Here is a 71,356-nt window from a genome sequence, read left to right as displayed (position 1 = left end):
CCATTCTTCATATGTTTTTGTGTTGGTCTGGAGCGATGTTGCCTTACCTGCAGTTCCAAACGTTAAATATGCTAACATTTTGCTTATCACAGGGTCTCAAAAGGTGATCACATCACCCTGAGGCACTGCAACCGTCATAAATATGGGTCAGTTGCCAACTGTCTGAATTTTGGGATTCAAACTAAGGGACGCCGCAATGGCCATAAGGATGAAAAGGGGTCATATGTTGCTTTTTTTTCCCCCGTGCCATTGTAACTTTGAATGATCACTAAATGAGCTGTTGGTAGTCAAGGACTGCCTGTAGTTAGAAAGCGTAGCAGAAGTCTCAATCTCCTTCTTTTGCACAGTGTTTACATCCAGCATTCAGTCCCTGGCTGAAAAGGATTAAGGTTATAATTGCGACAGACGTTTAATAACAACTGTTACACTTCCAGAGTTCAGGCTTTACACGGTTTCAATATTGGCCAACACCGCTTTATTTGTTTATCCATTTATTTCAGGATTCATCATCTGCCTTTCAGTTCAGCCATTCCTCAAAGGAGAGGGGCAATATTTCCTAAAGCAGAAATACATTAAAGGAAAAGACAAAAGAACTCAGCGGTGTGCCCTCAAGGGCCAAGAAAATAATACAAACCTCCGTCACATTTGAAAGTCATGTTTTATATTATATTATATAGAGAGGTGGTATTCAGCAGGTTCTGAACGGTTCTGGAGAACCGGTAGTGGAAATTTTGATTAGTTCGGAGAACCGGCAAATCCCACCTCTGACTGGCTCTGCCTCCCTCTATTCTCTGCCTCCCATTGAGTCCCAGCTGATCGGCTGGGTCTTCTTTGGTTGCCCTGCACAGGAGAATGGAGCTGGAAAGCAGGTTAGTGGGGTGGGGAGGGAATGGGGATTTTGCAGTATCACCTACTGCCACACCTGCCAAGCCACGCCTACCAAGCCAAGCCACACACCACCAAGCCACACACACACACACACACACACACACACACACATTTTCTCTTGTCCAGAACATTAAACCAGATGCATTGGGGCTATTTTATTCTTCAGTTTATTTTTTGCTATAGGCTCTTCTAATCTCTCCTCAGAAGAACTACTTAAAGATCTGTCTCGCTGCAAAACTGGAGTATAACATTGTAAAAAACAACAACCAAGCAATCAAAAGAAACCAGTTTCAGGTTCAAATGTTGAATCATTAATCCTAAGAATGAATTAAAAATGAATTGGTGAAAGATGAGCTGCCCCAAACTGGGTTGGGATCACTGTGTGTGGAACATAGGAAAGCCTTTCCTGTCATTCTCAGGCTTCATTGTCAAGACAAGGATGCCCATTTTACAGGTTGTGTCATTTTAAACCCTACAATGGGCTAAGCTCCAGCCTTAAATCTTCCGGGACAAGGGATTGTAATCTATTTGTTTGAAACTCACAATTTGCTTTGTGATCAGCAGCGTGTTGTGAAATGGTGGACTGTTGCCCACCTGAGAAATGCAGAAGTTGGTCTCTTAAAAATTCTTCCTGCCGTAATATCAGGATCAAGTCAGATATTAATAATACATGTCACGTGATCCCCTTTTTCAGCCTTCTGACAAACACGGTCAACGGCGAAGCCGGATTCCCTTAAGGACTGTGTTACTAATTGAACAACTGCTGCGATTCACTTAACAGCTGTGGCAAGAAAGGTCATAAAATGGGGCAGAACTCATCTAACAACCATCTCACTTAGCAACAGAAATTGTAGTCATGCGTTGAGGACCACCTGTATATAGTAAACATACAAATAGAATATACAAACTGTAAAATTGCCATTTGACAAGATTCTGTCTATAGGTGTGGAAATAATAAACAGCTTGGAAGAATTGCCACATGTTTTTTTTTTCACTCTTGGGCAGAACACGAAAACATGTGAAAGTTTCTATGTTCGTCCATTTACTTCTCGCAAATGTACTGTATGTGGGCACATTAATGAGCCTTTGTGGCACAGGGGTTAGAATGCAGTATTGCAGGCTAACTCTGCCCACAGCCTGGCGTTTGATCCTGATGGGGCTCAAGGCTGACTCAGCCTTCCATCCTTCTGAGGTCTATAAAATGAGGACCCAGATAGTTGAGGGTTCTGTAAACCACTTAGACTAGAGGGGGCTGAAAAGCACCGTGAAGCGGTATATAAGGGCTATTGTTAAGTGGGAAGGAAGGGAGGGAGGGAGGGAGGGAGGGAGGGAGGGAGGGAGGAAGGAAGGAAGGAAGGAAGGAAGGAAGGAAGGAAGGAAGGAAGGAAAGGAAGGAAGGAAGGAAGGAAGGAAGGAAGGAAGGAAGGAAGGAAGGAAGGAAGGAAGGAAGGAAGGAGGAAGGAAGGGCCGTGTTGGTGCAGGGGTTGGAATGCAGTATTGCAGGTTAACTCTGCCCACAGCCTGGAGTTTGATCCTGACGTGGCTCAAGGTTGAGTCATCCTTCCATCCTTCTGAGGTCTATCAAATGAGGACCCAGATAGTTGGGGGCAAGATGCTAACTCTTAAACCAGTTAGAGAGGGCTATAAATTACTATGAAGCGGTATATAAGTCTATCGCTGTTGCTATAATGCCTCTGAACTGAGACCTTGATGATTGCTCCCTTGGCCAAAGGCGCTGAAGATACATTTAAGATTTCTTCCCTCTAAGAGAACATGGGGGTGCTGCAAAACTCGCCACTGTGTAATCTTGGCTTCATTGGGATGCTGGTTCCAGCACCGCAGAGCAAGCTGTCTGAATTTAGAATTAGTGTTTCAATTAAGAAGCCCTCTAAAGAGCCAACACATCTTACAGCACATGATAAAAATAGCACAGATCAAAGAGTTGGCACTGCAGAACTGACATGTACAGCCTGCGGCTGTGTCCTTTTGTTAAGCGCTGGGATTTTGCGATTTAATTCTTTATAAGTCAGTTTGGCTATGTGTCTGGATGTGCTAGCCCACTCTTTGCTGCCTTGGAGAATGAAATTTTACTACAGCCAGCCTAAATGCACTCCAGTATAATTTTCCCCACAATAAGAGTCTCATCTGCACCCAAACAGGAACACAAAGACTATTGCCAACTTTTTAGATCAAGCCCATGTTTTTTAAAAACAGTCTGATCTGCCTATTATTACCACAACACTTTTCTTTTCCCACTGAAACACCCATAAAGAAGATTTATTCCTGCTCACTTAGCAACCTGAAATGGAGAATACTGCATGTGCACATTATGCTAAGTATGGTTTAAATGTGGTTCATGAATTAAGCTACAATTGACTAGGCTTTTGCAACAAGCGATGCCATAAACCATGGGTTACAAACCACAACTAGTGTTCCTTTACTCAGAAGATAAAACCAGAATTTGATATTTAAAATTGAGAGTTGGTATATTGTAAATAATAAATTTTATGATGCTTTTAATGGTGTAAATGATGCTGGGGGAATGACTAAGCAAATCAAAAGGCTATAAGTTCTTGAAAAGGGAAAATCCACCATCTTTCATGCAAGCAATGTCCTTTAATACACAGACAGAAGACAATGATGGCTTGCAGTTTATCACATGGAAGGAAGTTGGCTCAGATCCTTATATAAGGCAATTTAAGCAGGGGTGGGATGCAAATATTTTTACTCCTGGTTCTGTGGGCATGGTTAAGTGGGAGTGGCTAGGTGGGCATAGCCATGTGACTGGGTGGGCATGGCTTCTTCTTCTTCTTCTTCTTCTTCTTCTTCTTCTTCTTCTTCTTCTTCTTCTTCTTCTTCTTCTTCTTCTTCTTCTTCTTCTTCTTCTTCTTCTTCTTCTTCTTCTTCTTCTTCTTCTTCTTCTTCTTCTTCTTCTTCTTCTTCTTGCAGCACTCCCCTGCGCTCCATTTTTGGCCTCCTGGGCCTCAGGAAAGCTTCCCCGGGAGGCTTCCTGAGGCCCAGGAAGGCAAAAAAATTGGAGTGGGGAGGGGCAGGCAGAGAGGGGAAGGGCCAGCCAGGGGCACGATTTGCCGGTTCTTTGAACTGGGCAGAATCGTAACAACCGGTTCTATAGAACCGGTCCGAACCGGTAGAATCCCACCCCCTGGATTTAAGCAACACCAGGGACAGGCTTTGCTAACACAAGTTCCACACGAACACAATTTGAACAGGATTCTGAATAAGCTAGACAATATTTCTTAAGCTTGGTGAGTCGAAGATGTGTGGATCTCCAACCCATCTGGAAGACCACGCAGCTTCCAGAAGGAGTAGTAGGGGATGGTATGAGAGCAGCCTTCCAATACTTGGGTCAATCTATACAGGGTCAATCTACTCTCCAAAGCACCAGAAAGGCGGGACAAGAAGTAACAGGTGGAAACATATCAAAAGAGAGACCCAGCCTAGAACTAAGAAGGAATGTTCTGACAGTGAGAAGGGCTTCCTTCCAGAAGTTGTGGGTGCTTCATCACTGGAAGTTCTCAAGAAGAGATTGGATAGACATTTAGGGTCTCCTCCTTGAGCAGGGAGGTGGACTAGAAGACCTCTAAGATCCCTTCCAACCTTATTATTGTATGTTCTACTTGAGGGGTCCTTGGTGATCTCTGAGCTTGGTTGTTTTCTCGCAGACATTTCATTCCCCAAACTAGGTAACGTCATCATCATCATATCAAGGGAGATACTAATACCCCTCTATAAAGCCTTAGTAAGGCCACACCTAGAGTACCGCATCCAGTTTTGGTCGCCACACTGTAAAAAAGATGTTGAGACTCTAGAAAGAATGCAGAGAAGAGCCACCAGGAGGATTAGGAGACTGGAGACTAAAAACATATGATGAATGCTTGTAGGAACTGGGTATGGCTAGTCTAGTGAAGAGAAGGACCAGGGAAGACAGGATAGCGTTTGAGGGGCTGCCACAGAGAGGAGGAAGGGGTCAAACTATTCTCTAAGACAGTGGTCCCCAACCTTTTTTGTACCAGGGACCAGTTTCACGATTATTCATTCTTTGCGGCCCGGTACAAAATGACGGCCAGCCAAAATGACGGCCAGCCAAAATGACGGCCAGTCAGCCGTCCCCCGCTTCTCCCCGCCACCTTCAACTCCTCCTTTGTACCTTCTCGCGGTCGATGGGCTTTTCGGGCTCTTTCTTAATCGCCTCCTGAGTAACGCGAGACTCCACCGCCATCGGGACGGCTCTTCGTTCGAAGCCGCTCCCCACCCCCTTCGACAAAAGTAAGGTTCCTTCAGCACCCAAACGCCGCTTTCCAACCGATGACCGACAAGCTCACCTGGAAGCACTTTCTCAAGCGCCGTCGAAACAAGATGGTGGCGCCCAAGCAAAGTAGGCTTTTTCTTTGCGGCCCGGTACAAAATGATCCACGGACCGGTACCGGTCCAGGGTCCAGTGGTTGGGGACCCCTGCTCTAAGACACCTAAAGGCCAGACAAGGAATAACGGAAACTCAACAGGGAGAGTTTCAATCTGTTCTGACAGTGAGAACAATCAATCAATGGAACAGAAGTTGTGGGAGCTTCATCACTGGAGGCTTTCAAGAAGAGATTGGACTGCCATTTGTCAGAAATGTAGGGTCTTCTGCTTGGGCAGGGGGGTTGGACTAGAATGACCTTCAAGGTCCAACTCTGATTATCTGTAAATCAGTGCAATTTAGTTTGGGTCTGCAAGAAAACCACCAAGCTCAGACAGCACCAAGGACCCCATAATTCAACCCCAAGCGACAAATCTCCTTTATTGGCCTGTTCTGTGTTCTCCCTGGCCTTCAGCAAGGCCACTCGGCTGTCCTCTTTGTCAGTGTGTTGCAACAGATGTTTGGAGGGAAAGGGCTGCTTTGGAGCTTCTGTGTCCCAGACTCATTCTTCCCGCAGGCACCTTGATCTCTGCTCTGCTCTGCTTTCAGAAAACAAGCGTGGCCTTTCAGTGGCCCCACCCTGCAGGCCTACAAGCAGCCCCCCTGCCTTGCCCTTGAGAATCTGGAAGGAGGGGATAAAGAGGCTAAGGAAAGGCCACCTGTCCCTGGATCAAACCCACACAGCAGGAAGCTTATGTTTCAAGGGCCCCTGCCTGATCTCTCTCCCCCATCCTTCATGGGAGCCTGAATTTGGAAGAGAACTTTTGCCCCCTGTTAGCAGCGCATGTAAGTGACTCTCTCTTGAAGAAGAAGAAGGGATTGTGGAAATCTTTCTCGGGCTGACTTCAACACATCTGTTGCTTTACAACCACAGCACAGTAGTGGTTGGCTATCGCTTCTGCTCCACCCCATCCCTGCAACTTAGGGTGGTCTTCCATACAAGTACTACTCATCCTGATTGACAATTATTCAATGTTATTTATTTGATTATATCAAGCCTTTATTATTATTATTTTTAATGAGCAACTCAAGGCAGTGAATATAGCTAGTATTCCTTTCTCCTCCTCTTTTCCCCACAAGCATAGCCCTGTGAGGTCAGTTGGGCTGAAGTCACCCAGTTGGCTTTCGTGGCTAGGGTGGCACTAGAATTCACTGTCTCCTGGTGATTGGCTCAGAGTCACCCACCTGGCTTTCGTGGCGACATCACTGTCTCTGGTGAGGCAGTCACCACCTGTGGCACTAGAATTCACTGTCTCCTCAGGTGATTGGCTCAGAGTCACCCATCTGGCTTTCGTGGTTAAGGCGGCACTAGAATTCACTGTCTCCTGGTGATTGGCTCAGAGTCACCCATCTGGCTTTCATGGTTAAGGCGGCACTAGAATTCACTGTCTCCTGGTGATTGGCTCAGAGTCACCCACCTGGCTTTCATGGTTAAGGTGGTACTAGAATTCACTGTTTCCTGGTGATTGGCTCAGAGTCACCCACCTGGCTTTCGTGGCTAGGGTGGCACTAGAACTCACAGTCTCCTGGTGATTGGCTCAAAGTCACCCAGTCAGCTTCCCTGCCTAAGGAAGTTACAAAGAAGATACTGATTCTTTAGAAAGTGCAAATAATGCAACAAAGATGATTAGACATCTGGAAGCTTATGAATAATATGAAAGAAAAGGACTAGATGGGATATGATAGCTGCCTTCCAATATTTGAGGGGCTGTCCTGTCACAATGAAGAAGGGGTCAAGTTATTCTCCAAAGTATGTGAGGACAGAACAAGAAGCAACAGAGGGAAACTTATCAACGAAAGATCCAATTTCCTGACAAGTGAGAACAATTTATCAGTGGAACGAATCAGAAGTTGTGGATGCTTCATTACTGGGGGTTTTTAAGAAGAGACTGGACAGCCATTTGTCTGGAGTAGCATAGGATCTCTTGCTCAAGTAGGGGGTAGACTACAAGACCTCCAACTCTTATTCTTTTACTCTAGCCTTTCAGTAGCCTTAGCTAGTGTGTTTTTGGTTTTCCAAGTTTCGTCTACCTTGGAAGGCTGATAGAAACTAACTAATCACATATTGATTTAGCCTCCCGAGTGAAGCCAGCAAAAGGTCCATTTGATTTGCATTCTCCCAATTCCACCAGTTCTACCTTGGCCGTTATTCTTTGACTCATAGATTTCTCCGACTGAGACACTGGAAGGCACCACAAAGATCATCTAGTCCAACATTTGCAATATGCAAAAAAAAAAAAAAAACACCACTTCATTTTGTTCTTAAAAATCTGTAGGGATGGAGAACTCACCACTCCCATGAGTAGATTGTTCCATTACCATCAGGAAATTTTTCTTCATATTTAAACAATATCTAGGAAGCTAGATTTTGGGCTTGGCCACCTTCCCTGTAGCTTAGTCCACAACCTATGTTTAAACAAACCATGGCTTAAAGCAAGAAGCACCCCCCCCCCCCCAAGAATGAGATGACCATCACATTCCAAATAAAGCAAAGCAGGAATTGCATGAACCATCTGCTCGTGTACAAATGCACCCTTTTACAGAAATCTTTACTTATAATCCCACTCAAGATTACTCCTGCCTTAATTAATTGAAAATTAGTCATTATGTGAGATAGAATTCCTCCTCTGCTTGTCATTCTTTGATGCCTGTTTTTAGGCACCTTGTTTAAATGTGTTCATTCCCTTGGGATTTATAAGAGTTGCCATAAGCCACACACTCATTCTGCCTGCAATTTCTTGCTGGTTTATTGTTTTGTGATCACTCTACTCCTGCTGCTTTTTTATGGAGACTGCTGTTTGCTGAAAATTTAAAGCCGTTATCCTAATTGCAGTTAGATTTCTACCTTTCCTGCACCACCTTTGATGCTTTAACTGGAGGGGTGGAGGGAAAGCCCCAAGAACATGGTTATGAATGTTTCAATTAATAAAGAAGCATTTCTCATCATTACAGACTGTAAATGAATATCAGATGGGTGGCTGCGAATATGAAAACGCAATCAGATTAGCAAAAAATTGTCACCCAGACTTTCTAAAATATTAGTTCCTTTTTGTGCCATCAGGCATCATTTCGACATGAAGATTATTCACATGCAACTTGCACCTGTAAATTTTGTGGCCAAGTTGAAGGAAACCCAGTCTCACAATCTGAATATTAATCGGAATAATTTAATTGTATCCTTCGGTGTGAAAAGTCATTACTTATTTGGAGCTGTTGTCTGATGAGAAAATAATCTTTTGAGGCAAATGTTTCATAACAGACCAGCAGCTTTACCTATAATAATCAGCTAATTAGCATGGAAAAGAAGAATGGAACTGACAGTATTTGTCAACCCTTTGAGGTAGGTCAGCTCAAGCAACAGGCCAGAAGAAGTAGTGCAACTAGATCTCATTGTTATAGGGCTTGGCAATGGAAATTTTTGTCCCAACTTTGGTGCTTATTCAAGGATCACCTGTTCTGTACCAAAAGCTGCGTTTTCAAGAGGCAACTGGACTTTCTGGTTTTTCTTTTGAAGAGGTTTTGCTTCTCATCCAAGAAGCTTCTTCAGCTCTGACTGGATGGTGGGGAATGGAAGGATTTATATTCCTTACAGACCGCTGGTTGCTTGCATTCTTTTTAGAGAGTTGTTGAGGTCCCTTTGAGGCTTATCTGTGTCCTTCCATTCCCCACCATCCAGTCAGAGCTGAAGAAGCTTCATGGATGAGAAGTGAAATGTCTTCAAAAGAAAAAAACCAGAAAGTCCAGTTGCCTCTTGAAAAAAGCATCTTTGGCACAACCATGACCTGGATGACTGAGAAGCTCCATAGACCAGTAGTGTGATGTTAATTATTTTTCTTAACTCACTTTTCCCTTTCAGCTGCTTCACTTTCCACAGAATTGTTTCATGACATCAATCCAGCAAGACCCTACTATACATCCATTCAACAGTTGCCCTCCAGATTACAGCCATCATATCTGCACACACAACAATATCATCCTCAGACCATGCATTCGGGGGTGGAGTATAAACTGCACAGGTAGTATTCAGCAGGTTCTGACCAGTTCCGGAGAACCAGTAGTGGAAATTCTGAGTAGTTCGGAAAACTGGCAAATCCCACCTCTGACTGACCCCGCCCCCATCTCTTCTCTGCCTCCTGAGTCCCAGCTGATTGGCTGGGTCTTCTTTGGTTGCCCTATACAGGAGAACGGAGCTGGAAAGCAGGTTAGTGGAGTGGGGAGGGAATGGAGATTTTGCAGTAACTTTCTCCCAGGAGTGGGGAGGGAATGGAGATTTTATAGTATCCTTCCCACCAAGCCACACCACGCCTACCAAGCCGTGCCCACAGAACCTGTAGTAAAAATTTTTGAATCCCACCATTGCCTCAGACCATGCATTTGGGGTGGAGTATAAACTGTGCAGGTGGTATTCAGCAGGTTCTGACCAGTTCTGGAGAACCGGTAGCAGACATTTTGAGTAGTTCGGAGACCCGGCAAATCCCACCTCTGACTGGCCCTGCCAACCCCATCTCTTCTCTGCTTCCAATTGAGTCCCAGCTGATCGGCTGGGTCTTCTTTGGTTGCCCTGCCCAGGAGAAGGGAGCTGGAAAGCAGGTTAGTGGGGTGGGGAGGGAAGGGGGATTTTATAGTATCCTTCCCCTGCCATGCCCACCAAGCCACGCCCACCAAGCCACGCCCACAGAACCGGTAGTAAAAAAAAATTGAATCTCATCACTGATAAAGGGTCCATCTCTTCAGGAGGACAGAAGTTCTGGGACTCTCTCAAAGCATCAGCACTCAACAGAGTAGGTCTACTTAAGAATACCAGCAGCAATAGCAGGTAGACTTATATACCCCTCCATAGTCCTTTACAGCCCACTCTGAGCCTTTACAGAGTCGGCCTCTTGCTCCCCAACAATCTGGCTCCTCGTTTTATCAACCTCAGAAGGAAGAAAGGTTGAGTCAACCTCGAGCTAAAAGGAACTGTTGCAAGTTGAGAACTACCTGTATGTTGTTTCTGGAAGATTTTGCCACTTCTTGTCTCTCCTAATCCAAATTAGAAAGATCCTTCTTTTCTCCCCCAAAAAAAAAATTGGGGTGGGGTGGGGAGAAAAGAGGGAGCGTTTCTAATTACCTTATTTCCATGGTCACATTTTCTGCCAAACGAGAGTACCAATCTGTTCGGAATAATTTGAGGTCCAACGGTGTACAGGTGTCTAATTGTGACACCTGTGTCTCCCAGGAGCAGCTTTCATGTCAAGGGCTTTGTGATCATCTCAGGCAGTCTAACTGGTCTTCAGTTTCTTGAACCGTTCAAAGTAACCCTTGCAGGAAAGCTGGAGGGCTGACTTTGATTATTTTCAATTTTAGATGTAAATTTAATCAACAAAGAGGCGCTCAAAACCTCAGGGAAGGAAGGAGGAAGCTAGATGTATCAAAAATGGCTGCTTTCTATCGTTTTCAAGACGGGATTGTAGCTGGAAAAACTAGCATTTCAATTCCAATCCAGTTGAATAGCACACCCTTTCGTATTATGCTTTCAAAGGTTCAGGAACATGAACTAGTAAATGATGGCTATAAAAGGAAAAGATGATTCGGGCTATTTCATAACATGTTAACTATTCTATAAATGATTAAATGACAGATGTTGAAGTTAGAGGGGTGGAATTAGGTGAAATATGATTTATAGGAGAAAGAAAACCCGATGAGTAAATATTTCTGACGGTTATATAATCAAAACTATAATGGAAGATGAAATATGTTATGATATGATTGATGTTATTTATATATTATTGCATATTTGTTTATATATATGTGTGTGATCATAATGATGATGATGATGTTTGTATGTTAACACCTTGGACACCTAGAGAGCACACTGCTCAACATAGAAAGGAAAAGTATGATATAAAACAATAAAAAAATATTTCAAAAAAAAAATATGCATTAAAAAGGACAAAAAGACAAAATCATATATATATATATTAGCTTTCTAAATAAAATATTTTTTGATCTTTAAAAAAAATCTGTTTTATTGTCCCCTCGCTGGAGATGAATACAGGTAGTCCTTGACTTTTGACCATAATCGCTCCCCAAAGTTCTGTCGTTAAGCAAGGTAGCCATTGAGTGAGTTCTGCCCCATGTTATGACCTCTTTGCCACAGCTGCTCAGCAAATCACTGTGGTCGTTAAGTGAACCATGTGTTTGTTAAGCAAATCTGACTGTTCTGACCAAAGCTTCCCGAGACTGTAATTAAGCACATGCTTAGTTAAAACAACTGTTGTTTTAGTTCAATGCTGGGAATTATGCTCATTTCCCAGCCGGTAATGAGTCCCAAACAATCCCTCAAGATAACACCCACCTTTATCTCCTTTGAATTGCTGCCAACAACTAGAGTGACAAATGAACTATAAAAAACCAATCAAAGTACAAAGTCCACACAGAGCTTCAAGGATTAATCTGAACCGAATGAGCGACTTTGCTTCCTGCAAAGGTTTCATCATCTTTGCCTGGCCTTTATACCTTATGGGAGGGGCAATCACCTTCCAGCCTTATTCCTGAGTCGCCCCTTTTGTTTCAGCTGCTCTCGGCTTCTAGCAGCTCTGCACACACGCACACTGGGAACAGGCTCCCCTTGTTCCTCGGCGTTGCTGCTGCCAGACTCCAGAGGCTCTGGAGGCAGCACCCCACTCCCGGATGATCCTGGCCCCATCTCTGCATCGGATGAAGGACCCTTGTCCGAGTCCTCTCCAGACTCCCTGACTGGTCCCCATCCTTCCCCACAGTCCGATTCCACTGCCATCTGCACAGGCTGCCAGCAACCCACAACACTGGCTTCCCCCTTTGACGTTGTTTGTCTGAGAAGGTCAGAAATGGAGATCATGTGACCAAAAGACAGGGTAACCATCATACATACCTGCCAGTTGCCAAACATCTGAATTCTGATCACATGACCATGGAGACGATGTAATAGACATTAAGTATGAAAACTGGTTGTAAGTCGCTATTTTCAGTGCCGTTGTAACTTGGTCACTTGGTCAATTTGGGCACTTGGCAACCAGTGTGTATCTATGCCAGGGGTCTTCAAACTTGACAGCTTTATGACTTGTGGACTTCAACTCCCAGAATTCCTCCTCCAGTCATGTTAGCTCAGGAATTCTGAGAGTTGAAGTCCACAAGTCTTAAACTTGCCAAGTTTGAAGACCCTTGATTTTATGTGATCATCATTTGTAACCTTCTTAGCTGGCTGCCACAAGGAAAATTAATGGGGAAAACCAGATTTGTTTAACAATTGCATGATTCAATTAACAACAGTGTGATAGGCCAGGAAGGGAATAATGGATGGAAACTGAACAAGGAGAGATTCAACCTGGAAATAAGGAGACATTTTCTGACACAGCAATCAACCAATGGAACAGAAGTTGCTTTCAGAAGTGGTGGGAGCTTCATCCCTGGAGGCTTTCAAGAAGAGACTGGACTGCCATCTGTCAGAAATGGTGTAGGGTCTCCTGCTTGGGTGGGTGGGTTGGTCTAGATGACCCACAAGGTCCCTTCTAACTGTTAATCTGAATCTAATCTAAGATTCCTTAATAACTGTGGCAAAAAGGTTGTAATCAAAGTGTTGGGCTCATTTGTGGTTGTAAATGGAGGGTTGCCTGTATCTCTGTGGTGTTAGCATTTCCTTTCCTTTAGAAAGCTTTGGGAGGGATGATAAATGTTTTTGTTATTTTAGGTCATTCATCTTACCGCTGTGATGAACTCCACCTAGCTTGTAGAACAAATTATCTGCAAGGGACAAGAATCAAAACAAGGAATGTATATATATTTTTCCACTGCACACAAGAAGCAAAATGTTTTATTCATAGAAAGACCAGTCATGTCTCCATGATGAAAAAAAATAATGCAGATTTGCATAACGCTGGCCTACAGTTCCCTCAAATGTGGGCATACATGTAAATAATACAAATAATGAGGAATTCAAACATTATCACATCTCGGTTCAAAGAAAATGATCATCTCTACCATCTGTACTCATTCTAATTTTCATAGTATTTCCTCAAACCCAATTTAGATTGAGTAACCCTTTAAATCGAGGAAGATTTATCAAGAGTCCTTGATAAACATAAATATTGAGCGATACCCTCAATGTTCATCCTCTAATATTTAGTGTGAATTTTAGAAAAAGGATGGCTGTTGTTGCTTTACTTGACCTAATTAGTTGCAAGAGATTTCTCTATCATCCTGCTGAGACATTTTGTTAACATACATATGAAGGATAAACTTGTTAGATAGGCTGAGTTGTAAATAAATTCCACTGAAATGGGTTGGATTTGCTTCCAAGTATCTAAGAAGCAGGGCTAATAAAATGAGACTACATTTAGAATGAGTGAACTGGAAGGGTTCTTGGAGGTCTTCTAGTCCAGCCCCCTGCTCAAGCAGGGAAACTTATACTATTTCAGATAAGTAACTGTCCAGTCTCTTCTTAAAAACCTCCAGTGATGAAGCACCCACAACTTCTGAAGGCAACTTCTGTTCCACTGGTTAATTGTCCTCACTGTGAGGAAGTTTCTTCCAAATTGCAGGATGCTTCTCTCTTGGATTAGTTTCCAACCATTATTTCTTGCCTTCTAGTGCTTTGGAGAATAATTTGGCCCCCTCTTCTTTGCAGCAGCCCTTCAAATACTGGAAAATCATGTCACCCTTAATTCTTCTTTTCTTTAAACTAGCAAACCCAAATCCTGCAGCCGTTCTTCGTATGTTTTAGTCTCCAGCTACAGGTAGTCCTCAACTTACAACCATTGGTTTAGTGATTCTTCCAAGTTGCAATGGCCCTGAACAAAGTGACATATGATCGTTTTTCACACTTAAGAACCACTGCGGCAACCCCAGGGCCCTATGTTCAAAATTTGGATGCTTGGCAACTGGCATGTACTTATGATGGTTGTAGTGTTCCGGGGGGTCATGCGATATCTCCTGATGAACAAAGTCAATGGGAAAGCTAAGACTCGCTTCAGAACAGTGTCACTAACTGAGCAACAGCAGTGATTCGCTTAACAAACATGGCAAGGACCCACTTAACAAGGGTCTTGCTTTGCAACGGAAATTTGGAGCTCCATTGTATATCATAACTCAAGGACTATTCATACTGTTCAATGGATAACAAGATGGCTTATGAAGCCAATCGCTGTCTCAGTTCCTATCTTTGCACTGTTGCACTATTTTACACTATTATCTCAAGCATGAACTGCTAGCCCACTGCCTGTTATTTGGGATTTGGGTTCCTCCTCTGTTAAAACCAATAAAAAAAACCCAGAGGGTTGCAAAATAATTGAATGTGACGTAACTTTTGCAGAATAATATTTTCAGGGTAATAACCGGGAGAGTGGAGTTGCAAGTATTATTACATTGCATATTGCTTTGTCTCCTCCAGGAATCATGATAGATTCATAGGTGAAAAGCTGGAGATTCGCCGATGCATACAACTGTCATATGTCCTCATTTATCTGAAGGAACATCTGGTCCAAATTTAATTTATTCCTCAGCCAATCGAGAGAGCACTTGGTTGAATCCTTCCCTACAGAGATGAGATGGTGCTTTATTTTACGGCTCATCCTTATTTCTGATTGTGCACACAATACATTAGTTCTGCATATGCAAAGCCATATATGCAGTCCTGGATATTGTGTTGCCTTCCAGGGTGATGCTAAAGTGGCTAATCTCGGACCCAGCTTGGCAGTTGTTGGCATAACAATTCCCATAGTACATGCTGAAAGCAGGCAGGCTCCAGACCTCAAAACAGCAGAGCTATTGCACCTGATAAATTCGGTCCTTGCTAGGAAAAGCTTTTGATGGGGGAAAAAATAATTAGTTTTTGAAGTGCTACTCTGCCCTGCAAGCCAATTAAGAACAAAATAGAGCAGCACAATCATTTCCCTTAAATGCCAGCTAATGTGGTCCATTTGCAAAAAAATCCCTATCGTTGTTTGCCCCTGAAAATAACTCGTTGCAGAGTAGGTTCTCTTCTGCTTGCATTTACACACTGAAGAACCTTATGCAGACACAACATGAGTCACTGTTTTCTCACAAGGTTGCCTGCTTGTCATTTGAACTACGCCTCTTAGGATCTTTGCTAAACTGGGGTGCCTGAATTTTATCAATGGATGGCAAGAAAAGATAAGAACCGTTGCTATGGTCTCGACGTTGCTTAGCATCCAGTTTTGCAGGTTAGAGCTCTTCATCTTTAGAATCCAAATTTGGAAGTAAACAAACACTGAACAATTTTTGTCTGGAATCATATAAGATACAGTCTTGTGAAGTCAGGCTTATAATGAGCAGTGTTCTTAATGATTAATATTGTGCTGGATTTACCGGCAGGTATTTGCAATCTAAATGCAGGAAAAATCCAAATAAGATGCCAAAGCCCTTGTGTATATGGGAATCTCAAATTATAATTATGGGCCCGCTTCAAATCAAAATCAAATTATCTTGAATTGGGTCTTGGACCAGCCTTTACGGTAAAAAAGACAACTTGTTTAATTTAATAATTAATTGTTGTGAAAGGGGAAAAAAACAATAGGTCAATCAAACCACGAATCTATTTGAAAGTTCTGTGCAATCACATATCTTGGTGAAAATATTTGGCCAGCTGGTTGGTGGACATAGAGTTAGCTTCCCTTAAAAAGTAATAAATATAAAATGTATGAGTTGAGTAGAGATAGTTCTTGATTTACGACCACAAGTGAGCCAAAAATTTCTGTTGCTAAGAGAGACGGTTAAGTAAATTTTGCTCCATTTTGCAACCTTTCTTGCCACAGTTGTTAAATGATTCACTAGAGCATACAAAACATTTGCTAGACCTATACTTGAATATAGCTCATCAGTCTGGAACCCATATCATGTATCTGATATTAACACAATTGAAAAAGTCCAGAAATATTTCACAAGAAGAGTTCTCCGCTTCTCTACTCATTGCAGAATACCTTATGCCACCAGACTTGAAACTCTAGACCTAGAAAATCTAGAACTATGCTGCATCCGGTCTGATCTAAATATAGTATATAAAATCATACATTGCAATGTCCTACCTGCAAATGAATACTTCAGCTTTAATCATAACAATACAAGAGCACACAATAGATACAAACTCAAGGTTAATGGCACTAAACTTGACTGCAGAAAATATGACTTCATATGGTCAATGTTTGGAATACTCTACCTGACTGTTGTTTCTTCCCCAAACCCAAAAACTTTAACCTTGTTTCTTTTTATTTTTCTTATAAGTATCTATCTCATGTATTCAAAACTATATTTATTCTTATACCTGTATCTTGTAAGCGATTGACAAATCAAATAAATGCTAAATACTAAAGTTGTTAAGTTAGGAACACGGTTGTTAAGTGATTCTGGCTTCCCCATTGATTTTGCTTGTCAGTCACTAAAGAGGATCACATGACCCTCCAGGATACTGCAAATGTCATATATATGAACCAGTTGCCAAGAGTCTGAATTTTGATCACGTGACCATGGAGATGTTGCAATGGCCATACGTTTCAAAAATTGTCATGTCACTTTTTTTCAGTGCCATGGTAACTCAGAACAATCACTAAATGAACTGTTGTAGGTGGAGGGCTATCTGTATTACTCTCAAATTTGGAGATGACTGGAGAGATCATACCACATATGGGGAACATTGTAGAAAGGTCATGGGCATGGGGTTAGACTAGAAGACCTCCAAGGTCCCTTCCAACTCTTGTCATTCTGTCCTACTACCTTGAATTTCATTTGGATGGGTTCAGAAGTGGTATTCAGCAGGTTCTGACTAGTTCTGGAGAACCAGTAGTGGAAATTTTGAGTAGTTCTGAGAACCGGCCAATGCGACCTCTGACTGGCCCCGCCCCCATCTATTCTCCGCCTCCTGATTCCCAGCTGATTGGCTGGGTCTTCTTTGGTTGTCCTGCACAGGAGAACAGAGCTGGAAAGTAGGTTAGTGGGGTGGGGAGGGAATGGGGATTTTGCAATAACCTTCCCTGGAGTGGGGAGGGAATGGGGATTTTACAGTATCTTTTCCCTACCATGACCCACCAAGCCACGCCCACCAAGCCAATAGAACCGGGAGTAAAAAAAATTGAATCCCACCGCTGGGTGGGTTGCTGAAAGACTGCAGAACACTTTGAAATATCTGTAATTAACACTGTATTTGAACATTCCTTATTTTGCCCCCAGTGGAAATCATTTTAACCAGGAACCAATTTAGGGAAGCTAATGAAATAAACGAATCTCTTAGAAAATGAAATTTTATAAGAGTTTAGTGTACGCTGTAACTGAAGCATTGATATTCAATGAGGATTCATAAACGGCATTATTACACAAGTTTTAATGCCAATTCCTAACCCCTGTTTAAATTATTTTTGAATTAAAGATAATATTGGTTAATTGTCACTAAAAGTAATTTTTGAAGAATTTAGGGATTGCTGCAGCAACCTCATTCAGTTTAATTGCTGTGCAGTGAGCTAATCTTATTAACTATGTGGTGTTTATCAAAGGATAGAAACTAATATGTGACTAGCAATTCTTGATAGGTCCAAACTGCTGCTTTTTAATAGAAAAGGATTTTTAACTTCCATAGTTCAGACTTCAGAACTACAAATAAAATAACTTTTTAAAATTAGATAAAATGTTCAAATCTTAAATCTCGCTTAGTGTCTAGCTGTGTTACCATAACTGGGTTATGGTTATAATATTTGAATAAAATGGAATTAAGTCACATACAAAGCCTATACAATTTGTGTCAATTGCTATGTGAGAATTTCCAGGCTACATGGCAAGCCTAGCAAATTAGTTTATTATTGGCAAAATAGTTAAAGGAAATAATAGCACATTTTTTGTTCCTCCAAATTTGGCTTCAAAAGATTTGGAAATAAGGAAAATTAACTTATGAATAAATTTTTTGGACATACGTACTCAACATATGAAATTTGCATGAAGGATTCTGGACTACCTCCTGTAAGCTATTATGGATTGAGACTTGTTCAGTTTGTTACTTACGATCCGGGTTATGAATAATATCCAAATGTATAAAATGCCAAAGCAGTTTTATTTTCCACAAACCTTGTCCTGAATTTAAATACTATTTAAATTTTAGAATGAAATTCAGCATCAGGATAAATTGTAGAAGTGCGCACCCTGCTGGGCAATTCCTATTTGTTTTCTCAATACAAGTAATCCTCAATTTATGACTACAATTGAGCCCAAATTTCTGTTGCTAAGCAAGGCATTTGTTAAGTGAGTTTTGCCCAGTTTTACAACCTTTCTTGCCACAGTTAAGAAAATTGCTGCAGCTGTTGAGTTAGTAACACAGCTGAAAAGTAAATCTGACTTCCACATTGACGTTGCTTGTCAAAAGATTAACAGAGTTGGAGGAGACCTTGTAGGTCATCTAGTCCAACCCCCTGCCCAAGCAGAAGACCGTATACCATTTCTGACAGATGGCAGTCCAGTCTCTTCTTGAAAGCTTCCAGTGATTAGAAAAGGTGGTTAGAAAAGGTGATCATATGACTCTGGAACACTGCAACTATCATAAATATGAGTCAGTTGCCCAGTGTCTGAATTTTGATCATATGACTATGCTATGATGCAATGGTTGTTAAGTGGATCCATTTAGTTTGAAACAAAGTCAGATCTGGTTAGTGCTTAAATTTTGATCATATGACTGCAGGAATGCTGTGACGGTTGTAAGCGCAAAGATGGGAGATGGGTTACTTTTTTCAGTGCCGTCATAACTTTGAACAACTTTGAATGAAACTAATGGTTTTAAGTCAAGGACTACCTAGAGTTAGTTCATGGGAAACAATTTATGTGACACTTTGAATCAGGAGAGAAGCAACCTATGATTAAGGAGAAAATTCCTAACGGAACAATCAACCAGTGGAATAAATTGCCTCTGGAAGTTGTGGGTGACCATCACTGGAGGCTTTGAAGGAGAGACTGGACAGCCATTTGTCAGAATTAATATAGGTTTCCTGCATGAGCAGGGGGTTGGACTAGATGACCTCCAAGATCCCTTCCAATTCTGTTATTGTTACTATACAGTTTTTGGCGACATATTTAAAGGAAATAATAGCACACTTTTTTCCCCTCCAGATTTGGCTTTGAAATATTTGGAAAGGAAGAAAACTTACTCATGAATAAACTTTTCAAATGCATCCAACATATGATGCATGTATGAAGGATTCCAAAGTATTTTTGCCTGGATTTACTCCAAATTTGGCTGAAGGCTGAGCTGAAGGTGCATCAAGATACCTTGTCCCACTTTCCTACAGACTTTCCTATTTCAGGAGCTTTCAAACATCTCCGATAACTTTCATTCTCCACTCCATCTGCAGCATTTCCATCTTGGGTCTCCTTTGAGATAAAATCCCTGGTAATTTTCTCAGGGTTTTGCAAACCCTTCAGTTTATTCCAATATATCCTATATGTAGTTATTCAAGGATGGCATCCAGATTCAGATTCACCTCTCCTGCTAGGTGGTGGGTTTGTTTTAGCCATAATTTGTGGGAGCAGATGAATTAACCTGGTTCACCTGTAATGGTGAATTACACTTTGTGATAGTGAAATGGGTGGCATATAAATTTATTAAATGAATAAATAAAATGGAATGCAAAGCTGGGCACTTGGGTTTAGGAGGCACGAAGACTGGCTGCTCACGCCTCACTGAGCCAAAACAAACAAACAAATATTATAATCAGATGTTTGACTGGAATAATAAAATGATTTGTTTTTGTTTTTTTTAAAATGAAAGGCCGCCTTTATGCATCAGACTTCAGCGTCTTCCGCATAGCAACCGTTGCTACGAGCAGACGTTCAGTTGCTAAGCGCCTTCCTGGCAGCTTACGAAACCCAACACCGAGACGTAAGTATTACAAAAAGAAAAAAAGGAATTGGGCCACCAAAACACCTCCAGAGATGGTTATCAATTATTGGAGAAATAAAACACGGGAAATATCCGGAGGCTATAACAACGCTCCTCCTAAGCGTGTCTAAATAATTCACCATATTCCTGACAGGACGTGAAAGCGCGGGCTGGAGCGAAACTTAAACCATAGAGATACAAAAGGGAAGACACGACTATTGGTTTTCATCGACCATCGTGCTATTTTACTATTTGTCCGGCAGAGCGCCACTGGGGCCTTTTTTAATCATTTAAATATTTTTGTATATTTAAAAAGGGTCAGTAACCCCAGAAATAAACCTCCTGAAGAAAAAGAGCGGCTAAAAAAATAAAGTCGGCCATGTCGTTTTTACTATCTCTAGGAGGCACGGAATGGGGAAGGGTCGCTCTAGGCTAGGGCGAGACACTCTATGGTTCTTTCTCCTTTGCAGGGGAAGCGAAGAGAGTTCGGCTTTCGGCGCTTTGCACGAAACGGGCGATTTGCGCGGTTCGCAATTGCTTCTTTGTAGTCTTTCCTCCGACTTCTCCATGCTGCCCGCTGACTGTGCCCAGAGGTGAGTGCTTATTATTTTTAAAATATGATGATGGTGATTGGTTGCCCAGGCAGCCAGATGTTTAGCCCGGATTTTGCATTTTTGATCATCTGTTGAGCCTTTCCCAAAGACCCGGGATAGGTAGGTATTTAAGTGTTAAATAGTGCTAGAGGTATTGTTGCAAAAGGCAAAGTGTTCCAAATAAAACTGCCTTTTGCACTTGGCTGCTCGTGATTTTGTCCAAGCCCAGTTGTTCAAGTGATGCTCCACATGTTTCGGGATTGCACCCCAAAATGACCCTTGTCCTTGCTTTCTTTTGGCACAGCCATCCTACTTCTATTTGCAAGGTGTCAGGATTCTGGCACTTAACCCCATTTAAATCATGAGTCTCGAGCCAAACTTCCAAAACTTCAAAAGGATTTATTGGGAGTTAACATGTCTGGCACTGCCTGGGTGTAGCTGACTCGGAGACACATCATTCATTGTCACCCTTGACCCTGGTTTTCCCCTCCACCCCCCTGGGTGTATCATAATTCATATTCTCCAATGGGACATCTCCATAGCCCGGAGTCATCAATCATGCTCTCCAGTTAGAATTTTGCACGGCAGAAACTTCAGTCACCTAGTTACTATCTTTGAAAACATTGATGGAATGCACTTTCGGTTTGCAAGCTGCTGCACTGCTCCCCCTTTCTGCCTTTCTGTTGGCAACTCTAAAAAGACCATAGAAATATTTTATAAGTTGGCACAAGGCTTCCTCTTTTGGGATTTTCCTCCAGTTCTTTCTCTTCTATTCTTCTGTCTTGCTATAGTTTGTTGCACACTCGTCCAGAGGTTCAGGCTGGATTGGGCATTTTGTCCACCTAACGTAGGCAGATGTTGTTGTTTGAGGGTGTTAAAGGTCTCGTTGTAGGATGTAAGATGCCCCAAGTAAAGCTGCCTTTTGCAATTGACTGATGGTGAATTTGTCAATGCCCGTGGTGTTCTAGTGATGCTCCAGAGATTTTGGGCTCACAACTAAGGTGCCTATCGCTGTTGGTACTGTCTTTGGGCAGCGGGTTGGACTAGAAGACATCCAAGGTTCCTCCCAGCCCTAGGAGTCTATGGTCCTGCTGGGAAATTGAAATCAAAGCTCCTTCCTCTGGGATGTTAAGGAAAAACTGCCATTTCTTGGCTCTTTCCAGGCTGGTTTCCCTTTTCACCCAAGCCTTGGAAGATTGCACAGAGCAGAGGACAAAACTCCAGCAGAAAATTCAACAGTGCCGTGCGGTTCTTGGGGAATGGTAAGCTGGGCGTAATTTTAAAGTGTACCTTACTGTTTAATGCAAGGGAAGCAAAGACTTTTCTTCCCCCTCCTCTCTCTTCTTCTTCTTCCTTCTTCCTTGTCTCTTTTCTCCTCTTTCTCCTCTCCTCTTCTTCACCAATCCTGTTCTTCATTCTCCCCTCCTTCTTCTCCTCCTTCTTGTCCCTCTATTCCTTTTTCCAACCCTCCTCATGGAAGGAAGTCATCCCAACAGTGACTATCCCAATGCCACAAATCTCCCAGTCTTTCTTAAGCCCACATGAAATTATTATTATTATTATAATCATCAGCAACCTATAGAAACTGGGATGGTGTGGAAGAAGGGATGGAGCGCACCTGTTCATTGCTGAATTGTGTATTCTCTTTTTGTCTGTGCTAGGAGCTCTGAGAGAGAAAGCCCTGTTCCTGAAGATGCCAAAACTGAGAAACATGGTAAAGGAAGCATCATTCTTTACTAGTCTCCCTTGTTATTTATGTATTCATTTAAACAGTTTATATAGCCACCAAATTCACACATAAGTGATTCCGGCCAGCTTGTAACATTTAAAACTCCATAATAAAAGCCCATAAAAATCTCCCATCTTAATCTTCATGGCAGCCACAATATAATCAAATCAGCCCCTTTATTAGCTCCATATCACTTCCTGGTCTCCAGACCTTTTTCCTGGTTATAGGAAGTCCTGGGCCTTTGATTGGAGATATCACAGTCCAAGCTGCTTCATTACAGTCATACCCTATTCCTGGATGGATGAATTCCAATAAATCAATGGTCTGTTTATCCATGGCTTGTTGAGTAAACTGCCATTAGCTGGCATGACGCAATGCCATCCCAGTACTACAATTGCTAAACTATAATTGATTGAACTGCCACACCTGAAGCAAAAAAGCCAATGAGGCACATTAGTTACAAGTCTAATCAGTAAAAAATAGTTCCACAAAATGTATGAATCCAGTTGTTAAATAAATGGATTAAATGCTATAGATACATAGCGGTACGGTGGCCTAGAGGTGGAGCTCTTGCCTCACAATCCGGAGGCTGAGAGTTTGATCCTAGGTAGAGACAGCTATTTCTCTCTCTGGGCCCAATGAGAATATATCTGCTGCGAACTCCGCATTGGTGATAGGAAGGGCATCCGGCCAGTAAACACTCAGCTCCATTCAGTTGCCCCAACTCCACCCCGATGCAAGGGATTACGGGTCATTAAACGACAAAAAAAAATACTGTGGATCTATAGAAAGTAGGTTGCAAGGCAACATGGCTGGCCAGGGAATTTTGGGAGTTGAAGTCCACACGTCATAAAGTTCTCAAGGTTTGGAAACGCTGATATATATAATCGATCCATTTTGACGTGCTTCCTTCACTTGTAGAAGCAACAGAGCCTTCAGCTGAGGAGCTCAAGGACCTGGAAGTGCTTAACAAAGCCTTGGAGAAAGCATTAAGACTCCGGTCAAAATTCCACCAAGTGCCATGTGAGACCATTAAAGTCTCGGAAACTTCAAGTAAGAAGCCGGCGAGCCAGTCTGCTTTGGGACAACCTGCACGTAATCCTAAAGACAAGGTCCCCAAGACCACCGAGATGTCTCCTGTGAGTAGAAAGCCGGTGGCGTCCAAAAAACCCACAGCCTACATGTTGAAGGCTCCCTACAAAACTGATGCGGTGGCGAAAAGGCCACCAGTGAAAATACCAGCTGGACGGAGCAAAACGGCTGGGAAAAAGTTGGGGTCCTCAGTAGGGGTCGCCTCTCCAAAGTGGAAACCGTGCGCAAAGACAGCCAAGGACCCTGACGGAAAGGTCCGTGTCGCTGCCGAACCCGGCTTGCCGTTGGGCTGCTCCAAAGGTCCCTGCCACACGACGACACCCCCTCGGTTCGCCGGTGGAGGGGACTGTGAAGGAACAGGCCTTCAAGCCCCTGATCTGGTAGATCCTGATCTGGAGGCTTTAGGTGGGCCGTATGCTTTAAGAACCAACCCACCGAGAAAAGGAGCAAAGCCTCCAACTTCCACTCTTCAACAAATCGGGTAGGTGGCCACGCATCCCACTTCCTCCAAAAATCTGCCTCCGCGGAGATAGGTGTGCTTTTCCTTTGGGCCTGACCAAGCAGGGTCTGGATAGGCAGTGACCCACAGCTTCTGTGTTTTGTGAGTGCAACACACTGGCTGAGTTCCCTCTACTTGCAGCATCAGTGGTGGTTTTCTACTGGTTCGGCACGGTTCTCCCGAGCCGCTAGCGCCGATGAACAGCAGAGACCAAACCGGTTCTCTCCAACGCTCGGCTGTTGGGCCCAAGCTCCCATACTCACCTTTATGTTCTGCTTTCGAAGCACAGCTGCATTGTGCAGCACAGCAGAGTGCTGCGCGGCAGCTGCTGAAGCAACAGGGAGAGCAGGATTGCACAGAACGCCTGTGCAAAGTGCGCATTTGACACGCGCACACAAAGCGTGCGCGTACGCGCAAAGCACGCCCACCGAACCAGCGATTAAAAATTTTTTTGAAACGCATCAACTGTGCATCATGGCATGGCTATAAATAGCAGTCAAACTATCTCTGGCTCTATTTCAATCTACATTTGGCTTCTTTGGTCTCCTTTGAGCCTGTTTGGTCTCCTGGTTAAGGCACCAGGCTAGATACCAGGATGTTGTGAGTTCAAGTCCGGACTTGGCTATGAAAAGCTAAGCTAGTCGATTTCAGCCCAACCCTGCCTCACAGCGTTTGCATGGTGGGGAAAATAGGAGCATAAAATAAGGACTCAGATGATTGGGGGCCCTAGGCTGATTCTGTAAATTGCTTAGAGAGGGCTGTAAAGCACTGTGAAGCGGTATATAAGTCTAAATGCTATTGCTATTAGATATATTTGCCACCTGGAGTTGTTTATAAAAATAAGGTGGAATATTAAATAAATAAATTCATTCTCATTCAGCCACTTTTGATGGGTTTACATCAGGGATGTCAAACTCACGTGCTGGCCACGCCCACCCCTGGTTTAGCGAAGGGGGGGAAAAGTCACCACACGTCACATGACGACAACATGATGCTGCAACTTTCTGCATTACATTAAAACATAGTGTGATTTCAATAGAAGAGAATAATTGTAGGTCGGGGTTGAAATGAGAGATCCTTAGTGTTCTCCGAGCCTGATGATTTTCTTGGAAGATGTTTCATCACCCAGCTAGGCAATGTCATCAGTACTAGAAGGGAGTGGGGTTTGTCAGGACAACCCACTTAAAGATAAACAGAGAGCAAGCCCCACTCAATTCTAGCCCTAACGATGTGGCCTAGTTGAATAATGAAACATCTGCAAGAAAACAACCTTATTATATCAAAGGACATCAAGGGCCCCGTAGTGTAGTTCGTTTTCAATTGGGATGCTGATGAATGTGTGAATCCGGCCCTTCTTCAGTATGTAAGAGGTTAATCCAGGCTCTAATTCTGCTGTAGAACATCCTGCAGAAAGGGCTGTTTTGTTATTTACTCATAAGGCTGATGCTATTCCACCTAACAGCCCCTTATCCTGTAGGTATAAATAGCAGCACAAATGTTTTACGACTTTAGACTTTCCCTCTTACAAAAATTCAAGCATCCAACGAACAGAGCAGATGATTAAAAAATCTGTTTGGATAAAACACATGGATGCCTTCTGCCAAGTAGAGGAAGCCAGCCCCATCTCAAGCTTCCAAAGCAATTTTGCGAACTAAATTTGCCGCACAATTTATGATGATTATCTGGGGCTTCCATAAACTTTGGCTCCATCAACTGGGCTGGAGCAAATAGGAGCAGGAATGCAATATCTGAAAGGCAAAAGTCCTAAAATCCTTGTTTGAAAGCCCTTGCATCCAAACTGAGGCAGCATTATATGCTAGTTTGGTCTGGTGATTAAGGCACCAGGCTAGAAAGCAGGAGTTCAAGCCCCACATAAGCCATGAAAGCTGGCTTGGTAACTTTGAGCCAACCACCAGGACAAAGTGAGTTCTAGTTCTGCCTTAGTTGGACAGACTTTGAGCCAATCAACAGGAGACTGGGATTTCTAGTCCCATTTTAGGCATGAAAGTCAGCTGGGTGACTTTAAACCAATCATTAGGAGGGTGGGAGTTCTAGTCCCATTTTAGGCATGAAAGTCAGCTGGGTGACTTTAAACCAATCATTAGGAGGGTGGGATTTCTAGTCCCATTTTAGGCATGAAAGTTCTCTCTCAGTCCAATACACCTCACAGGGTTGTTGTGGGGAAAGTAGCAGAAAGAAGAAGTATTTGGATATCTTCACCGCCTTGAATTATATGGGAAAATAGTAAAGGGAAAAGGAAGTGTAAAATAAAATAAAATCGCTTGAATTTTGTCTGGTTGAATTTTTGGAGCTCCCTGAAGGCACTATAATTTGAATGAATAAACTGGTCAAATTTATTTTCCTAGTTGAGGGCGAAGAGAATGATCTCAAAACAGTGTAATAGTCACACCAGAATTGCGGAAGAGAGATGACTTATGGCGGTTTGCTTACCTGTCTTTTCCTAAATTCAATCCCAAAGATGAGCTGAAATTTCTCCTGGTTTCCAATATGGGTGGGTTGTGCATTTACCAAGGATGATAATACGGAGCAATTTTTTTTTTTTTGCAGATCTTCGCTGAAACTGCCCCTTCCGTATCAGAAAGCTTTTTCCAAGTATGTCAGGTAAGGCTATCCAAGTTGACCTAATCCACAAGTCGCTAGGAAAGGTGGGAGAAATTTTAGGGTCTTTCTGAGTTGAATGACCCAAGTTTGGGCGAGTTTGCCGAATGGATGTAGGATTCACAAGTGATGTTGTGACCTCGGTTCAGAGGTGTGTCAGGAACCTTGTACAGACAGCATTGTAGCCAGTCTTTTGGCTTTGACCCCGGAAGTCAATCTACACATCTTAAATAAGTATTAGGAGTGATAGGATAGCAATCTTCCAGTACTTGACAGAGAAGAGGAGATCAACCTAATTCTGTGAGAACCTGAGGGTAGGAAAAGAAGTAATGGATGCAGTGGTGGGATTCAAAAAAATTTACTACCAGTTCTGTGGGCATGGTGTGACTTGGTGGCAGGGGAAGGATACTGCACAATCCCCATTCCCTCCCCACCCCTCTAACCTGCTTTACAGCTCTGTTCTCCTGTGCAGGGCAACCAAAGAAGACCCAGCCGATCAGCTGGGACTCAAGGGGAGGCAGAGAAGAGATGGGGTTGGCGGGGCCAGTCAGAGGCGGCATTTGCTGGTTCTCCGAACTACTCAAAATTTCTGCTACTGGTTCTCCAGAACTGGTCAGAACCTGCTGAATACCCACCTCTGGATTAACCCTGTAAAGTGGAGGGGGGGAAAAAAGGAGATTTCTTCCAACAGCCAGTTCTCTGAACCGCTTAGAAAGTTAACAACAGGTTCTAGCGAGTAGGTGAGAACCGGTAGAATCCCACCCCTGAATGGATGGAAGATCATTAACGAGTGATCCAATCTAGCGTTAAGGAGAAGTTTCTTGACAGTGAGAACAATCAATCAATGGAATGGCTTCCTTCCAGAAGTTGTAAGTGCTCCATTACTGGAGCCTTTTAAGGACAGCCATTTGTCTGAAATGATACAGAGACTCCTGGGTTGGATTAGAATAGGGGTGTCAAACTCTTATTTCATTGAGGGCTGCATCAGGGGTGTGTTACTAACTTGGGGTGGGGCTGGGAGGGCGTGGCCAGTTTGACATCACTCGTGTTGGGGCACCTGTGGTGGCCCAAGCGCTCTGCCAGCAGAAAGAGGCTCCCAAGCTCCGTTTTCAGCCCTGACGGCATCCTGCTGCCCTCTGCCAGCAAAAAAAAACAGAGCTGGGGAGGGCACCCATGGCCACTTGGGCTCCATTTTCATTGGCAGAGGGCTGCAGGAGGCCGTCATGGCTGAAAACGGAGCCCGGGAGAGCTTCGTGCAACCCTCCTGAGCTCCATTTGATCTGGCAGAAGCACCACAAGCCAGTCCTTCACTGTTTCCAGTTTGACACCTCCGGACTAGAAGATCTCCAAAGTCCCTTCCAACTGTATTATTCTAGGTTCTAAGTCTACACATTTTGAAGTTGCCAAGACGGGAGAAGCACTCCTCTAAGGCAGAGATCTCTCTCTTTTTTGTTTGTTTGTTTGTTTGAAAAAGTTTTTTTATTTTTATCACAAAAACAAACAAAACCATCTTTCAGTTCAGCAGTATGTTAGTTGGGTACATATACCTTGTGCACATAATAATAATCATACATTTCTTACTTGTTTATATTTATAACCGTTCTAGTCAGTATTTTACATCACATCGGTCAATTGTTATATTATCATTAACACTCTAGTTTATTATCTTTCAAAAATGTGTTTCATCCTTGCCTAAAGAGATCTCTAACCTTGGCGGCTTTAAGACCTGTGAACTTCAACTCCCAGAATTCCCCAGCCTGTGCTGGATGGGGAATTCTGGGAGTTGAAGCCCACATGTCTTACTTAACAGCAGCCAAGGTTGGAGACCCCCCAGCTTTTAAGAGATCTTGCACTGCACAGGACTAGAAATCCCGAAGAACTCTTCAAAATACATGATACTGCAAGCAGTGTAAGAGTAACTGGCAAGACTATCTCCATGGCTTCTTCAGGCAGTAAGAGGCCAGGTCTAAAGATTGGAGCATATCCTGGGGGTTTCTTTTTTTGGGGGGTGGGAGAAGCTTATTATTTGCCAGGAGCCTCTGTGGCGCAGTGGTTAGAGTGCAGTACTGCAAGCTACTTCTGCAGCCAGCTGCCTACAATTCGGCAGTTCAAATCCCGCCAGGCTCAAGGTTGACTCAGCCTCTTCCGTCCTTCCGAGGTGGGTAAAATGAGGAGCCAGACTGTTAGGGGCAAAAGGCTGACTCTGTAAACCACTTAGAAAGGGCTGTAAAGCACTGGGAAAGTGGTATATAAGTCTAAGGGCTGTTGCTATTTCCCACTCTTCTGCTTCTTGACACAAAGGTTGTTGGAAAAGTGCCAGGATTTGAAAACAGACCCCGAGGCAGCTGTCGCCAAGAGCCAATTTTTAGAGAAGCTGCAAGCAACTGTATCCTTTTGCTAATTTGGCCTTTTGCAGAAGAATAAAAATACATCTGCAGGTACGACTAGGGCTAGCTGTCTAGTTTTTCCTGGTGCTGACACAGGTATTGTGTTATGTCTACTTTTAGTCTTCTTTAAAAAAAAAAAAAAAAATTGCCAGAATGCATTTCCTTAGGCTTTGAATGGGGTTGTTAACTCCATTCAAACTCCTTTGGCTTCCCAAAACAGTTCCAATTTTATTGATTTCTCTCATGTCAATCTCTGTCTTGATTCTAAGCGATATAGACTTTAATATGGAATAACTTTCATCCGTGACCCACGTTAGATGTAATATATTCCCCAGAGAGATGGAAATTCTCAGGCTAGGAGTCTTGATACGTCTGGAGAACTTCCACTTGCAAAAACTGCTGTAGATATAAAGGGGAGGAGGAGGAGGAGGAGACCACTGTGGGGTTTCCTGAGCTTGATAAGTTTTCTTGCAGACGTTTCATTACCAAACTCGGTAACATCATCAGTGCTAGGTGGGGTTTGCAGAGGGGAGGTGGAGAAGACTGGGGTTCTTGGTGCTCTCTGAGCTTTGGTGGTTTTCTTGCAGATGTTTCATTACCCAACGAGGTAACATCATCAGTGCTAGAAGGGAGTTGGGTTTGTGGAGAGGAGGAGGAGGAGGAAAAGGAGGAAGACTGTGGGGTCCTTGGTGTTCTCTGAAGATAGTTTTCTTGCACATTACCAAGCTAGGCAACATCATCAGTGCTAGGTGGGGCTTGCAAAGAGGAAAAGGAGGAAAATGGTGGGATCCTTGGTGCTCTCTGAGCTTGGCCGTTTTCTTGCAGACGTTTCATTGCCACACTAGATAACAACATCAGTGTACAGTATTGTCCCCTTTCCTTAAGCAGATGGTCAGTTCTCCTCTCCTACCCCAGCCTTTACCCCAACGGAGGTGAAGCAGGAGTTGGTGCATCTACGTGACCTTCACTTGCTCATCACTCAGCACATGGAAGCTGAAAGGCCAGGTGAGAAGAGGTCACTGAACCAATTTCTTCACGCCCACCTGGGCATGGAATTGCAAGGGAGTGCAGTAGGAACATTGCGATCATTGGACCTTTGTTTAAAGCAGAGGTGTCCAACCTCATCAACTTTAAGACCTGTGGACTTCAACTCCCAGAATTCCAGTAGGATAGGATAGGATAGGATAGGATTAATAGGAATAGAGAATAGAATAGAATATAGAATAGGAATAGAGTAGAGTAGAGTGGGAAAGAATAGAAATAGAATAGAAATAGAATAGAATAGAATAGAATAGAATAGAATAGAATAGAATAGAATAGAATAGAATAGAATAGAACAGGAATAGAACAAGAATAGAACAAGAATAGAATAGAGTAGAATAGAATAGAATAGAATATAGAATAGAATATAGAATAGAATATAGAATAAAATATAGAATAGGAATGGAATAGAATAGAACAGGAATAGAGTAGAGTAGAGTAGAGTAGAATAGAATAGAATAGAATAGAATAGAATAATAGAATAGAATATAGAATAGGAATAGAGTAGAGTAGAGTGGGAAAGAATAGAAATAGAATAGAAATAGAATAGAATAGAATAGAATAGAATAGAATAGAATAGAATAGAATATAGAATAGAATAGAATAGAATAGAATAGAATAGGAATAGAATAGAATAGAACAGGAATAGAATAGAATAGAATAAGAATGAATAGGAATAGAATAGAATAGAATAGAATAGAATAGAATAGAATAGAATAGAATAGAATACCGTGTTTCTCATATAATAAGGCGGAATCTTTTTTTTTTTTTTTTTACAGGAAAAAAAGGCTAGAATAGTCTTTTAGGGGGTGACTTAATTCCCCCTTGCATCCTCAGGCGGGCGGGCATAGAATAATGGCTTGGATGTTGACCTCGGCATTGGTGGGGCACTTCATATCGAGGAATCAGAATAGCAGGCAGCACCATATCCGGGTGTGCAACAAAAGTACTTCCTAGAAGCAAGCCCCCACCATTCTCCCCATTTCACATGTTTTAATATAGGCCTTAATTTGGGGGAGGGGCTTAATTTCATTTCATGCCTATAAAATATGCTGGGACTTCCTATTGGGGAGGCCATATTGTTGGAGAAACAGTGTAGAATAGAATAGAATAGAATAGAATAGAATAGAATAGAATAGAATATAGAATAGGAATAGGATAGGAATAGGATAGGATAGAATAGAATTTGGAAGGGACCCTGGAGGTCTTCTAGTCCAGCTCCCTGCTCAAGCAGGGGAACCTAGACCATTTCAGACAAGTGGCTGTTCAGTCTCTTCTTAAAAATCTCCAGTGATGGAGCACCCACAACTTCTGGTGGCAAGCTGTTCCACTGGTTAATTGTCCTCACTATTAGGAAGTTTCTCCTTAATTCCAGGTTGCTTCTCTCCTTGATTAGTTTCCATCCATTGTTTATTTCCGGTGCTTTGGAGAATAGCTTGACTCCCTCTTCTTTGGGGCAGCCCCTCAAATACTGGAAGACTGCTATCATGTCACCCCTAATTCTTCTTTTCTTTGGACTAGCCAGACCCCAAATCCTGCAGCCGTTCTTCCTATGTTTTAGCCTTGGTGCAGCACGATGTTGTCTTACCTGCAATCTTCCTTTCTCAGAGGCACTTGGAGAAAACCCAACCTGGGACAGAGAGTACGAAAGCCTTGTGACTGTGCAGGCCTTACAAGAGGTAGTAGAGCAGCATCTTGGCAAACTGGACCAGATGCGAGAAGGTGAGAGGTAACTCCTCGAGGGCATCATTAGAACGAAAAGATGCCCTTATTCCCAGTTTTGTTCAACCGACGTGCTCTGGATTCCGCGGCTTCTTTCCATACAGGTAGTCCTCAACTTATGACCACAGCTGAGCCCCAAATTAATGTTGCTAAGTGAGACATTTGTTGGGTGAAGTTTCCTCCATTTTACAACCTTTCTCGCCACAGTTGTTCGGTTAGTAACACGGTTAAGTGAATCTGGCTTCCCACTTCATTTTGCTGGTCAGAAGGTCGCAAAAGGGGACACTGCAACTGTCATAAATACACGCCAGTTGCCAAGCGTCTCAATTTTGATCATGTGACCACGGGGAGGTTACAGCCATCATGTGAAAAATAATCGTAGATCTCTTTTTCCAGGGATCATTGTAACTTCAGTCCCCGTACGCACTGTTGCAAGTTGAGAATTACCTGCATTTTCCATGAAAAATATAAACCAACCATGACTTTGCACAAACCAGTTGCGACAGTGCGGCTGCGCTGGGGGAATTCTGGGAGTTGGAAGTCCACCCCATCTTAAAAGTTGTCCCAATTGTGAAAGGACGCAGTGTTCTGCAACCGTTCTGACCTAGTCTTCCCAAAAGCATGAAGCGCCTGGTTTGATAAAACTCCTTTTATTTAGTTTAAAGTGAATTCCTCTCCAGCAAAGTCCCGGCCAGCAGTCTTTCATGAGATTTCACAGCTACAGACCTTTATCAGGCTTGGAGAGCTGCCAGGCCGATATCTTCCAAACGCCGTTCTGTAGCAGACACTACTTGGCAAGACGTCAGGAACAGATCTTCACCCTAATGAATTGAACTAATTGTCTCCTGCAAAGCCCAAACTCCCCTTTCCCTCCTCTTTATTCCCTGAGGGAAGGGCCATCCTTCGTCCCTTACTCCCGAGTCAACCCTTGTTGCTTAACTCTTCTCCTGGCAGCTCTGCGCATACACACACAGGGAACAGGCTCCCGCTGGCCGCTGCTGGGCCACAACACAACAGAAGTTAGGAGTTCTTCCATCCCAGCTCATACTTTTGTGGTTGGCAGCAGACAAGTTGCGTCCTTGTGCTGCACCCAATTTGTGTGGGGTGTTTTGTGTGTGTGTGTGTGGGAGGGTCCATTTACATATCTGGGAGACATCCTGATCGAGGCTTCTTATCGATCAGGTGACCACAAAGATGCTGCAACGGTCCTACGGTTGCTGGGTGGGCGTGGCCATGGTGGGCGTGGCCTACCAGAATTTCCAGGAGGGCTGTTTTTCGCCTTCCCAAAGGCCCAGAGGCTTCCCTCGGGCCTCTGGGAAGGCGAAAACGGCCTTCCCCGGGCTCTGGAGGCCCACCAGAAGCCGGAAACAGGCCCGTTTTCCCCTCTCCCAGAGCCTCCACGTGGCCCCTGCCCTTACCTGCATCAAAATGGGCCACGTGGACACTCTGGGGAGGGGAGTAGGGGGTGGGTGGGCGGGGCCAGCCGGTCGGTTTAAACACCAGTCCAGCGAACCAGATGCAACTTTAATAACCGGTTCGCCCAAACCGGTCTGAACCGGTAGAATCCTATCCCCTGCCCCTAACACCATTTCTGACAAACGGCAGTCCGGTCTCTTCTTGAAAGCTTCCAGGCCTGAAGCTTCCCCACAACGTCTGAACTGTAATAATCCTATCTTGTAAATAATATAGTAACAAAAGATGCTTTTCCTTCTCGGGCAGCCCTGGTGTCTCATGCAGAGTTTGCCTCGCTCTGCACGAACGACAAGGACGACAGTGACCACGATTCTTTGGGCTTCTGTCATGCTCCCCTTGGAGGGCGAACCTGCTCGGATCCAGATTCCCTGGGGCCTCCACGACTTCTTTTTTACTCCAGCTTGGATGAGCTGAAAGAGATGGAGGCTTTAAAATGGCAGGTGGCGATGCTGGACCAGAAACTTCAGATCCAGGCGGTAATTTTCTTCCCACTTCTCTTATTTTTGCCCAGACTGTCCATTCCTGATTCTAGAGCCAACCTAAGAGAGGAGATGTGGTAGGCATGAAAGCTGGCTGGGTGACTTGAGCCAGTCACCAGGAGACGGGGATTTCTAGTAGAATCTGAGGCATGAAAGTCAGCTGGGTGACTTTAAGCCAAATACTAGGAGGGTGGCAGTTCTAGTTCCGCTTTAGGCATGACAGCTGACTGGGTGACTGACTGCCAGTCAGTCTCTCAGTCCAACACACCTCACAGGGTTGTTGTGGGAAGAAGAGGAAGAAGTATTGGATATCTTCACCGCCTTGAGTTATATGTGAAAATAATAAAGGCAGGAAGGGGAAGAAAGGAAAGAAGGAAAGGAAACAGGAAGTAAAGGAAGGGAAGGGAAGGAGGAGGAAAGGAAAAGAAAGGAAAAATGGAAGGAAAGGAAGAGGGGAAGGGGAAGGAAGGAAGGGAAGGAAGAGGGAAAGGGAAAGGAAAGGAAGAGGGGAAGGAAAGGGGAAGGGAAGGAAGAGGGAAAGGGAAGGGAGAGGGAAAGCTCTCTGCCCACTGCCAGCAGTTCGATCCTGACCAGCTCAAGGCTGACTCAGCCTTCCATCCTTCTGAGGTCGGTAAAATGAGGACTCAAGTTTTTGGGGGCAAATAGGCTGACTCTGTAAACCACTGAGAATGCTGTAAAGCACTATGGAGCGGAATATACATCTAAGCCAGAGGTCTCCAAACTTGGCAACTTTAAAAGTTGTGGACTTCAACTCCCAGAATTCTCCAGCCAGCATAGCTGGGAGTTGGAGTCCACAAGTCTTAAAGTTGCCAAGTTTGGGGACCCCGGACCTAAGTGCTGTTGCTACTCCATCTTCTCCACCCCTGAACGTTGTCCTCTATGCAGGCTATGGAAACGGAACTCCTTCCCCTTCTAGAACCGGGCCGCCTTCCAGAAAGTTCTAGACCTTCGGCGATCCGTGCTGTGTATTCCTTGATGTGCGAAAGCGAAGAGCACGTTCCTGTTCTGGTGAAGGACGAAGAAGTGTCCTGCTGAAGTGAAAAGGGACGACCAGCAGCCATACCTAGGAAGCTGTTCACTTTGGGCCTCCGTCCTTAAATTGTCCACCCTTTCATGACAGGTGAAGGCTAGAGGCAGGCCTTCACCTGCGTGCACTCGTCCAGCAAATAAAAAAAAGATTTTGTACTTCCTCATTAACTTTTTAAACATATACCCCTTCCCTCCCCTTCCCCGTTTATGGCTCTTCTGCCAAAACTCAGACCCGTGGTAGCTTGGCTTATGAACATTTTCTTTCGGGCCAATCATGGCGGCGCCTGGGAAGTTTGTTTTCATTTCCCTCAGTGAAACCCAAGCTGAACGGGAGGCTGTGTGTGCGGCAGGGATTGTACTTCAGGCCCATAAAATGTGCTACAAATCCTTCCTGACATTCGTTTTTTCGGGCAGAAGCTGCATTTCAGCCAGCCCTGTTTGTAAATCCAAATGCTGAGATAGACAGAGATCGAACGGCTGCCATTTCAGGACGGTTTTTTTTGCCCTTATTCCATCCTGCCCAGAGTTTCTCAACCCTTGGCAACATTAAGATGTGTGGACGTCAACTCCCAGAATTCTCCCAGCCAGCTCGCATTGAATAGAACTGTAAGGTTTTTCGAGTGCAGCTCAGAATCTAATAAACCCAATGAAACTCTGAACACGAGGCTACTGATAATCAGCTTTATTTTCTGATCAGAAAGCAAAAACTGGGCGACCTTAAACAGCGAGGCAGAGAGAAAGAAATGCAGGCGCGTGCAAAAACTTTTTCTTGGACTTTTATAGATTACACAGCCAGCAAAGACCGTCATTGCTATGGAGACATTATTTCATATCAAGCAAAGCTCATGACTTTCTCAGCGCCTCTACAAACGAAGAGACCTTACTTAGATGGATTGGAAAGAAATACATTTTTGCTTCTCACATTTTAAGTTACTGGGAAGAACACATTCTAAGTTAGTTACAGCAAGCCGATAGATGCATTTTGCATTTCTCAAGTAAGCTTAAGGTTGGTTGTTCGCCCAGAAGTTTTTATCTTTGCAGTTGGCTCATCTCCCAGCTCAGCATAAGTTACAGTGGGGTTCATCAAGGAAATCAAAGATTGGGCCAGACACACACACTGTTATATGCACTCTGTTTATGCTCCAATCCCTTCAGAACATAGAAAAATAGGGTGAGAAGGGGCCTTTCATTCAGGGGTGGGCTGCTGGAGGTTCAGGGGAGCCCCTAGCGAAGATTCTGCGCATTTCAGAGAACCCCCAAATTCCATTCCTGGCTGACCTTGCCCCGCCCCTCCACGCGGCTGGTTTTGGATGCAGGGAAGTGCAGGACGCAAGATCAGGGAGGGGGAAACGGGCCTTCCGGAAGTTCAGGAGGGCCAGAAATGGGCCCATTTCCAGCTTCCAGAGAGCCTCCGGAGCCCGGGGAGGCCATTTTCACCCTCCCGGAGGCTCGAGAAAAGCCTCGGGAGCCCAGGGAACGGCAAAAAATGGCCCCTCCCCCACAACCGTAGTGCAGGAGGCCAACTAGGCCACGCCCACCATGGCCACACCCACCCAGCAACCGGGCAGAGAACCCGTTGCTAAGATTTTTGTAATCCACCCCTGCTTTCATTTCAGCCTCCAGCTCAAGCAGGAGACCACTAGCTATCCAGTCTCTCCTTGAAAACCTCCAGCGATGAAGCATTCACAACTTCTGGAGGGAAGCTGTCCCACTGATTAATTGTTTTCCCTCTCAGGAAATTCCTCCTTAGTTCCCGGTCGTTTCTCTCCTTGATTTCCACCCACTGTTTCTTGTCCTGCCTTCTGGTGCTTTGGAGGATAGATTGACACCCTCCCTCTTCTTTGTGACAGACCCTCCAATACTGGAAGACTGCTATCACGTTATCCCTAGTCGTTCTCTGCGTTAGGCTGAACATAATTCCTGCAACGATTCGTATGATTTAGCTTCCTGTCTTACCACCTTTGTTGCTCTTCTCTGCAACAGGGTGTCAACTTCCCAGCATCCTTGAAGAGGAGTTTATTGCTTCACACATGCCTAAGACAGAAGACACACTGTCCATGCCTAGAACAATGGCTCAATTTTGCTCCCAAACCGACTTTCTACTGTTGCCTTCCAGATTCTACGAACAATTTGTTAATTCACACTTTTTCCACCTGGTGGCTCCCGAGTGCATTGGAATAACCGTGTCCATGAACAGCAGGCTGGCAAAAATATTCTGGGATGATCAGTACATTCACCACCTCTAAAGGATGCCAAGTAGGGAAAAGTTGGGAGACAAGCTTATCTGGACTGCAAACTTCAGAGGACCATGAAATGAGCTAATTTGGTCCAGTGGTTAAGGTACCAAGCAGGAGATCATGAGTTCAAGTCTCTTAGCCTGGAAAGCCGAGAGGGCAACTTTGGACCAATCACCAGGAGATGGTGAGTTCTAGGTCCACCTTAGGCATGAAAGTTGGCTGGGTGACTTTGGGCCAGTCAGCCAGTCATTCTCTCTCAATCCAACACACGCAGTTTGAGTAAAGTATTTTTATAACGGTGTATAACCCAAGGCCAGATTATTTTAACGGGACCCAATACTGATGGAACACATGGGAATTCCTGCATCCAAAGTTTGATCTTCGTGAGGGCCGCAAGGTCCCTCTTTCTGTCTCCAAACTCTTCATTTTCTAGGCACATCCTTCACGGACATCAGAAGCGCTCATTTTCCTGGGCACCTCATTAAGTTTTTCCAAGCACAAAGAGCTTCTTTGCTGGCTTGGTCTCCTGGAAAACTTAGCAAGAGAAAAGAAAAACCTCCCTTTACAAAGGTACATTCTGGGAAATTGTCCGAGTCTCTTCTTTTTCTCCCTTTTGAAACCTGCCCTGAATGGAATGAGAATGGAACCATTTTCCTAATTCTTGAATGGGTTCAATTAAGCTTGCAATCCCCTCTCGAAACCCCTCTCCCTCACCCCTTCCTCTCTTTTCTCTCCTGGATCCAATTGCTTTTTGCAGAACTGGCTTGCCACATCAACCCTCCCCTTGTCCAACTGAAGAGTGGGGGGGGGGTTTGTTCCTAGGAAGGGAAAGAAAGAGCTTTGGCGAGGCGAAAGGGATGACGGTGCTTGATCTGGAAGTTGAGAGGAGGAGAAGAAGAGGGCCTGATTAATTAATTGGCCCCTAAGGCTGAGGTTCAGCCGAAGAAGGCTGCCATTGTGCGTGGCTCACCAGCTCTCGCATACAAAAAGAGGCCTACGATGCAACCACTGTTTGGGAATTAGAACAAAGCTCCATCCAGGCACAAGATGTCTTTTTTGGCAGCAAATTCTGGACTAACGAAAACTGGTGGCTGTTCTGACCCAAACCTTGCTCCATGGAAACAAACACCAAACAGAGGTAAAAGCAAAACCTTTTAATGCTTCTCTGCAGAATTCCGTTCATTCACAGTTTAAAAGGCTACTAAAACTAAATTGTCTCTGATAAGAACAAGCCTTGCCAAGGTTGTGCAAGGCTGCCAAGAACACAAGATAAAGTTGCCAAGAAATATTCCAAACAAAAAGTCTCCAAACACGAACCAGGATAGTCCGAACTTCCACAAGGCTTGAAGGGCAAGAACTTCTTTGCTTCCTGCGAAGAATCCCATCTCTGAGGGCTGGCTTTTATCCCTTAAGGGAGGGGCCATTACCTTGCAGCGTTACTCCCGAGTCGCCCGTGCTGCTGCAGTTGCTCTTTCCTTCAAGCAGCCCTGCATGCATGCACCCTGGGCACAGGCTCCTCGGGGGCCTCTTCATCGCTGCTGCCAGCCTCCACAATCTCCAAAGGCAGCATTCCACTCCCTGATAATCCTGGCCCCATCCCTGCATCCCACGCAGGCCCCTCATTTGAGTCCTCGCCCTCTGAGACCTCAGCTGTCTGCACCTGCTGCTGGCGAACCACAACAGTGGCGGGGAGTACAAAGCATCATGTTTGAAAGGTTGGGTGGTGTTTATTGAGTGGTTCCTGATGTTTTCTGAGCTTGTTATGGTCTCTCATGAAGGAGAACTCTTTTTCACGAACATGCCCATCCTTTCAAGGAGGGAACATAACAATTCGGACTGGAGGCTAAAACCAGGGGTGGGATTCTACCGGCTCGCACCTATTCGCTAGAACCAGTTGTTAACTTTCTAAGCAGTTTGGAGAACCAGTTGTTAGAAGAAATTACTGGCCTAATCCTGTAAGGAAGGCAGGAAGGAAACATTCTGGTGTTGCTTACAGAAACTGCCTCTCCATTAACCTTTATTACACTCTTGGCAGGACTAGACTTCCTGTCTCTGAAATGTCTCTGGAGTTTTTTCCCCCTCCTTTGCTGGTACTTTGCTTGTGTGGAGTGACCATTCAAAGTTACAATGGCACTGAAAAAAGTGACTTATGACTGTTTTTCACACTTACGACTGTTGCAGCATCCCCACAGTCATGAGAGGCCAGGAGAGGAGATGCTTCCCACGATGTGAGTGATATTGAGTTGGCCACACCCAGACAATACCATGACCACCAAGCCACGCCCACCCAGTCACAAGGCCACCAAGCCACACCCACCTACTAAGCCACGCCCACAGAACCAGTTGTTAAAAAAATTGAATCCCACCCCTGGCTAAAACATATAAAGAATGGTTACTGGGTTTGGGTATGTCTAGTTTAATGAAAGGAAGGAAGGGGTGATATAGCAATAGCACTTAGACTTATATACTGCTTTACAGCACTCTCTAAACCTACTGCCTACTGCCCCCCAAAAAATTTGGGTCCTCATTCAAAACAGCATATAGATTTGAAAACAGAGATATTTTTATTGGGACTTTTACCTGAAGGTTATAACAGAGAATTGATATATTTGATTACTAATGTTTTAACTGCAGCTAGAATTGTATTTGCTCAAAATTGGAAAAATGAGAAAATTCCGACGGAGGAGGTGATTAAGAAAATAATGGAATGTGCAGAAATGAGTATATTAACATGAGCAATTAGAGAGCAAGAAGAAAAAGAATATTGTAAAATATGGGATTTATTTTAACAATGGTTAGATAGAAAAATAAGTAACTGGAATATAACACAATAGCAATGATGTGTTATAATTGATTATTATGGAATGAATTATAATATGAATTAAAATAAGCAAGAACTGAGATTTGCTCTAAAGAATAATGCGGATTTGAAATTGAAGTCTAATGATGATATAATAATAATATAATATGGCATGGAAAGTTGATTAATATAATATGAATGTAAATTTAAATCTAAGAGGAAAAGACTATTGATATTGTGCACAAGAAATATATACCAACCAACACACTCTACAATTGAAAGAAGGTTTTATTTGTTGTTTTATGCTTACCTTTGTCTATGTTTGTTGTTAAAAATAAAAACACTTTATTTTAAAAAAAAGGGTCCTCATTTTACCCACCTCGGAAGGATGGAAGGCTGAGTCAACCTTGAGCCTGGTGGGATTTGAACTGCCAAATTGCAGTCAGTAAAAATACCCTGCAATTCTTAATTCTAACCATTGCACCACCACGGCTCATAATATGATATAAGCAGTGTTCCAATATCTCAGGGGCTGCCCCAAAGAAGAGGGAGTTAAGCTATTTTCCAAAGCACCTGAGGGCAGGACAAGAAGCAATGGGTGGAAACTAACCAAGGAGAGAAGCAACCTAGAACTAAGGAGAAATTTCCCGACTGAAAAATTAACCAGTGGAACAGCTTGCCTCCAGAAGTTGTGGATACTACAACAATGGAAGATTTTAAGAAGAGGTTGGACAGCCATTTGTCTGAATTGCTATAGGGTTTCTTGCCTGAGCAGGACTAAATTGGATTAAAAGACTTCCAACTCTGTTATTCTGTTAATTGAATGAAATGTTCTCAGCCCCCAACTCTCTCTCTCTCTCTTGCTAATTCTGCAAAAAAAAAAAAAAAAGGAATCCTAGGAAATGCCATGATGAGGTCGCTGCATATGCTCCGCCATAAACACACATTTGGCTGGACATGCTGTAGGAAACCATCTGCCTTGTATACTGTGCCCTGTGGATTACCAGGCTGTGCAAATTCAGAGGAGGTAGCCGAAAGTGTAAAATTCAGATAGAAGAGAATATTTGTAACTCAAGGTTAAATTGTAGTGTCCTTAGTGTTCTTTGAGCTTGGTGGTTTACTTGCAGACGTTTCATTACCAAACTGAGTAACGCCATCAGTGCTAGAAGGGAATGGGGTTTGCTCTTTGTTTGTATACAAGTGCCAACAGAGAAGAACATTTGTAACTCAGGGTTGAACTGTGGAATCCTTAGTGTTCTCTGTGCTTGGTTGTTTTCTTGCAGACGTTTCATTACCAAACTGAGTAACGCCATCAGTGCTAGAAGGGAATGGGGTTTGCTCTTTGTTTGTATACAAGTGCCAACAGAGAAGAACATTTGTAACTCAGGGTTGAACTGTGGAATCCTTAGTGTTCTCTGTGCTTGGTTGTTTTCTTGCAGACGTTTCATTACCAAACTAAGTAACTGATGTCCTCGGTGCCTGATGATATTACCTAGTTTGGTAATGAAAGCTCTGCCAGAAAATAACGAAGCACAGAGAGCACCAAGGACCGCACAGTAAAGATATACTTAGGAATAAGCTGTTACTCGTGTTTTTGAATGGCTGCAGCTGTGACTGAATAGGATCATATTAACTCAGCCTAATTGGTTGTTTCTAATCAACATAGATTTACGGAAACTCCGTCTTTTGCTTTTGATTCTGAAACGAGGCCTGGATTCTGTCTTAATTTGATGGCTCATTTTCTGCAAGAATGCCATAGGGGAACCTCAGCTCGGCTCCTGAACTTAATGTGACTTACTAGTTTTCGGCTCCACTGAATTCATAACAGGTGATTTCAGCAGCTCAGCTACATTCTGGTTAGGTTAAAGTGTTCTATGACTAGAAAAGTATTTCCTCTAAGGAAACAGATGGATGATTCACCCTCCACCAAGACAACCGAAGAAGAGATAACACACTGATGTTTTATATGCAAGCCAACCTTTAGTCTAGCCGGATTGACACAACAGAAACAGGCAGGCTGAGGAACGCACAAGACGAATCCAAACTATCAGCTGGACAGCAAAAATATTTGCTTGCTTCCTCTTGGTCATTCCTCATTCACTTATAATCCAAGTGATGATTTCACCAAAAATAGATGTCCAGGGTATGATTTGGTACTCTGGACAGTTCCCTGGTGCTGGATTTATGTAGAAGGTGAAAATTACATGCTAATAAATTTAATCCAGGTAATCCTCAATTTACGACCTCAAAGGGGACTAGAATTTCCATTGCTAAGCCTACCAGTTGTTAAATGAGTCACGCCCGATTTTACAACCTTTCTTTCTGCCATTTTTCACTGAGAGAATCACTGAATTCGTTAAGTGAATCATGTAGTCATTAAGTGAATCTGGATTCCCTCATGACCGCATGATTCACTTAACGAATTCATGAACTTTGCTTGCCAGAAGCTGCTGGGAAATACATGGCATTTGCCAAATTCCCAAATTGCATCATCCTCACTCATTTACAGAACTTCTGACCCTGGTTAGACCACCAGGGAATTATGTGTGTGTGTGTGTGTATCTCATCCCTGGTGGTTATATATGTAATTAGTTATATTAATTATAATATAATTATATATATAATTAGTGGCTGACCACCTGCCTAATGGGGGGGTGGCAAATAATGGATAAATAAAGCGCTTCCTCAGACACATAAATGACAGTTTTCACTACAAACTAGCCTTTGGTCTACTTAATCCAGGATGACTATTTTGGTGATGTATACAAACCATGGCTACTTTTAACCTTGGCTGAGTTTGAAAAGCTCTGTAGCAAACCTGGTTAGTTCTTGGATGGAACACCAAAAGGAAATACCAAGACCATAGCCAAGGCTAGGAAGTAAACAAGTAAAACATTTCCGATGGAAAATGTTAAGTTTTTGAATGTAACACAAGTCAGTTTACATTTAAATGAAACACAGCTTAGTTTATTTCTTAAGCCAGGCCCACCCTTGTTCTTATAATCTTTTGAAGACAGACTGAGGCTGGAGGAGAAAATTTTTTTCTCTTGAAGTAATGTTTAATCTGATGAAAATTCTTCTTTCTTTCTTTGAAGACGTTTTGCTTGAGAACACAGATAAACCTCCAAGGGGCCTCAAGGACTCTCTAAAAAGGATGCAAATGACCAGCTGTCTTACAAGGAGTATAAATCCTTCAATTCCCCACCATTCAGTCAGAGCGGAAGAAGCTTCTTGGATGAGAAGCAAAACGTCTTCAAAGAAAAACCAGAAAGTCCAGTTGCCTCTTGAAAAAATAAGCACCTATGGGACAATCCTGTCAAATGTTTTTAAAATGTATAATCCAACAACAGACTCATCTCTGAGGGGGGGGAACAAGGAACAGAGGATTCCTGAGAAGAAATCCTCAAGTTACGACCATAATGGAGCCTGCCTATCACAGTCATAACTTGTGCCCACCTTAAAGCGGGTGGGTCATGTGGCCAACCTAATTTTATGAACTTGTTTGCAGTGGTCATTAAACAAATTGCATGGTTGTTAAGTGAACCCATGAGCCAGGTTGTAAGTACCCTCAAGATAGATGTCATGCCCCTATTGGAGACTGACTCCGAGGGAGAGGAGGAACAGCCGACAGGGAGTGGAAGTGTGGCTCCGGAGGTTGTGGAGGAGGCTGGGGAAGGGCAGAGGCCAGCTGAGCAGTCAGAGGAGTCCCAGGCCCTTCCCCTCTCTATCCTAGGGCACGCTGGGAGGAGAGGATAAGGGAGAGACGTGAATGGTGTGGTCTATGGGGGAGGAAAGGGCCTTGATCCCCTTCATGGGCTGCAGCTGTGAGAACTGGATAAAAGGACGGACATGTGTATGGGCCAGTGCTGGAAACAAAGCTTGGAAATATCTCTAGTCTGTTGTTCCTCTCTAAGTTTGGTGTCCTTCCCAGTGTATGTTCTGATATCTATGGTTGTCTTCAAGCCCTTATATTGCCTGGTTCCCTTAATTGCTTCAGAAAGACCAGGAAAATCCATTTGCCTCTTGAAAAAGGATCTTTGGGACAACTATGACCTGGATGACTGAGAATCTCCATAGATGCTTGACAGGATTCAATACCCTGAATTGAGCTAGGACAGATATTAGAAATCAACAGCCTTTTGAAAATAAAAACCCAAACTCAGGAGAGTTGCAGATAAATTAGCTGTCAGAAAGCAGATCTAAAGATAAGAAAGGTAAAGCAACTGGCGAGAAAACAGTGTTAGAATTTATCTCCAGAAAGATCCTATCAACTGAGGCAGGAACGGCACACCGAGAGGACTGAAAGCTTAATGAAAAACAAAAACACTAGAATAAAATAGTCATAAATTCTTCATCAGCTGGCACTGAAAGACATATTTGTTTAATGATAACATGGGCCAAAATTTTTGGACATAATATTGAGCTCAAAGATTGGGAAGGAATTTGGAATAAAAATTATATAATAACAAAATCTGCTGCATATAAGGAAAATCAATATAAAATGTTTTATCGTTGGCATCTGGCCCCAACAAGGTTGGCAAAAATGTACCCAAATCTGAACCCAAACTGTTGGAAATGCCAACAGGGACAAGGTACCTTCTTTCACTCATGGTGGTTATGCCCCGAAGTAAAAAAAAAGTATTGGATTAAAATACAAAAATGGCTGTATGAAATAACAAATTGTCAAATAGAACTGAAGCCAGAATTGTTCCTTTTAGGGGAAATATAACAAAAAGATAAAATATATGACTACAACACACTCACCCAATGCTGGAAAAAAGATAGCATACCGTCAGAAGGCCTAGTGATCCAAAAGATCTTAGATTGTGTGGAAATGGATAAACTCACCCTAGAATTAAAAGGTAAAGAAGATTCGGAGTATTATGTGGTATGGGGGAAATGGTATGAATGGATAGGCAATAGGAATAAGAATTGCAGAGATAAGAAGAAGAAATGTATATGAAATGTATATGAATAATTAGAAATGTATGGAAATGTGTATTTGTAACAAACGCCTCCGTACTGTTAAAGATGTTTAAGATGTGTAAAGAGAAAAAAGTGCAATAAAAACATTAAGAAGGAAGGAAGGAAGGAAGGAAGGAAGGAAGGAAGGAAGGAAGGAAGGAAGGAAGGAAGGAAAAGAAAGAAAGAAAGAAAAGAAAAGAAAAGAAAAGAAAAGAAAAGAAAAGAAAAGAAAAGAAGGAAGAAAAAGAAAAAAAAAGAAAGAAAGAAAGAAAGAAAAGAAAAAAAAAGAAAAAAGAAAAAGAAAAAAGAAAAAGAAAAGAAAAGAAAAGAAAAGAAAAGAAAAGAAAAAAGAAAGACATATCTATTTGTTAGATTGATGTAATGCAAGAGCTCAGGGTAGCATCATCTGAGAAAAGTTGAGTTGAGAGAAAGGGACTGACCCAAAGTTCACCTTCATTCCGTAAAGAAGAACAAGAATTTGGGTCCACACACTCCTAATCCGGAAGTGGTATTCAGCCGGTTCTGATCGGTTCTCGCGAACCAGTAGTGGAAATTTTGACTAGTTCAGAGAACCAGCAAATACAACCTCTGACTGGCCCTGCCCCCATCTATTCTCTGCCTCCCGAGTCCCAGCTGATCAGTTGGGTCTTCTTTTGTTGCCCTGCACAGGAGAATGGAGCTGGAAAGCAGGTTATGTCAGCATTCCAGAAAACCTCCACTCCAACCAATAACTCCGAGACATACATCTTCTCAAAAGTTCTGCTTTATTTGGATAGTAAACTGGCACATCTGGGGAATCCCGAATCTGAAAGTTCAGGGTTTCCTTGCAATAAATAAAAACTACAAATCCACCCCCTGGACCCATCATTGCATCACATGCCCCAATCGCTATCCGTCCCAACTTGCGACTTCCCCTCACCCAGGTGCAGAAATGACATGACCTTGATTTATAAAAAGAATGCTATTATGTCTAACCATATACACTCCACCTCCCATTTTCCCAGGCTCAAGAATGTGGCAGTGTGGAAGTGTCTGGTGTCAATATGGCTTCCAAAGCTGACAGGTTAGTGGGGTGGGGAGGGAACGGGGATTTTACAGTAACCTTCCCCTGCCCTGCCCACCAAGCCAAGCCCACCAAGCCACGCCCACAGAACCAGTCGTAAAAAATGTTGAATCCCACCACTGCTCCAAATCCAGTATTTTCACCACGATTTACCTAGGCTTTTGGACTGAGAGGGATGGATTGGCCTCAATTCCCTCAGGGTCCTTCCATGCCTAAAGTATGACTAGGGGGTAACATGATAGCAGTCTTCCAATATTTGAGGTGCTGCCACGAAGAAGAGGAGGGGGGGTCAACCTATTCTCCACAGCACAAAGGTGTAACAGATGGGAAATTATCAAAGAAAGATTCCAGCCTAGAATTAAAGAGAAATTGCCTGACAGTGACAACAATCAACCACTGGAACAGTTTGTCTTCAAAAACATGTGAGCACTCCATCCCTGGAGGTTTACAAGAAGATATAGGACAACCATTTATCTGAAATGGTATAGGGTTTCTTTCTTGAGCAGGGCAGAGTAGAAGACCTCCAGGGTTCCTTTCCAACTCTGTAATCCTGATACTAATCTGGTCTTCCCACTCCATGAATCTTGGACCTTCATGGTTGCCCCACACTGAACAGAAAACAGAGACCATCGGATTCTTCTATCTGTTCTCCTCTTTGTAAAGGAAAGCTAAAAGAGCGCTGACCCCTCCAAACAGCTCAAGCAGGTCAACGAATCCCAAAGACACCAACATAAGCTCTTTGGTCAGGATTCGTTGGCCAAGATAGAAGTCGTCATCCCCAAACGATGAAAGCAGGCACCCCCCTTCTGTCATTCCCCCCTGCCCCCACGATTCCAGGGGAGGAGAAAGGAGGAAAGATGCTTAATTCAGCGCCCGCCCACCCCTCCTCCTTCTCCCCCGTCAGGATTTTTCTCCGAAACAGTTAACAGCAGCCGAGCTCCAGCCCACACACATATGATCTCATTTCTCCTGCCTGCCAATCCCAGCCATTGGCTGCTACAGCAAAATAATCAGTGGAAGCCAGAAGCCTTCACCAGCCAGAAGCAGCCAGAGAAAGAGAGAAAGCGAGAGCGAGAGAGAGAGCGAGAGAGAGAGAGAGAGAGAGAGAGAGAGAGAGAGAGAACGCAACAAGAACAGAAACGAAGGAGAGGACTTTCCTCGTGGTCCTCTACTCTCAGAAAGAAGCTGCATTGCAAGAGTTCTGGATCTTTGTCCTCCCAGGGAGTTGGGGTAAGAATCTTCCACCGGGCACCTGTCAGAATGATGAACTGTAAGTCCAACTCGTTGACTTGCCTCCAAGGAGGAAAATCGGGGATGCCCGTCGCTGCCACCACGGACTCCACCGCCACCTTGAATAAGCTAGCCCTGGCCACGGGGGGCACCGAGAAGTCGTGGTACCGTTGCATCTTCCCCTTTGGCATCGTTGCCTTGGTGATCGGCATCGCCGCCACCTGCATCACCTTCACCATCAACGGGCCCCAGATGGACATTGCCAAGGTGGTCTCGGTGGCCACCTTGATTTTTGGAGTCGGCCTCCTGGTGGCCGCGATGGTCTGCTGGCGGGCCAAACGAGAGCGTCAACGGAAGAAGCAGCAGGAAGAGCCCCTTCCCTTAGAACCAGCCCACCCTTGAGCCAACCCCCCTCCTCCAGGAACCAACCTTTGCTGTAGAGAACCCTATCTTTTTCATGTCATCCATGGCAGACGTTGGGGAAAGAAGCGACGGAGACACGTGTCCCATGTCTTGGGGATGGAGAAGCGTAGAAGCTAGCCAGCCAGGGGGCCCTTGGAGCTCCCTTAATTCAGTGTGATGAGTGGCATTATAGACTAGTTCAGGTGGTCAGCTGAGGCCAAGAAGAAGAAGAAAGGAGAATCAGTCCCTGCAGGTGAGAGATCCCAGCTGACCATATTTCAGCCTTTCCCCTCCCCCCTCTGTGAAGATGGTTTGATCTCGGCCAATGCGGGTGCAGACAAAAAAACAACAACCCAACTTCAGGAAGAGAGTAACAAAAATCCTTTCTTTGAGGATACCGACTGCTGCTTTCCAGTGCAGCTACGCCCACCTCTGCCTGATCGTGAAAAACAAACCAACCAAAATTTCCTTTCAGGGGGAAAAGAAAAAAGAAAAACCTGAAACTTCAATCCCAGGGCATGGAGCTGGAGGCCACGAGAAGTCCCAAGTGGCTTCTTAAGTGAGAATCGTTTTTCCTGCCTTGGGTTACCTGCCCTCCAGCGAACGGGTGGATGAGGAAGGAGACCAGGATTCCATCTGGGCTGCGACAGCCACCCTCGTTTCCCCACACATGGGAAACCAGGTTGAAAGTTACTACGCAGCATTGAGGAACAAGCAAGGATTTCCCCTCTGGGGCCAAGACGTCCAGCAAGTTAGCTGGAGAACTTGCTTTGTTCTTGGATGGGGAAGAGGGCGAGGTGCCAAGATGCCCACCTCGGTTTGCGAGGTCTCACGAAAACGCTGAGCTGCGGCAACTGTTACTGCTACTTGTAAAGTGGTACAGCTTCTGACTGTCAGGATTTGAGGGGGGGGAAATGGGAGGGGGGTTGATTTATTATGAAGTAGCCATTTGGTGCCTATAAAGATGATGCAGCCATGGACCCCCTCCTTTGCAAGCACTGAGTACGTAGGGAGGGGAGCTGGCAAAGGGCGAATTAAAACTTGATTTCCCCGGGAATAAATTCCCAGGGACAGATCCTGCCCTCGATCTCTCTTACTGGGCCTCGCTTTGGATAAATTCGATCTGGGTCAGGCTACACCAGAGAGGTGTGCACTGGTGCTTGTAACACCGAAAGGTTTTTGTGCATGAAAGTGCCCAAGTGCTGGTTCCATTAGCCGTTTCAGGACAAGAGTTGCAAAAATAGCTTGAGTGTTCTCCTCCTTGGTTGGGAGTCTGGAAGGGTGAAAAAGCACATTTGTTTGACCTTCTCTCTGTGGAGCAAGCTTGGGCTATAAAGAGTAAAAAATGAGATGCAGTAATGTGTATTACAAATAGATGCATAAGGGAATAAAACATTGCCAGCTTCACCCTTTGAAGTCATTCTTTGGAAGGCGTTTTGAATCCTGGCAAGATAGCTCATAGGCTGTTTTTGATGCCTTCTTTATCGTCCCATTAAATCCAGTGTGTGCTCCAGAAGCTTGTGTGGGTGTGGGTGTGTATCAAACTTGCCCTCTGAAAGCTGGTGTCATGCCCCTGTTGGAATCTGATTCCGAGGGAGTGGTGGAACAGCTGACAGGGAGTGGGAGTGTGGCTCTGGTGGCTGTGGAGGAAACTGGGGAAGGGCACAAGCCAGCTGGGCATTCAGAGAAGACCCAGACCCACCCCCCTCTTCATCCTAGGGCATGCAGGGAGGAATGTATAAGGGAGCAACGTGAGTTGCATGGTTTACGGGGGAGGAAAAAGCCCTGATCCCCTTCATTGGCTGCAGCTGGGAAGACTGTTTAAAAGGGCAAACTGCACACGGCAAAGTTGCTGGAAGCAAAGTGTGAAATTATTCTGGTTTGTCAAGTCTTATCTGAGTTCTGGCATCCTCCCAAGTGTGTGTGGTTTGTTATCTTTTGACGTCTTCAATCCCTTATCCTGCCCTGTCTCATTCATTGCTGCAGTGTGGTTTGTGTTGGTTTTTATTTATAATTTATATGTACTTTGAGTTTGGGTGGAATTTCTTCCTTTTGAAAACTGTTTTTGGAAGAGTTTTTTTTCTCTCCAGCCGATGATAACTGGACATTGGGGACCAAGTTGGAGGTATTAAAGGGACTTTACCTACTTTTGTGACTTTGTTGCTTTTGTGCCATGCCCCTTTGGGTCATTACAGTTGGAGAGCAGGTCTCCAAAACCTTCCCAAAAATTATCTTCTGCCTTAAGAAGAGAGGAGGTCATGGGGGATGAAGGTTCTTCTGCGTTTCATTGCTTTTCATTGCATTGCATGAAAACGAAGTCTACTCTACAGGTAGTCCTCAACTTACCACAATTCACTGAGGGTCCATTCAAAGCTTTCCCCCCATCGCGTTGGGGGGGAAGTGTGTTTTTTCACACTAACAACCATTGCAGCGCCCTTGTGGTCATGTGATCAAAATTCAGCCGTGTGGCAACCGATTCACATTTATAATGGTTGCAGGGTCCCCGGGGGGAGGAAATCACGCGATCCGCTTTTGCGACCTTCTGACAAGCAAACTCCACAGGGAAGCCAAATTCACTTCACAACTGGGTTACCAAATGAACAAACCGCAGTGATTCACTCCCCAAACGGCCGGCCGGAAAGCGTGCCAAATGGGACAAAATTCTCTTAGATGTTTCACGGAGCCACAGAAATTTTGGGCTCAATTGTGGTCGTAAGTCGAGGACTGCTTGTGTTGGGCTAGACCAAGCATCCTTCTCAGGGGGAAGGTGATCATGGCTGCCTCCTCAAATCCAAAGGTAGATCCCTGGGCCAAACAGTGGCGCAATTGGGTTTTGACCCAAAGTTTTTCGAGAGGCAACTGGACTCTCTTGGTTTTTTTGCTTTTGAAGATGTTTTGCTTCTCATCCAAGAAGCTTCTTCAGCTCTGACTGGATGGTGGAGGATGGAAGGATTTATATTCCTTGCAGGCAGCTGGTCATTTGCATCCTTTTTATAGAGTCGTAGAGGCCACTTGGAGGTTTATCTGTGTCCTCGGGGTCATCTGAGTTAGTGCTCCTGGTTCCTGTAGTCTGCCGTTTCGTTCTCTCTGGAAATCCATTCCTACTCCCACTCCATTCCAAGGGTGTTCATCCCAAATTGTATAGCTAAAAGTCTGTAGAGATTCTCAGCCACCCAGGTCATGGTTGTCCCAAAGATGCTTTTTTCAAGAGGCAACTGGACTTTCTGGTTTTTCTTTGAAGATGTTTTGCTTCTCATCCAAGAAGCTTTTTCAGCTCTGACAGGATAGTGGGGAATGGAAGAACAGAAGAAGCTTATTGGATGAGAAACAAAACGTCTTCAAAAGGAGAAAAAAAACCCAGAAAGTCCAGTTGCCTTTTGAAAAAAGCACCTTTGGGACAACCAGGACCTGGAATGACTGAGAATCACTACAGACAATTGGGTTTTGACTTGACTTTCTTGATTCAGAGGTCCATGATAGCTATACAGGTCTCCGGTTTTCCAGTTTGTTGTTTGGTCCTCCAGCTGTTGTCTCATAACACACCCAGGAGGGTTGTTAGCAGAGGTTAGAGGCTAACTCAGCTGCTCCTTAGCACCTGGACCTCAGCCCACCTCTGGACATGCAGCTGGAAAGAAGCAAAATTGGATTTCTGTCCAAGGAGACACAGCTGTCTGGGGTGAAGGGCAGGTGGGCGGGGAGAACAGAGAACAGACACCGGGCACATCCATCACGTCCCTGGCTGCAAACTTCACAGCTCCACAGCGGCACAAAATCCCCCAAGCGATGGTGGCTCAGCCAGGCTTGGCCCAGATGCAACAGATGTGGAAGTAAAAGCATAATGGCTCATCCAAAAAAAAAAAAAAACGGAAGACCAAACCCTGGAAAAAAGGGAAGGTCTAGAGCAGAAATAGTTAGTGGGGTTCCAGATTTATAGCCTGGGAGTGTTAATGGAGCCAGGAGAAGAAGACAAGAATGAAGTAAAAAATTTTGGGGAGGGAGAGGATGGATTATTTGAAGTGTTTGCAGGAAGAGCCGGCATTCTCTGATAAAAAGGAATGGGAGTTCTGCACAGGTAATCCTCAACTTATAACTTTTCATTTACTGACCGTTCAAAGTTATAATAATGACACTGAAAACATGACTTAGAACTATTTTTCGCACTTCTGGCCATCGCGGAATGCCCACAGTGATGTGATAAAAAAAATTACAGGCCCTTGGCAACCGACTCATATTTACGATGGTTGCAACATCCCGGGGTCACGCCCTTCTGACAAGCAATGGGGAAACCAGATTCACTTAACAACCGGTGTGACTAACAGCCAGTTCGCTGAATAACGGTGATAAATAAATGGGCCAAAACTCATTTAACCACTCCCTCGCTTAGCGATGGACATTTGGGGGCTCAACTGTCATCGTAACTCGAGGACTGCCTGTCGTTGAAGACTGTTTGCAAGAAGATATAATCCTTTTAGGTGCCGTCTGATAAAAAGGAGCAGAGGAGAGTCACGTCGTTGCCTGCACAAGTCCAGCATTTGTACAAAAGATATTGCTAATAATATATATACATATATATAATATATATATATATATATTTGAAGTCTGCTTTTCCTCTGGCCGTCACTTCTCACCCCCTCCCCCCTTTTTTTCTTTTAATCCTCAAGCCAATCTTATAAGCTGGTGATGCAGGAGGAAGAATAATTGATCTCACATCTTCCTGGAAGTTTAGTAGCTAAAGGAGAACCGATGTATCACTAGGGTTGAGTCATCACAATGCACATCATTTGGTTTCTGCGTACAGTAAGTGGGGATGGCTTTGAGTTCTGGCAACTTTGAGACACGTTTCCCCCCCCTTTTTTTCCCCCCCGTGGAGGTAGAATTGTGGTCTGTTTTGCAGGAAGAGATTTCCTAAGTTGATGCAGGCTTCAGGAGATACCACGTTTCTCCAAAAATAAGACCCTGTTTTATTTTTTGCCACCAAAAAGGCACCAGGTCTTATTTTCGGGGATGTCATCCACTGACTAACCTTGCTTGCGTGCATCACCCCTGGCCTCCTTTTCACTGTCAGAGGCCTTCAGGAACTTCTTCTTCTGTGGCCGGCAAGGCTTTCCTGAAGGCCTCTACAGTTGATAACAGAGCTCCAGGGGCCTTTAAGAAAGCCTTGCTGGCTCCAGAATAAATGGGCCAACAAGGCAGGTGTCGGGGTGTGCGAGGCCTGGCTACAACTGTCCGAAGGCAAGTAGTAGGGCAGCTCCACCACCCACATCCCCACCCTAGCGTAATTTTTACTCATCCACTCTGGAGTGGGTGGGATCTTAATTAGAGCTTATTTTGTGGGTAGGGCTTATATTGGGCACACATGTAAAAATCAAGCTAGGACTTAAATTCAGGGTAGGTTGTATTTTCGGGAAAACACGGTAGGTCTTCTCCACATCTCTTCTAGGACAGGGAGTCCCCAATCCCTGGTCTGCGGCCCAATGCTGGGCCACAGCTCATTGGGAACTATGCTTGTGCAAAACCATCCCCTTCTACCACGCACATCCCCTGTAATAGAGGATATATTTAAAATTGACAACAACAACAACTACAACAATAATCTCCCTGTATTAAACTCTGGTGTACCCATTCTCATTTCTCTCCTCCAGCCTCGTTTTCAGAATTCTTCCTTTTCATGTTGTAACTCCATGAATCGAAAGTCAAACAGGCAAAGCGTGAAAGTCCTTTGCTCTTCTGTTTTTAAACGGTACAGTAGTTTAAATCATTGGGCTGGGGACCACTAGTGGTCATGAGAACATTTTGGTGGTCTGCAGAGAAATGTCCCCCCCGCAAAGCAATTAATCCAGGCTGCGCAGGAACACAAGGCTGTGCTGCCCACATGGCCCACAGGAACACAAGGCTTGTGTCGCTTGCATTGTGAACAACACGAGGTAGTGAGGGGAGGGGGGAAAGGGTGGAGGGGGGGACTTGCCCCACTCGCCCCATGCGCCTGACGTGGACACCGGGCAGCTTCTTTCCGCTTCTTTCTTCTTCTGCTTTTGGCTGCATGCAAGGAAAGCAACAAAAGTTTTTCTTTCTCTCCCGCAAACTCTGCCAGAAATGAGTCTTTGGGACCCTGCAAGGCATCCTGCTGCGCCGGCGCGACAAGCCTCACAAAGACTAATATCTGGTGGAGTTCGAGGGAGAGAAAGAAAGACTTTTGCTGCTTCTGCTGCTTTCCTTGCATGAAGCCAAAAGTCTCTCTCTCTCTGTCCCCCTGAGAACGGAGCTGGAGATAGTATCCTGCGATCTCAAATAAAGAATGATCAATCAGTAGGAAAACGGGGAGTTTTGGGGGGGATTTTCCCAGGGTCTCTAGTCCGCGGGATTTAAAATTATGAGTTTGGTGGTTCCTGAGGTCCAAAAGGTTGGCGATCCCTGGTTTAAATCCCCTAGAGATGCAGTGTCTACAGGTGGGAATAGGAAGAAGGGAGGGAGAGGGGAAATGGCTGCTTTTTATCTTCTGATGAAGCAGAGCAAAAAATAGAACAGGGCTCACTTTTCAACTCTTTGCTCTTTTGCCACAGCAGGGGAGCCTGGCGGATTTCCTTTAAACGGAGCTGCCAAGATATGTCACTTTCTTCTATTTCTGTGCCCCGGGTAACCAAATACATCCCCCGCTGAAAACAAAATAAATTTAGTGGCATTTCCTCTCCGGCGGAAATCTGTTGCATGTGTTGCACCTTCTGGATTTTTGAACTCAGGAGTTGAGGCGCAGATTTGAAATCACAGGAGTTTATTTAAAAAAAAATTAAAATAAAACGTTCAACCGGTTCTTTTTCTGTTTGTGATCAGAACGCAACTTTCCTTCTCTAAGGATAAATAAGCCAGAGTTGCTGAATCTCTCGATTCTGTAATTTGGAGAATTGTCCTTCTGCTTCGAGGGTGGCTTGTGTTTTATCCCCGGGCCAAAACGCTAATTAAAAGCCCCCTTAATCCATGTCTTTATAGCTACTGTTTGGTGCTTGGAGGGTAAATGAGATTGGCTTTGTGATCCTAACTGAAGCCTGTCAATCAACCCTCTTCACAGCTATATTGGGCTGCAAACGGAAGAATGCTTTGTTCCTGGGACATTTTCTCTCAAGAAAGTTGGAAAAGATTTTGGGGTTGAAAGATTTTTGTCCTGAAAAGGAAGTAAAAGGGTGACAATTCACAGCCGCCTCATCATTTCAACTACTGTATATATCCTCTGCTTTACTGTCAAAATTCCAGGCTGAATTGTTATAGTGCAACTCCATGGTAAAAAAAACAATGCGAAGAAATAATTTTACTGACGTTATTAATAGCACAGAAAGCAGTGTAAAATAGGGAGGGAGGAAGGGAGGGAGGAAGAGGGAGAAGAAAGGAAGGAAGGAAGGAAGGAAGGATGGATGGATTTGGGGAGAAACAGGGAGGGAGGGAGGGAGGAAGGAAGAAGGAAGGAAGGAAGGAGGGAGGGAGGGAAACATGTAATGGAAATAACATTTAGTGTGACTTGCAACTTTCTTCTGTTTGGGGCTAAGTGTCCTCTTTGCAGCTGTCCTGTCACTGTTGCAGAAGCACATCAAGGATTAAAGAAAGGAGGTAGTGTTTTGTAATATCTATCTACACAATTCAATTGTACTTCTCTAGTCTTAGTTGCAAAGCAATCCAGTGCTTGGACTGTAATGGAACAAAGCAGCCATCTTGTTTTGTGGTCGAGGACATCCTCCAGGCAAAACCAAGCAACTATGTTTTAACACCAATCCAGCCAATGTTTATGTTATAAGGTTAGAATTTAGGAAGAATCTTCCTAGATCGGATTAAATATAATCTGATGGAAAAGAATAGTCTTAGCTCAGGATTGAACCGTGGGGTCCTTGGTGCTCTCTGAGCTTGGCTGTTTTCTTGCAGACCTTTCATTACCAAACTAGGTAACAGCATCAGTGTTAGAAGGGAGTGGGGTTTACTCTCTGTTATTATCCCTTCTAGCACTGATGATGTTACCCAGTTGGGTAATGAAATGTGTTCAAGAAAACAGCCAAGCTCAGAGAACACCAAGGACCCCATGTATCTAATCCGTCATTCTTCTTCTCCCGTTGGCTCCAGGAAAGACATACTACGGCTTCAAAGGCCCTCTGTTCTGACCCAGGCTTCTGAGAATGTAATTACCCATGTGCTTATTTTAAAAACAAGTCTTGTTTTATTGCAATGCTGGGAATCATTTTCATTCCTAGCCGGTAATGAATCTCAAACAGTCCCCCGAGATAAGCACCCACCTTTCAGTTCTGTGAAGTGCTGCCAAAAACAGAAGTATCAAATGAACTAGAGAAGAAACCAACTGAAGTACAAAAAAAAAAACTAACCAAAGTACAAAGAGCTTCCAGAATGACTCTGAACCGATCAAACTACTTTGCTTCCTGCAAAGATTTCATCATCTAGGCTTGTCCTTTATCCCTTAGGGGAGGGGCAATCACCTCCCAGCCTTACTCCCGAATCGCCCCTTTTGTCTCAGCTGCTCTCGCCTTCTAGCAGCTCTGCACACACGCACACTGGGAACAGGCTCCCCTGGTTCCTCTGCCTCGCTGCTGCCAGACTCCAGAGGCTCCAGAGTCAGCACCCCATTCCCAGGTGGTCCTGGCCCCTTCTCTGCATCAAACACAGGACACTCATCCGAGTCCTCTCCAGATTCCTGGACTGGTCCCCGTTCTTCCCCACTGTCCAATTCCGCTGCTGTCTGCACTTGCTGCCGGCGAACCACAACACCCTCAGTCCTGCTTTCCCCCCCAAAAAAGATTGTAAAATCGGGCACAACTTACTTAACAACCTCCTTGGTTGTTGAGTGGACATTGAGTCATAGCAACTGGACTTCCACTTGTTGGTTCAAGATGTTTTGCTGCTTATCCAAGTAGCTTCATCCATCAAGCTACTTGGATTATCAGCGAAATATCTCAAAACAACAAAAATAAACCCAGTTGCCAGGAATCAACTTCCAGACATGGATGATTGAGAATCTTCATCAACATAGCAATAGAAATGCCGGTCTCAATTGTAAGTAAGTTGAGAACTATCTGTAGGTCGCTTACAATTCGTATTGATGTACATAATAAAATTCTCAGAACTCGTTGAACAATATCTTTGTTTTTTAATTATTATACAGGCACTTGTGTGGCGCTACCCGTAATTCTTCATTTATAAAATGAAATCCATAGCCTTGGGCTCTCTCCTTCCTGCATTATAGGAGAACGTGAGGAAGACAGGGTTGAGATTGGGTTGAGTCCCAGTTTTTCATGTCGGGATGAAGATTTTTAAAAAGGAGAATGAGACCCCCTCCCCCCCCCAAGCAAAAAAAAAAAAAAAGCTTTTAGCCCCTTTTTTCCCCTAAGTTTTTATCTCTTAAATTTGGTGATCTTGACACCAGGTTTCAGTAGAACAATCAAGGGAAGCCAGAGAGCTGAAAATGACTGGTGAGTTAAGTAGGCCCTTAGATGTCTGCTGCTAAATTAAGGTTTTTTTTTTCTTCCTCTCCTGCCATTACTTCTCTTTAAAAGAACTGGAGGGGAAACTGGGGAGGGGAAGATCTGCTAATGGCCTGTAAATCAAAATGTGACTCCTGTTTCGGGGAGATTGAAATCTGTGCTACTAAACGGTCTTGGGGAGATGTTTATTTACCTCATGGAGAGAGGCTGTTTCTCTTAGGGCCTTTCATGATTGTTGCAATTGCATTTCATTAAAAAATAATAATAATAACATCTCTTATGGTGAATTTGGTTTTGTTTGGAAGAATAAAAGAAAAATACAGCCTGCCTTGATTTCAGATGGACCTCTAGATATTTCATGGAGAGATGATTCTTCCATGTTACGGAGATTCTCAGTCATTCAGGTCATGGTTGTCCCAAAGGTGCTTTTATCAAGAGGAAACTGGATTTTCTGGGTTTTTTTCTTTGAAGATGTTTCACTTCTCATCCAAGAAGCTTCTTCAGCTCTGACTGGAAGGTTGGGAATGGAAAGATTTATATTCCTTGCAGACAGCTGGTCATTTGCATCCGTTTAGAGCAGGGGTCCCCAACCACTGGTCCCCGGACCGATACCGGTCCGTGGAACAATTTCTACCGGGCCGCCGGTTTGCTGGGCGCCGCCATCTTGTTTTGATGAAAAAGTGCTTCCGGTGAGCTTTTCCAGGTAGAAAGCGGCGTTTGGGTGCTGAAAGAATCCTCGCGCCTTAGTTTCATCGAGGTGGGGGGGCGGCTTCGAACAAAACTAAGGCGCGAGGATTCTTTCAGCACGCATGGCAAGGCGAGCCGAGCGACCGTCCAAGCCGTCGCGAAGCCCATCGACACAGGTACAAAGGAGGAGTTGAAGGTGGCGGGGAGAAACGGGGACGGCTGGCTAGCCGGTCGCTCGGCTCGCCTTGCCATGCATGCTGATGCCAGTACCGGGCCGCGGGTGATTTTGTGATGCCGGTACCGGGCCGCGGCACAAAAAAGGTTGGGGGCCACTGGTTTAGAGGGTCGTTGAGGCCACTTGGAGGTTTATCTGTGTCCTCAGGGTCACCTGAGTAGTAAAAATGGATATGGAGCCTTCTTGGAATTGTTGCAGATAAACCTCCAAGTGGCCTCAACTACTCTCCAAAAAGGATGCAAATGACTGGCTGTCTGCAAGGAGTATAAATCCTTCCATTCCCCACCATCCAGTCAGAGCTGAAGAAGCTTCTTGGATGAGAAGTGAAAGGTCTTCAAAGAAAAACCAGAAAGTCCAGTTGCCTCTTGAAAAAAAAGCCCCTTTGGATCCTCCGTGGTATTTATTATTATTATTATTATTATTATTATTATTATTATTATTATTATTATTATTATTATTATTATTTCTCACCTGTAGACAAAATCTTGCCAGATGTGAAGACTCTGCTGCCTTCATCTACAATACAGGCATTCCTCGACTTACAACAATTCATTTCAATGGCACTGAAAAAAGTTCAACTTCAACTGCTCCAAGTTGCAACGGTACTAAAAAAAAAGTGACGTGACTGTTTTTCACACTTACAACCGTTGAAGTGTCCCCATGGTCACGTGATGAAAATTCAGCTGCTGGTTCATAGTTATGACGGTTGCAGTGTCCCGGGGGGGGGGTCATACAATCCCCCTTTGCAACCTTCTGATCAAGCAAAGTCCATGGGAAAGCCAGATTCACTTAACAGCCATGTCACAAACTGAACAACTGCAGTGATTCACTTAACGGCTGTGGCAAGACAGGTTGTAAAATGGGGCAAAAGTCACTTAACAACTGCGCAATGGAAATTTTGGGTCAGTTGTGCTGGTAAATTAAGGACTATCTGTATTCTTGGGTGCCTCTGCCAGACTCGTATACATTATTTAAAGAGAAACAATTAAAGAAAAAGTGGCTTTTTAAAATTGATGAACACTAAAAGAGAAAGATGCTTGCAATACAGGCATTTAGACCCTCAGCTAAAAACCATGGCACTTTCTCCAGCCTTGCTCCATTTGTCAAGACAAGATCACACATGACGGCAGGGGAGCTGTGCTGAAGCGCAATTCCCCCAGGAGACAGTTCCTGCTCTTCTGGGAAAATAACAATATTTTTTTTCTTGCAAAAAAAGTGTCAAAGAAAAACACTTCGGGAGGAAAAAAGAAAATTGCTTCGGGATGCTTTGCTTTTAATGCTTGTAAAATGCTTTGTAAAAAAGAAAAAGTTAATCTCTTGGCTAAACCTCATCAGTCACTGGCTTGGATATGAGAATTACCTGGGTTTGAAAGAGGTCAGCCTTTCATACATGCCCTGAAACAATCTGTCTTTATAGATTATAGATTAACAAAGTTGGAAGGCTGAAGGTTGACTCAAGCCTTCCCTCCTTCCGGGGTGGGTAAAATGAGGCCCCAGATTGTTGGGGGCAAGAGGCTGACTCTGTAAACCGCTTAGAGGGGGCTGTAAAGCACTGTGAAGCGGTATATAAGTCTAAGTGCTAAGTCTGTCCTTCCTTCCTTCCTTCCTTCCTTCCTTCCTTCCTTCCTTCCTTCCTTCCTTCCTTCCTTCCTTCCTTCCTTCCATCCATCCATCCCTCCATCCATCCACCCACCCATCCATCCATCCATCCATCCATGGTGTGCAATGGTTAGAATGCAGTATTGCAAGTTAATTCTGCCAACTGCCAGCAGTTCAATTCTGATAGGCTCAATGTTGACTCAAGCCTTCCCTCCTTGTGAGGTGGGTAAAATGAGGACCCAGATTGTTGGGGGCAACAGGCTGATTCTGTAAATCGCTTATACAGGGCTGGAAAGCACTGTGAAGCGGTATATAAGTCTAAGGGCTATTGCTGATTAGCTGTGATGGGACAGTGGTTAGAGTGCAGTACTGCAGGCTACTTCTGCTGCCTGCCTGCAATTTGGCAGTTCGAATCTCACCAGGCTCAAAGTTGACTCAGCCTTCCCTCCTTGTGAGGTGGGTAAAATGAGGACCCAGATTGTTGGGGGAAAATAGGCTGACTCTGTAAACAGCTTAGACAGGGCTGGAAAGCACTGTAGCGGTATATAAGTCTAAGGGCTATTGCTGATTAGCTGTGATGGGACAGTGGTTAGAGTGCAGTACTGCAGGCTACTTCTGCTGCTTGCCTGCAATTTGGCAGTTCGAATCTCACCGGCTCAAAGTTGACTCAGCCTTCCTCCTTGTGAGGTGGGTAAAATGAGGACCCAGATTGTTGGGGGAAAATAGGCTGACTCTGTAAACAGCTTAGACAGGGCTGTAAAAGCCCTGTGAAGCGGTATATAAGTCTAAGGGATATTGCTAATATGGAGATGGATGGCATAAGAAAATTTAATAAGTAAATCAATAAATTGCGGCATGTTTGCAGATTCAACAATCCTGAATTCAGCCGAGGCACTCCGGTTTTCTGAATCCGTGAAATTAAACAGGAACGGGAGAGGTTTAACTGCAGAACAAGGAACATTAATTCTTGAGAGAGTCATCAGCGTGGGAAGCTGGGTCCCTCGGATTCCAATCGTTTTCTCAAATGGAGCGTAGCGCAAGTTATAGCACCATCCAAGACCAATAAGTTCTTTTCTGGGAGATGCTCAACCTGCCTTCTCATCCAAAGCCTCTCAGGTCTCCTTCCGCACTCCTTCCATCTGTTGCCTTCCCTGCGTATTTCTCCTGTGAATCTGTAGGAAGTTAGCACCCACCCCTCTCCTAGAAAAATGAAATCTCCTAGGAAATATTAAAAAGGCAGAATATTTTCCCCTAAAAAGAGAAGTAGAAACTCAGAAACAGAAACTCACCTCAGAAGCAGAAGCTTACCCCCCACACACACACCTTTGTTAATGGGTGGGCCATTAAGGCCTGGGCCAGAGTATTCTACATAACAAAGGCCTCTACTCATCTCACCACCTGGCCTGGGAAGATTGCCGGCACTCAGGTGAAGCCATGTGGTCCAGCTAAGACTCCGCCCCTGGGAACCTGACAGCCAATGGGATATATTTTTTACATAGGAACAGGAACCACTAAGATGGGGCCCAACAGAGGGTATATAACTAAGGGTCTCTCAGCATTTTGGCCCCTGTTTTTCTTCACCCAACATCTTGAAGCATGGGATCATCCCTTTCACTTTGGAGCTCCAAACCATGTGGTCCTGTCCACCATCTTTCCAAACAGCCCTCCATGTTTCCAGTTTTCTTCCCCACTTGGAACTGAACCCAGAAGGATATTTCTTCCAACACATCATGAGCTACTTCTCTTGCTATTATTATTATTTTTTTAATGCAACCTTTTCTCTACTCCCTTTCTCAGTTTGACCAATATTGGCAAGAGAGAGGAAAGCATAAAGACAGTAATTAAGCAGGGTGCAGTTCTGAAAGAAAGAGAGGCTAAAGAAGCCGGGTACTTAAGTAGCAGCTTGGTGAAGTGCCTGGAGCTGATGACACCACATTAAACCTCCCATCCTTTCGAGAAGCGATTTCTTTTTTTTGAGCCTGATGTTCTCTTCCTCCTCCCTTAATTGCCTAGTTATCACATCACGGATGATATCATTGAAACAACCGGGAAGGATCTGAAATGGAAAAGTGGTGAAGAGGAACACTCCAGAGGAAAAGGTATAAATGTGTAGTAGACTTGTCACGGAAATGAGAGAGATAAAGGTGGCCTTATGTCGAATCTTCCTCCTGGTAACTTCAGGGACTTATCCAAATAATGTAGGCAGCGCGAATTATCTCTCACTGCTGTCTTCAGGATATTTGTAGGACTTTCCAAGCTAGCTTACGGCTCATGGGCTTCCTGGAAGTCCCACCATCCAAGAACTAAATCAAAAATAGAACATAGACTATCAGAGTTGGAAAAGGACCTGGAGGTCTTGTTGTCCAATCCCCCTGCTCAAGCAAGAGACCCTATACCAGTGGTTGACCACCAGTGGGCCGGGGACCACTGGTGGTCCGTGAGAAAATGTTGGTGGTCCGCAGAGAAAGGAACCTCCAAAGCAATTAATCCAGGCTGTGCAGGAACACAAGGCTGGGAAAATCCCCCCAAAAGGTCTGTGGGAAAATCCCACAGTTTTCCTACCAATCGATCATTATTTGGGATTGCAGGACACTGTCTCTCTCTCTCCCCACTGCTGTTTGTCCTCTTCTTGTGTAATTATTTCTCCAGGATGGTCACCGGCTGAGTTTCTTTAATGCATGAACCCAGCACTGGAGGGAATAAAATGCAGATCAAGAGTGAAGGGAGAAAAAAGAGGGAGTGAGGTTTTGTTTTGTTTTTAAAAAAAGAGGAAAAACATAAGAGAGTAAAATAGATTAGTGGCAATGTATAGGTGCCTTTTAAATCTTCCTTCAGCGGACAAAACTATTGAATCTCTTTAAATGACACATAAATCAATATGTATGTGTGTGTGTGTGTGTGTGTGAGAGAGAGAGAGAGAGAGAGAGAGAGAGAGAGAGAGAGAGGAAGGATAAGGTGTGAAATGGGGAGGTTACTTTCTGATAAACCTAGAAAAATGGATTGAATATCTCAGTCTCATTAAATCTGGAATGTTTGACAAGACGAGAGAAGATCCTCATTTGTTTCAGAATGAGAATCGCCTAGTTAGGAACTGTCCTTCAAATAGAGGCAAGCCCCACTCTCTTCAAGTACTGATGATGTTACCTAGCTGGGTAATGAAACGTCTGCAAGAAAACCACCTAGCTCAGAGCCCCCAAAACCCTACGGTTCAACTCTGAGCTTCAATTATTCTCTTCTATTAGGACATTTTGTTCATCTGTAGGTAAGTCTCACAGTTCACAAAGTGATCTTCAGATTCCAATGCACCCCAAAGACTGGATTCAAATCCTTTAGTAAGAACATCCAGTGAGATGATGGCAGCTTTTCAATCAGAATCATTAGCATTGATGCAAGTCGTTTGAATTATTGACACAAATGCATGTCAGACAGTTGCTGTCTGAAATATTTGATTGCAGGTGGAACTGTCCAGGCCATGTCATCATCCTCCCTGGCTCTTAGATTTTTTTCTTCTTCTTTTCCTCTGATTTATAGTGCTGTCCATTTCTTTGCCTTGACCCTGGAGTTAAAGCCAACTGTGATGCATGACCATCTCTGCCCCAATGTTTATTTCCCTGCGCATTCAGCATTGGGGACTTTCATGTAGCAGGATGGCTTCCTTCGATGCTGCTTCTTTATCAGACGGCCTAATATTTCGGAGGAAGCCAACATCGCTGCCAATGAACTGCTGACCCTCTGGACATCATGCTTTGTGGATTCTCTTGGCATCGCTCAAGCTATTCCCTTTGAGGTTTTTTTTTTCCCTTCCTTTTCTCAGAACTGTCAGCACCGTATTTCAGGACTTGGTGCTCAGAATGTGACCTCCAGATGACAACAGATTCTTCAACAACAGGCATTTCACCAGCTTGTCAGTCTCACAGCTAGTATCTCACACATATGCCCACTGTTCTGGTTTTGGGTTACACGCCAGCACTATAAAGGTGTTGAGACATGCACTGAGACTAAAACATGAAGAACTGTTGCAGAACTGGGCATGGTTAGTCTAGAAGTGATCCCCAACAGACTGATCAGCTGGCAACCAAGATGATTCGGGCGCCATCTTTTGATGACTGTGACCTCACGACACGTTCATCAAAAGATAAAAACATGTGAAGAACTGTTGCAGGAAAAAGATGGCTGGGGGTTGTTCATGGTTAGTCTAGGGAAGAGAAGGACCAGGGGAGACATGAGAGCAGTTTTCCAATATTTGAGGGGCTGCCACAGAGAGGAGAAAGGGGTCAAGCTATTTTTCCAAGACACCCGAAGGCCAGACAAGGAATAATGGATGGAAACTGAACAAGGAGAGATTCAACCTGGAAACAAGGAGAAACTTTCTGACAGTGAGGACAATCAACCCATGGAACAGAAGTTGCCTTCAGAAGTTGTGGGAGCGTCATCCCTTGAGACCTTCAAGAAGAGGTTGGACTGGCATTTGTCAGAAATGGAGTAGGGTCTCTTGCTTAGGCAGGGGGTTGGACTAGATGACCTACAAGGTCCCTTCCAACTCTGATTATCTGTTATCTGCTAAGTTGACTCGTGGGAAAATCCCAACGGAGGCTGTTGCATGGAGGTAGAAGGAGGTCAGGAGCTAACCAGAGATAAACCAGACCTGGTTTATCTCAGTTAATGGCGTTTTAGCTCAAGCATCCTCAAAACCTACTGGTTCTGCGGGTTTTGGGATGAAACACGTGAATGATTCACAAAATCCTAGGAATCTGGCTGAGATGGCATTCTCGTGATTGGTGAAAAGGCCACGGTGGAAGGTTTGGGGAATTCTAGGAGTCGTAGTCCACACATCTTTAAGTTGCTATGGTTGATAAACATTGCAATCCATGTTTATCAATGAGGTTAACTGTGCAATTCGAAGCTTTGGAACTACAGACAGTCCTTGACTTAGAAATTGTTTAATGACCATTTGGAGTTACAACAGCACTGGGAAAAATGATTGTTTTTCATACTTAGTGACCACTGCAGCATCCCCACTATCCCCATGGCCATGCTGATCAGGTTGCGTGGGTCTACAACTCCTAGAATCTGTAGCCAGCATGATGTCAGGTCCAAACCAGACGTGGTATTCAGCAGGTTCTGACCAGTTCTGGAGAACCAGTAGCAGAAATTTTGAGTAGCTCGGAGAACCGGCAAATCCCACCTCTGACTGGCCCCGCCCCCATCTATTCTCTGCCTCCCAAGTCCCAGCTGATTGGCTGGTTCTTCTTGGGTTGCCCTGCACAGGAGAACGGAGCTGGAAAGCAGGTTAGTGGGGTGGGGAGGGAATGGGGATTTTGCAGTATATTCTTCCCCTGCCATGCCCACCAAACCACAGGTCCAGTAGTAAAAAAATTTGAATCCAAACCAAGAGTGAGACATGATGATTCTTCCTTGTTATGGAGATTCTCAGCCATCCTAGTCATGTTTGTCCCAAAGGTGCTTTTTTCAAGAGGCAACTGGGGTTTCTGGTTGTCAGGTTTCCAAGTGATGAAATCCACCAGTCTATCAGCATTAAATTTCCAGCTACTTACCCAAGTCACTTGTGAAATTGGATAGCAACATTGGTATCGTCATTATCAACAATCCAACTGGGCCGATTTGCTGTTGTTTGCTGAGGTTGCTTATAATAAGGTTGTGCATAGCAGTACTGGGCTAACTCCTTTCCAAATTAATACTGGGATGGAGTTCGTTCCCATGCCATGTCTTTGAAGAGGTTTCACTTCTCATCCAAAAAGCTTCTTCAGCTCTAGAAGGTTAACGCTATTGCTGCTGCATCTCACTTTGTCCATGTTTCAGTAGGCTCTATTCCACCCTTCATGACCTTGAAGCTAAGCAGAAGTTGGCTGTTGACAGAAGGGATGTCTGTGACTCGAGAATTGCAAGCTCCCAATTTATCTTTTACTCCATAGAGCCATAATGAGTCTCCATCACTAGATAGTTAAATAATCTTACCTAGCATAAGATAATAGTGTTAAGATTCCAACTCTATTATTCTATTGTTCTGTTATTCTGTTAAGACAATTCTGCTTCCCTTAATTACTTGAAAGCTTCTGTTCAGTTTATTAGATTTATTTTTCTTTTCCAGGCTTCTTTAAAAAAAAAAAAAGCAGAGTTTTGACAATTTGCAGGACTCGGCTAAGGATAGCAGTGACCAATTAATTCCTCTGATGTTCCCAAGACATCTCTCTCTCTCTCTCTCTCTCTCTCTCTCTCTCTCTCTCTCTCTCTCTCTCGATGCTGAAATGGCTGCTCAGTGAAGGACAGAAACAAAACACCATTCTTCTTTTTCGTAAATGAGAAGCGAGTGAAAATGGAAGCGTATGAGCAAATTTTTTTTAAAAAAGCCTCCAGCTCATTCAGAGGTTTGGCAGAAGGCAGAATTAATGAGAGAATGCTTCGCATTAATTTGTTGTAAGCTGTCTTGCAGGATCAGTTCAACTCAGTGGTATGGATGAAAGGCGTGTAGTTACCCATTCATCTGCCTTGCTGTAGGGATGAATGGGAAAAAAAACAAAACGGTCTCAAATCTATCCGTGTTAAATTGTATCTTTTTTTTTTTTTTAAGCAGATTTTCCAATCACGTGAATATCTGCTTTCCTGCTCCCTCTACTTTATCTTCTGTTTACCCGGGGAAAAAATGTTTATGTATTTGGTTGGGAAAAAGTCAGCTATCTCTAGTTAAACAGGCCCACAAAAGGAGAAGTGCAATCCACGTCAGAGGTCCCAAAACGAGATAAAAATAGGATGAGTGCAGTATTAAAAATCAGAGGGCTTTTTACAGCAGGTCACAAACAGAAGGGAATCTAAGCCTGACTCTCTAACCTGAAGGTTGATTTCCCAAGGCTGAGAAACCCTCCCTTCCTGGGAAGGGAAGTAACTGGGTATCTCACAAAATACACTGAGTGGAGATGCTACAGTAGGATAGATAGATAGATAGATAGATAGATAGATAGATAGATAGATAGATAGATAGATAGATAGATAGATGATAGATAGATAGATAGATAGATAGATATAGATAGATAGATATAGATATAGATATAGATATAGATAGATAGATGTAGATGTAGATATAGATATAGAGATATAGATAGTAAGATAGATAGATATAGATAGATAGATAGATGATAGATAGATAGATGTGTGTGTGAGAGAGAGAGAGAGACAGACAGACAGACAGACGGACAGATTAATACAGTTGGAAGGGACCTTGGAAGTCATCTAATCCAACCCCCTGCCCAAGCAGGAGACCCTACACCATTTCTGACAAATGGCAGTCCAGTCTCTTCTTTAAAGCCTCCAGGGATGAAGCTCCCACAACTTCTGAAGGCAACTTCCGTTCCGTTGGTTGATTGTTCTCACTGTCAGAAAATTCCTCCTTATTTCCAGGTTGAATCTCTCCTTGTTCAGTTTCCATCCATTATTCCTTGTCTGGCCTTTGGGTGCCTTAGAAAATAGCTTGACCCCTTCCTCCTCTCTGTGGCAGCCCCTCAAATATTGGAAGATGCTCTCCTGTCTCCCCTGGTCCTTCTCTTTACTAGACTAGCCAAGCCCAGTTCCTGTAACCGTTCTTCATATGTTTTAGTCTCCAGTCCCCTAATCATCCTGGTTGCTCTTCTCTGCACTCTTTCTAGAATCTCAACATCTTTTTTACATCTCTTCTTTGTGGCAAGCCCTGAGATATTGGAAGACTGCTATCATGTCCCCCTGTCCTTTTCTTAAACTAGACATGTCTTTTGTCCATCCATGATTCTCTCAGATGTCTATCTTTTCTCTTTCTTTCTTTCTTTCTTTCTTTCTTTCTTTCTTTCTTTCTTTCTTTCTTTCTTTCTTTCTTTCTTTCTTTCTTTCTTTCTTTCTTTCTTCTTTCTTCTTTCTTTTTCTTTTCCTTCTTTCTTTCTTTCTTTCTTTCTTTCTTTCTTTCTTTCTTTCTTTCTTTCTTTCCTTCCTTCCTTCCTTCCTTCCTTCCTTTCTCTCTCTTTCTTTTGCTTTAGAGAACAGCTTTACCTCTCTGTGGCAGCCCTTCAAATATTGGAAGACTGCTATCCTGTCTCCCTTCGTCCTTCTCTTCCCTAGACCAGCCATGCCCAGTTCCTGCAACCGTTCTTCATATGTTTTAGTCTCCAGTCCCCTAATCATCCTGGTTGCTCTTCTCCGCACTCTTTCTAGAGTCTCAGCATCTTTTTTATATGTATATGGTCTACTCACTTAACAAATGGAACAATTCCCTTAACAACTGTGGCAAGGAAAGCATAACATGGGACAAAATTCACTTAAAAGCCCTCTTGCCAAAAAACCAGAAATTTTGGGTTCAGTTGTCATTGTAAGTCAAGGACTAGCTGTACTACGGAGACAGGACAAAATTTTCCTTTGTGCTTCCTGTTTTGTCACCAAAAACCTAAGCAGAACTCATTAAGTATTTGTTAGGAAATACTGAATGCTGTTTTTCAAGGTGTAAATTACCTGCTTCAAACTCCTTGATCCAAACCATATATTAAAATGCAATTAGCCTTTGATGGTGCACTTTTTCTTTAAATGCTGCAATGTGTGGAGGAAAATAAAAACCTTAGCAGTGAGCAGGAGGGGGAAAAAATGTTGATGCTTAATCTTGTATAGGTAGAAAAGTTGGGCGAAAGTTAAACTCATCATCAGTAAAACAAAATAATTATAAATCATAACTATGAAAATATATATTAATATGCTTTTGTGAATGACTATGGAGATTCTCAGTCATCTAGGTTATGGCTGTCTTTCAGAGAGAGTACTAACGACCAGATGACTGCAAAGAATATAAATCTTTCCATGCTCCATCATTCAGTCAGAACTGAAGAAGCTTCTTGGCTGAGAAGCGAAATGTCTTCAAGGAAAAAAAATGAAGTCCTGTTGCCTTTTGAAAAAGCACCTTTTGGGCTTTGGTTCAAAACTGCATCATTTTGGCAGGATCGGCATTAAAATATTAGGCAAAATGTCATAGAAAATTCAAATTTCAGGAGAAATGAGGTGGATACATTTTTTGACTGTGCTTTTTAAAGACAGGTACAAAATTTGCATAGAAAAATAGGAAGAAGATAGATTAGACTGATTAGTGTGTTGAAGCAGAATGTAAAAAAGATCTCGAGAGGATGGGGGAGAGAAAGAGAGGGAGAGAAAGAGAGAGAAAGAGAGAAGAGAGAGAGGGAGAGAAAGAAAAAGAGAAAGAGAGGGAGGGAGAGAAAGAGAAGGAGGGAGGGAGTGGGAGGGAGAGAGAGAAAGAGAGGGAGAGAAAGAGAAAGAAAGAGAGAAGAGAGAGGAAGAGAGAGGGAGAGGAAGAGAGGGAGGGAGGGGGAGAGAGAGAGAGAAAGAGAGAAAGAGAGAGAGAAGAGAGAGGGAGAGAAAGGGAGAGAAAGAAAAAAGAGAAAGAGGAGGGAGAGAAAGAGAAAGAAAGAGAGAAGAGAGAGAGAAAGAGAGAGGAAGAGAGGAAGAGAAAGAGAGGGAGGGAGAGAGAGAGGGAGGAGAGGGGAGGGAGAGGAGAGAGAGGAGAGGAAGAGAGAGAGGAGAGGAGAGGAAGAGAGTGAGAGAGAGAGGGAGAGGAGAGAGAGGAAGAGAGAAGAGAGAGAAGAGAGAGGGGAAGAGAGAGGAGAGGAAGAGAGAGGAAGAGAGAGAGGGAGGGAGAGGAAGAGAGAGAGAGAGAGAAAGAAAGAAAGAAAGAAAGAAAGAAAGAAAGAAAGAAAGAAAGAAAGAAAGAAAGAAAGAAAGAAGAAAGAAAGAAAGAAAGAAAGAAAGAAAGAAAGAAAGAAAGAAAGAAAGAAAGAAAGAAAGAAAGAGAAAGAGAGAAGCTGTTTTTCCTTAGAAGGTAGAACTAAATTGGCATTTTCCAGCTTTGTTTAACAACCATCCCTGGACTTAACAGCTCAGCGGGAATAGGTCGATCTCATTAAATGTTAAAGAAAAGGACTTGTAAATCACTAGGGACAATTACTGGTTTAGCAAAGCTGCATTATGCATCCACCTGTTCTTTTGCTGTTTCTCGAGCAGGAGGCAAATCTGATGAAAATGCTGGATTTGACTTTGGCTTTCAGATGCCTCTTTTTGCTGAGAACCTTTTGCCTTCCTTCAACTCGGCTAACAACAAATACGTTTTTAATGCTGCCTGCACATTTGTAGTCCACAATGTCTGTTAGTGACCATTTCAAGTTACGATGACACTGAAAAAAATGATTTGATTTGCCTAACAACCACAGGGGGGAAAATAGATTATGAAATAGGATGCAGCTTGCTCAACTACTCCATTACTTTGTGGTGGAAATTCCAGCCCAAATTCCCGGTCAAAACTGGAGGACTTACCTGTAACAATTCATATATTTTATCATGCTGTGCAGAAGGAAGAAGGGAGGGAGGGAGAGAAGAAGGAAAGAAGGAAGAAGGAAATAAAGAAAGAAGGAAGGAAGGAAGGAAGGAATTAATTCATATATTTTATCATGCAGTGCAGAAGGAAGAAGGGAGGGAGGGAGGGAAGAAGGAAAGAAGGAAAGAAGGAAGGAAGGAAGGAATTAATTCATATATTTTATCATGCCGTGAAGAAGGAAGAAGGGAGGGAGGGATGGAAGAAGGAAAGAAGGAAGAAGGAAAGAAGGAAGGAAGGAATTAATTCATATATTTTATCATGCCGTGAAGAAGGAAGAAGGGAGGAAGGGATGGAAGAAGGAAAGAAGGAAGGAAGGAATTAATTCATATATTTTATCATGCAGTGCAGAAGGAAGAAGGGAGGGAGGGAGGGAGGGAAGAAGGAAGAAGGAAAAGAAGGAAAGAAGGAAGGAAGGAAGGAAGGAATTAATTCATATATTTTATCATGCAGTGCAGAAGGAAGAAGGGAGGGAGGGAGGGAAGAAGGAAAGAAAGAAGGAAGGAATTAATTCATATATTTTATCATGCAGTGCAGAAGGAAGAAGGGAGGGAGGGAGGGAAGAAGGAAGAAGGAAGGAATTAATTCATATATTTTATCATGCCGTGAAGAAGGAAGAAGGGAGGAAGGGATGGAAGAAGGAAGAAGGGAGGAAGGAATTAATTCATATATTTTATCATGCAGTGCAGAAGGAAGAAGGGAGGGAGGGAAGAAGGAAAGAAGGAAGAAGGAAAGAAGGAAGGAAGGAAGGAATTAATTCATATATTTTATCATGCAGTGCAGAAGGAAGAAGGGAGGGAGGGAGGGAAAGAAGGAAAGAAGGGAAGAAGGAAGAAGGAAGGAAAGAAAGAAGGAAGGAAGGAATTCATATATTTTATCATGCAGTGCAGAAGGAAGAAGGGGGGGAAGAAGGAAAGAAGGAAAGAAGGAAGGAAGGAAGGAAGGAAGGAAGGAAGGAAGGAAGGAAGGAAGGAAGGAAGGAAGGGGAGGAGGAGGAGGAATGTTTGTGATGCTCCATTCCTGGAGGCTTTTGAGAAGATATTGGACAACCATTTGTCTGAAATGCTATAGACAAGAGCCTCCAACTTGAGCAAAGGATTGGACTAGAACCCCCCAAAGTCCCTTCCAACTTGTAATTCTGTTAAGAAGAACAAGAAGACGACTTTGTGACAAATAACCAGAATTATATTAACAGAAACATAAAATTAAATGAGCTGACTTCCAACACAGATCTCAAGAGATGACTCATTCCGCATCCAAAACTTGAGGATGATAGACACTCCATGCTTCCTTCTTCATCACCCACCACATCTCAATTTCAGAAACAAAATCTTCTCCCTCAGAATCATGTTTCAGATACAACAGATGATCCCTGGAATGAAAGTTC

The 71,356-nt window shown here is 43.8% G+C and overlaps 2 protein-coding genes across 2 annotated transcripts; both read left to right on the top strand.

Moving 5' to 3' along the window:
• The first annotated feature begins 20,346 nt into the window (after window positions 1-20,346).
• On the top strand, window positions 20,347-35,038 carry TEDC2 (tubulin epsilon and delta complex 2). Its single transcript, XM_087973253.1, has 10 exons — window positions 20,347-20,785; window positions 21,949-22,047; window positions 22,447-22,499; window positions 23,436-24,087; window positions 26,674-26,727; window positions 29,026-29,110; window positions 30,008-30,116; window positions 31,761-31,874; window positions 33,594-33,823; window positions 34,733-35,038. Exons 1-10 carry the CDS (start codon window positions 20,604-20,606, stop codon window positions 34,880-34,882), a joined length of 1,728 nt encoding a protein of 575 aa, XP_087829379.1. The 5' UTR covers window positions 20,347-20,603; the 3' UTR covers window positions 34,883-35,038.
• Window positions 35,039-47,022: 11,984 nt separating this feature from the next.
• On the top strand, window positions 47,023-48,980 carry LOC113420702 (transmembrane protein 100-like). The gene has a single exon (XM_087973251.1). The coding sequence runs from the start codon at window positions 47,202-47,204 to the stop codon at window positions 47,571-47,573; it is 372 nt and encodes a 123-aa protein (XP_087829377.1). The 5' UTR covers window positions 47,023-47,201; the 3' UTR covers window positions 47,574-48,980.
• The last annotated feature ends 22,376 nt before the right edge of the window (window positions 48,981-71,356 follow it).

Source organism: Notechis scutatus, chromosome 12 (assembly GCF_049901735.1).
Source record: "Notechis scutatus isolate UNSWTSFEM ecotype Mainland chromosome 12, rNotScu1.2, whole genome shotgun sequence".
Taxonomy (NCBI): Eukaryota; Metazoa; Chordata; class Lepidosauria; order Squamata; family Elapidae; genus Notechis; species Notechis scutatus.
This window is presented reverse-complemented; position numbering and strand designations above follow the sequence as displayed.

What these genes read in the sequence shown, in the direction of transcription:
- TEDC2 (XM_087973253.1), top strand. Translation starts at nt 20,604, where the DNA reads ATGGGGAAGGGTCGCTCTAGGCTAGGGCGAGACACTCTATGGTTCTTT. An exon ending in CCCGCTGACTGTGCCCAGAG is followed by an intron (nt 20,786 to 21,948) that starts GTGAGTGCTTAT and finishes GGCTCTTTCCAG; the next exon opens with GCTGGTTTCCCTTTTCACCC. An exon ending in CGTGCGGTTCTTGGGGAATG is followed by an intron (nt 22,048 to 22,446) that starts GTAAGCTGGGCG and finishes TGTCTGTGCTAG; the next exon opens with GAGCTCTGAGAGAGAAAGCC.
- LOC113420702 (XM_087973251.1), top strand. Translation starts at nt 47,202, where the DNA reads ATGATGAACTGTAAGTCCAACTCGTTGACTTGCCTCCAAGGAGGAAAA.